Below are 60948 nucleotides of genomic sequence, written 5' to 3'. Positions count from 1 at the left end.
GTTCAGTATTGAAGTTCATATGCAGAGGGATCTTGTAACATGTCATAGCCTAACTGAAGTTGTTGGCATAAATTCTTGTAGACTATATCTATTTCCTCAGGTGTACTGCACTTATATCCCACCTTTCTCCCAAGATCAAGTTCAAGTGTCTAACAGCCAACTCACCTTTAAAACTTCCCACACACCCAACTTGCACTGTTGATCTGAAAGTTCAGATAAAAAAAGCTTCCAAAGCGACTTTTAAGGTCAGTAGCCTCTAATTTGATTTTTTCAGTTTTGTCTGATGGATTATGTTTCAATATTTTACAAACAGATAATCTGATGATACAACCTGAAACTGAAGAGCTAAACATTTTAATGCACTTTTATTATTTTCTGTGAAGGCTGGGCACTGCTTTGTTTCCACTGTTACCAAGCCTCTATAAAAAAGGTTATTGCGCCAAATTGCTATGTGTGTGTGTAAAGAAATCCTTGCAAAGTTGCTTGCAAAAGATCTCTGCAAAAAGGGAGCTGCTTTTGCAGAGGCAAGCCACGCCTCAAACAACGTATCGGTTTGCTGGCAGATGGCTGGGTTCGTCAGTTGGGAATCTGAGCTTGCAGGGAGAGCACAGAAAAGACAGGCTCTCTAGCTACGGTCAAGTAGCAGTTTAAATATGCTATGCTGGATATATTGAATGCTGATTGATTAGTTATTGATCCTATGCAACTACAAGGACATTGTACGATTGCTGAACTGTTTACTTAACTTCAACTCAACAAGTAAAGTTCCTTTGTTCTTTCAATTCCTCTGCCTGGTCTGAGTCTTTTGCACATGGTGTTAACTGGACGCTGCTGGTTCCGCTATACACACTCGCTAACAAAGGTCTCTACTTAGAATGCCTGACAGTTGATCAAAGCCCCTTTCAGCTTTGGTTTCAAAATAAATTAGCAATCAGTCAGCTACTATTCATATAAAGAATGAAGAGCAGAGGTCTCCAATGGGACTATGGTATTGGAAACCCCTTTCCGAGAAGGTTGGGAACCCAGGCATGCCTTAGGGGTTAGAAGCGAAGCCTACATTAACAGATTTCTGATGCAATTCTAAACCCATTTACCCCTTTCAAGGGGAAGTGTTTGCAGGTGGCACCAAAATATCTACAAGTGGGAATTTAATAGAATTATCTTTAAAATGTGTCTTTGATGGTAACAGGCATGTATTTTGATTGCAACTTTTCAATCTGCATGTGGATGGTCCTGATGAAGCAATCTGTGAATTACTGCACAGGGTGACACCAACCCTACTAATGTTCCTGTACAGAAACTAATCTGGAGGAAGCCTATATCAACAAATTAGATTAAAGCCCGGTCTCCAGAGTCATAGTCTAATGCTTAAACCATGACTGTTACCAAGGGTAACAACTATTTATCCACTAATATAATTGCCTTCTTCTTAGATCAATTACAATTAAAGAACTGTCTCATGCCTTTTCAGTTAATTCACTGAATTTTCAGTTAATTCACTGGGAGCTGTGGTGGAGCAATGAACCTTTGTGCTGGCTGAACTGGTGACCTGAAGGTTGGGTTGCTGACCTGAAGGTTGCCAGTTCGAATCCACAAGATGGGGTGAGCTCCTGTCTGTCAGCTCTAGCTTGTGAGAACATTAGCAAAGCTTCCCAGCAGGATGGTAACACATCCGGGCATCCCCTGGGCAATGTCTCTGTAGACAGCCAATTCGCTCACACCAGAAGCGACTTCCAGTATGTTCTCAAATTGCTTCTGACATGATAAAAAATGTTAATTCACTAACGGGAGAGTTTTTTCACATCAGGGAGACCATGTCTTTTGAGCAGATGGTTGTCACAGCATGATAAGAAATTGGAAAGAATTATAACACTGTGGCATGTTCACACTTTGAGCCTGTGAAAATGCAGGCAGGATCACATGGTAATATTGCTATCTCTTGAAATAAAAACAACTACTAGTGCTTGGGCAAAACCTGGAATAGATTGAGCAGTTTCTCTTGACTCTAGGGATGGCAGGTAGGCAGGAACAAGTTTTGGCGGGTCGGGAGTGCCCATATTTTATCTCATATGTGAAGAAAAGGAACCCAGGAAGATTCTGAAGAATTACATAGTCAATATGAAAATTCATGTTGGTTCTCTACTCAAAATCATTGCTTTGGGGGAAAAGACCTTGGATATGTTACTTTTAGAGTATGACCCCTAGAATTACCAGCAAGCATATTGGGACAATCAGGGATTCTGAAAGTTGCAGTCCAAAGCAGTCTTGTTTGAAATGGGGGAGGGTAGCTATCTGAAATCAAACTCACATGGCTCCATGTTTAGCTTGGACCTTTCTGGTTCACTTATTTGTTCATGTACTCACAAGGCCTAAATCTATTTAGTAGTTCCACCATGAGGAGATCCACAAAATCAACTGCTGATCAACATGTATGCAAATCCCATTGGTTCAACTGGTCTACTTTAGTGAGGTTTAAACATTGTTTTCGGACCTTAAATCTTACAACACACATTGATTGGATGCTTGGCAAGTAAAGCCACCTGAGTATCATTCCCTCAATCTTTCCTTTCCAACTAGAAAATTGGTAGATTTTCAGATATTTCTCTTCTGAGTAAACCCAAATGCTTTCCAATCCCCTTTGGGGAGAGAAAGGACTATCAAGTAATGTTCTACCTTGGATGATACAGAAGACACCTTAACAGCCATGCACTAAGAGCAAGCAATAGGTTATTGTTGCTATTATTATGATTATATTATCACAAAGGTTGGAAAATATGCTTATAAATATATACATGTGAGCTTCTCAATGTGCTGTGTGCAGTCCAGCTTTCAATTCAGTAAATTGCTTTACTGCTGGGGTGGAGTGGAGGGAATTCAGCAACGTCTTCAATAGCATCGCAAAAGCAACTGCTTTCCTTTATGGGAAGCCAAAAAAGCAGTCCCATGGGAACTGATCCCTTATTCAGCTGCACAGGTCTTTAGTTTCTAGCGGAGTTCAATACTGGGAGGTCCAGAGAAAATTTGAGAAAAACAGGAGTCTCTTCTGGAATGATTATTCCATTCCTTATATTTCCACATGTCATGCACATCCCAAACATGACAAACTATGTCATGCACATCCCAAGTCATGTTTTCATTGAGGCAATAAATAACAGATTGGAAGAAAAATGTCAGGAAGCTGTTTTTGTCATTTCCTTACCCTGGATTTGTAATTCCAGTAGCTTTCATGCAAAGCATGATATGAGATTCCTCACTGGAATCTCAATAACGTTCCTCTGTTTCTTTTACATTAGTTACAAATCTAATTCTCGCTTTCTTCAAAGGCTTCTTCTATAGTCTCCCCAGTTGTGACTTCTCCTTCACTGCTGTCGGAGATGCTCATTCTGGGATTGTGTCTCAACGGGGGGTTGAGCTCCATGTTGCAACTGCTGCCTGTTCTCTGATTTGTCAGTTGGATGCACTGAGTAGAAGGCACCATGATAGGGAAGCCATTTTTGTTCAAATGGGATTTCTTTGGATACCTTTTTAGCTGCTTGATGTTTTTTCCAAGAAAGGGGTAAGCCAGCAAGAGACGGGACCACTGCTTGCGTAATTCAGTTTTTACCTGGGAAAAGGTTAAAAACAGCCAGTGTAACAAATATGGTATGGACTACGAGTCATAAAATTTCCATTTGTGCATTGTAATGTTCACAGACAATCCAGGGAGACATTTTGTATACCTGGTCTATCCATCTGAATACAAACAGTGATGCCATCTACCTACACTGCATGCCATTGGGGTGATTTGTATTTGAATGTGCATATGAATTTGACACTTTCATTTAAATTCTACCCCAAATATGCACAAGAGCATACCAGGGTGAAGGTCAGCCCAGTTGATACAGCAATAGAAACCATGTCTGCATGTGTAACATTCACTCCTTATAAACACTATTTGGCAAGTGGGCATGAAAAATCGATGGAAAGGGTGGGACGTGTTTCACAGCAAATGAAATGTTCATGAAATATCCTCCCTAGCCTTACTCTTCTCTACTCCAATCTGCTGCATGATTTGTCAGACTAGTGGTAACTAATGGCTTCCATGCTAATGGAAGTGCATTTCAGTTTTTAACTGAAGCTTTAGGGTACTGCTCATGGCACTAAATCCTATTGCCATAATAGGTTCAGAATCTTGAACAGCTCACTTATAAAAAAGAGAATGGATTTGCCGTTCCAGTAACATGGGAGGTACCAGCTCTTGTTGCTTCATGCTAAGACACTTTGGCATAAGGGATGGACAGAAATAAGTGATCTCCCGGCATCAGAGGCTAGAGGTACAACCTTAGAAGGTTTTGCTGCACAATTTGTCAAATTACCAGATGGAACATTATAAAAAATAGTAGTTCTTTCAAAGCTTGAAAAAATTACATTCTGGACTACAATTGCCAGCATAGCCTTTGAGGCTGGATAATTCTAATAGCTAAAGTCTGAAAAAAATAACTTTTCTAAGTTAGCTTCCCCATAACAAATACTCAGTAACCACCAAGGACACCACTCAGTTAGGAAGATAAAACATCATCTGAATGAATCATTATATCATGGGCATATCCATAGGAGATTGTTTGTTTCACTCTGATGACTAGCCCTGAGGGCATTTGTGGGACGTCCTGTTTTTAAGAGCAGTGGAGGCAGGGAAGAGGCTTCTTCTTAAGAACAGAAAAAAAATAATAGAACCTGGCTTTGGGGCTGTACAGCTTCCCACAGCAGCAGTCCGTCATTCCATTACACTCGCTAGATTTGGAGCAAAGGTAGGAATTTGTGGGTGAAAATGGGCCAACGGATGGTTACTTCATGCTGTAATAATTGCAGGTGAAGACCTTAAAGTCTGGCCAATGGACTTATCCTCTTGTTGTTAGAAGTGATTGCACTGGGTGGATTCACTGCAGACCAGGGAAAGCTTAAGAGTGGGGTTGGTTGATGTCTACAGGATGAATGGAAGGTCACCTGACAATACAGTGTGAAATGGCACCTTCCCTTGTCCACTGAGGCACCTTTCTTTGTTGCGTGGCATCTCAGTGCTGCCCAGTTCTGGTACCACATGGTAGCTATGACCTTTTCCACCTATCAGTTTAGTGTGCTGGCTAGAAGCACTAAATGGCAGAAGTATCTCTTGCTCTTCAGACCCCAGGAGTCATTTCCCTTGACAGGATAAGAACAAGAGGCACTTCCTAGATCATTCCCAAACAGGTGCTGACATGGAGTCATTTTCATTAGCCATTAGCCTTCACCTTCCATCTTTGGTACAAGTTAGATGGAGCAGTGTCCTATCCAAACCTGTTTCCTTCTTTTGGCTTCATTCATAATTTTGAGAAGACAAGGAGGGAAAACAAACATTTAGAAATAAAGTTATGACTGCATAGCCTACCTCTTCATTGCAAAAACAGTATAAAAGTGCAACCAGAAATCCCTGCAAAAGAAAGAGCAAGAAAAATGGGAAATTAGATTTGAGAGGAAGTTACCAAAGTACAATTGAATGAAGAGTTCATACAATCACTGATTGTTGTTCCTAAAAACACCTGAAACCCAAACCATCGTGCTGCTAAGTGGCACATTAGCACAACTAACTTCCTTTTGCTCTAGAAGCATCTTTATCTCTGAGAAATCACATGACTGAGACATCAGATTTGCATCCGTTGCCTAATATGTGTTCCATTTTGCTCTGAACAATTTTGCTCAAGAAAGCAGCTGCTTTGCAATTTGAAACCACTAAAATTGGTCCAATGAAATATATTATTTTGATCTAATCTGAGCTTTTTACATTAGAGTGTACAGGAAATATGGTAGTCTGACCTTGGGGATACACTTTACTTTCATGCTGTGAAATTAACCTTTCTAAGAATGTAAAACCTCAAACGGTCTGCTACTTAAAAGATCAGAAGCTCACCACCTCCTCAGTCTATTTCTGCCCTTTACAGGTTTAAAACATCAAGGCAGAGCCATCTGTACTGCGCTGAAGAAAATACGACTTTCTTGCACATGGTTTCTGACTGTTGGCAAGATCATGAAGATATCTAAGACATAAAAGAATTTGCTTCCAGGCAGATTTAAAAACAGCATTGATTGCATCACTTTACTTACTTTGAGTATTTCATTTTTGAGACTAACAAATCCCCAATCACATTTGAAATTATATTTTAGCAGCAGTAAAGCATGTGTAACTCTTATATTAATAAATGAGAACAGAAGATAAACAAATGTCTTGGGAACAATGAGGGTTCATAATCTAAATACTTCTTAAAGTTCTTCCCTGAGTTGCTATTCACTTAGCTAATTCTACAAACAGAGTACATTGTCTGCATTTCCCAGCATTCAAGTGCCAACGTGTATGTTTTTTCCATATAAAAAAAAACCTTCCACAGCAATTCTTGAGACCTATATAGCAAATGGTTTCAAAATGAAAATACGGCAGTTAGTTCTGAGTGATGCTCTGCAAGGCCATCTACCAGATACAGTGCCAGAAATCTAAATTTGTGTGGCATTGGGTGTCATTTATTATATTAAAAGAGAGAATATTTAACCCTATGTCCTCTTTCTTTCCTTATTTTTTTACATTTCTTTCCCTACCCCCCTTCTTTACTTCTTTAAAAAGGATTTTTCCCACCTACTTTATCTACTATTCTGGTTTGATGGTGATTCCCCCCAACTAATATGTATTTTATCCTATTGAGAGTGACATTTATTATTTCACCCTCATTACCATTAATAACTTACATGGAAGGAGCCAATTGTCAGTTGAACAAAATTTCTTATGTGTCTGTAAAAGCCTTCAATTTGTTCATCAGTGATGAAGCTAAACACAATCTCATGAATTCCAAGTAATGATATTAACACAAACGTTGATCTTGCCAATCTGAAAACAAAAATAAAAATGAATTATATTCCTGAGGCAAGACTCAATAAGAAATACAGTGGGCATTCAATATCTGCTGGTTTGCTTCTAGGACCCATCATTGGTACTATTATATGTCCCATTATACAAAATAGCATAGTAAAACAGCATCCCAAAAATCTAATGGCAAAATCAAATCCATGGATATGAAGGGATGACTATACAGAAGAAATCCTGATAGTATTGGGATACATCCTTGAATTCGTTTATTCGAAGCTGGCATTAGAATTATCAGTCCTCATGTATTTGGTTTGGTTCTAAATTGTAGTGATTTCCTACCTCACAAGACTGTCATTCATTTTAATGAACACTAGTCATCATTACCAAGCAATATCAGACAATTTCTTGTCTGCATTTGTTTAATTTGTAAAAGTTCTTTTAAAAGTACTTGTTCCTCCTCGTAACTGTAACTACAAATAGCTATAAAACACTGGGTGTTTTGTTTAAGAGAGCATAAGAAGCTAGTGGCAGGCTTATATCTTACCTGAATTTGTAATCACGACAATTCATTTGCTGGGCTTTAAGTTTGGAATGTAACAGCTTTAGAAGATTTAGGAAGATAATGAAATTCACCTTCAAAAAATACACATTTCAGTTAGTTTTAGTAAATGCAACAATGGCTGTAAATATATGAAGTCAGTGGCTGGTATCAACTTGGTTAGCCCCAAATGGACTAGATCAATTTCATTAATTGCTGAATAGTGAGTTATCATGTAGATAAATCAAATAGATTCAGTGGATCTACAAAAGTCAAGAATAAAATCTGCATCAATTCTACAGTGTAGTAGATGCAGATTTTTTTTTATTACCACTGCTCTCATTGTGTACTGTCCTTTTAAAAAGTCAGTAAAGTTTGAAAGGAGAAAATCAATTTTGTTAAGAATTTGTTGAGGATTGCTTGTTATGGGGAGGGGAGGAAGGAAAAAGGAAGGCAAGAAAGTGGGCAGTGGTGGACTGGCTGGGATGCCAGTATGCCTTATGGCAAGTGGGCCTCCTTAAACATTAGACAACATGTTAAACATGTTAATGGACCTTTAAGTAGCTTGAAGGAGCCCCCAGATGGCGTAGTGGACGAAGTGACTTGAAGGTTGGGTTGCTGACCTGAAAGCTGCCAGGTTCGAATCCCACCTGGGGAGAGTGTGGATGAGCTCCCTCTATCAGCTCCAGCTCTATGCGGGGAAATGAGAGAAGCCTCCCACAAGGATGGTAAAAACATCAAAAAACATCCGGGCACCCCTGGGCAACGTCCTTGCAGACGGCCAATTCTCTCACTCCAGAAGCAACTCCGGTTGCTCCTGACACGAAAAAAAAAGTAGCTTGAAAATATAATAGAAGTTTCAATATTATTACTGTATAAAGACTGAGAATATATTTTAAAAGATAATAACTTTGAAAACTTAATTCTGATTCAGGTTATGTGAGGCCAACACATTATATAGGTTTGGATCTTTACTATTTTTTTTTTATTAAAAAATAGTTATGAGTCAGGATCCTTTGTCTCCTGGCAACCAATATTTTTTAGATCCAGTCCACCACTGAATAGGAGACTGGATGTTGAAGGTTAGTAACAGTCCCATGGCACATGCAAAGTGAATTCACAAGGAAAAAGCACAAGCATAACATTTATGTATATATTTACTTGAAATGCCATTTCAGTGATTTGAAAGGGGATCAACATGTATAATTCTCTCTTAAGAACAACAGTACCCAAATATAGATACGAAACCAATTTTGTTTCATTATTGTAAGACTTGTTCATTCATTTTATTGACTTATTGCTTCCTCCTTACTTCTATCATGGGAATTCAAGGAGCTTTTTAAAAAACCTTTAAAGTTGATCATATGTCTCTATTCACGTTAATTAAACAGAAAGAGAAGCAAATAATATGGGGTGGAAGTGGACTTAATGCTGTTCTATTGTGAACCCAAAAGCATTTCCCTTTCTAAACAATAAATCCCTGTCAAAACATATAATACAATAATTAAATAAAACAGTTATCCTTACAAGAATGGAAAATAATATGGGCCCCCGAATGATCCACCAGAATGCCATGTTTTGATGCGTTGCCCAACATCTAGAGAAAAAAAAATCAAATGTTGTTCTGTTAGCTCATGCAAACACAAAATGGAAAGCTACTTTAAAAAAAACAACTTTTAAATATTACTTGTATATTTGGTTCCTATTACAAACAACTAAGTTTACAAATGCACACCCGAATAACTTTATATTGATCTATGAGGGATATCCAGAAAGTAAGGTTACAAGATTTTTTAAAAATACAAAGAATGAATATATTTTAATAAAACTTACATGGATTATAGCATAGGTATTACATTATTTTCCACACAATCACCATTCAGTTCAATACATTTTGTCATCCGTGGGATGAGTTTTTGATGCCTTTGTCTAGAAGTCTCCCACCGCCTTTTTAGCCAGTTCGTCACTTTGAGGAACCGGCAGATCCTGTCTGCAGCAGCTGGTGGAGGTGGAAGAGGACAAGGAGGAGGAGGAAGTAGCAACAGAGCTGGAGTTGGGAGCGGGCTGCAGAGGCAGAAGTGAGGCTGTGGTTGCCCCTTGGCTGGAGGGGCTCCCCAGACTTGCTCTGGTGGCAGCATGTTGGGTGCTTGGCCATGGTGCAGCTCATTGGGGGCTCAGCAGTCCGGGGAGCCCCTTTAGCCAAGAGGCAACCTCGACCTCACCTCTGGCTCCGCCGCCTGCTCCCAGCTCCAGCTCTGTTGCTGGCGGGAGACTTCTAGACAACTGAATGGTGATTATGTGGGGGGAAAATGTAATATCTATGCTATAATCCATGTAAGTTTTATTAGAATATATTCATTCTTTGTATTTTAAAAAAGATCTCGTATCCTTACTTTCTGAATATCTCTCGGAATTGAGTTAATGTGGTTTGATGTTGGCTGTTGATAGCTGTCTTTTAAAAAAAAAAACAAGGTAGCATATAAACATAATATGATAAAAGAAATCCTGTGAGCTTAAGTGTTGTAGTGGTTTGAACATTAGATTGGGACCTTGGGGGATAGAGTTAAATTCCTCGCTCGGCCTTGGAAAACCACTGGGCAAGCCATGTTCTCTCAGCCTCAGAGGAAAACGACGGCAAATCTCATCTGAATCAGTATTTGCCAAGGAATTTGTCCCACTGTTTGCTATTGTCCACTATTTCATGTATCTATGTGAAGTCTGGGACATGTATTCCCTACAGATATTAAGGTTGTACTGTACTTTTTAAGACTACAACTCCCAGAGTTTCTCAGCCACTGGCCATGCTGGATGTATACCTTTTCAAAGCTATGTTCCAAGTTCTGAGAAAAGGAAGCAACAAACTGAATTAGAGGGACTTACCCTTCATGCTCCAGTTGGTATTTTATTATTCCCCAGGAAGTGACAAAAAGCACTGGAATACCTGAAAGAAAGAAGTAGAAATCATACTATGACCAGTCGCCTCATGCAAAGGTCCTGGTGTGTCTAGAATTGTGGATTGCCACAAGAATAGTTAACACTGGGAAAGCTAACAGAGAAATATTGGGGGATGTTTTATTTACTGACATATTTCTGTCCTGTATGCAAATAAAACCAGTGTGAATAAGTCAAAAGAATGTAAAACAATAAAATAATTTTAATAGACTAAAGCAAATTAAATATGATCACCAAGTGAAAATAAGTTGATAAGATTAAAAAATTAAAACATGAATTTCTTTTGGGCCCCAAATCTTGTGGTCAGTAGATCCAAGAAAACCACAAATCATATATCCTTTGGGGGGGGGGGGGGGGGGACATTCATATTTACCCCATCCAATAAAGATGTATTTCACCAGCTGGTGTTTCTCAGAGACCACAGTGGTCAATAACCTATGAAGGTAAATTCCTTCCACCAAGAGCCAGAAATAATTTGCCCCAACAACATAATGCATGAAAAGTGGGGCCATCCTGCATAGGGCTAACATCTGCAGAAACAAAACATTGAGAAGAAGGAGCATTAATGACAACAGAGATTAATCTTTTTTAAAACTTCTGTTTTGATTGCATTAAGTGGCAATACAGTTTTGTGGTCCTGAAAACAGTGGTTTTGTTTTCACTTATTGTTTGCATGATGTTTTTGACTTAAGTACATACATGCGTTTTATGGTTCAGTGGGGACATGAACCTATGCCATGCCAGCACTCTAATAATTAAACAACATTGGCGTAATTTGATCTGAACTAATTTAGATTTCATCTCTAGTTTTAACCAAACTGCATTCAGAGTGATCCAGATCAAATTGAGCACAGAAGTGAATTTCTGAATCGGGCACCTGAGTTGGATGTTCTACTCAGAGTCCTAATAAAAATGTTTACTCAGCCCATTATTTTTTATTATTTTGGATTAGTGCTTTGACTTTATATTAGGAGGGAATGCTTTAAAAATGAAATGCCTCTGAATGAGCTCAATGAACAAGTTTTCCTGCAAAATTTATGTTTTCAGCCAGACTATATCAAAAATACATCTGCCACGTGATACTGTTTCATCTACTTATTATTACTACTATGCATTAGTACCTCTGAACCCAAGGTGGACGTCCATCCATTTAAATCATTTGGTTTTTCAGTGTCTAAAATAATGAAAAAATAAGTATGGTGTGTCACACTGTCTTTTATAAGAACCCCTATGGTGCGCAAGATGAATGAAGCAAATAAGTTCATATGGATGTAGTTCCTCGTGCAGTGAAGTTTCCTGTAGGAGGAAAGAAGCACATTCTGTTACAGATTCAGGGAAGCTGGTTTTATTCTGAGAGGCATGATGACACATTCCTGGTAATCATGCCTCTCAGAATAAAACTTTGCTATTAACAGTGCCAAGCAGTTGCATGCTTCCTTGGCGGCAACAACACCTGAGCCACAAGGGATACTGAGAAAATTTGCTCAGCAGGACCTCTTTCTTGTAACAGTTCAAATGACACAAAACATCTTTCTGTGCTGTGGTGGCTTGATAGTGTTCTAAGGTGATCAACTGGATATCTAGGTGTAATTACAACAGAAGATGTTTGGAAAATCTTACAAAGCAGGACATGTCTGCCAGGATAGTCAGAAGCAACAGGGGGGTACATGTCAGTGCTGCAATAAGTCCACTTGCTATTCAAGGATGCAGATATTCACCACCTCGGATAGGTCTGTCTGGATCAATAAACCACAGGCTTGGGGTACTTTCACACTACAGTGTTCCCTCACTTATAGCTGGGGTTAGGTTCCAGGACCACCCACAATAAGTGAAAATCCGTGAAGTAGGGACACTATATTTATTTTAATATTTGTACATTATTTTAGTAGTTATAAACTATTTTAAGTCTTTATCAACCAATCGTGTGTTGATAAATCACCTCCTTCTCCTCCTGTTGCCGCTTGGGCTCTTTTCTCTCCCTTTGGCTTCTCCTTCCTCCCTTCCTTAGGCTGTATTTGTAATAGTCTTTTAGAGTTTATTGAAAAACCGTGAAACAGTGAATCCACGAAAAGTGAACCGCGAAGTAGTGAGGGAACACTGTATATTAATTATAGTGCTAACTGCCAGAGCAACATTGTATGGAATCTTGGGATCTGTAGTTTAGTATGTTGAGAATGTAAATTTGCGAATGGGAAGATTTAGAAGGTTCCTTCCTAAATCGAAAATCCAAGGATTCCATAGGATGTTGCCATGGCAATTAAAGTGCTCTAATATTCTAATGTGAAAGAACCTAAAGTTCATCACACACTGACATGAAAGCCTCCAGTGGTCCCTGATGCCTGTTTTTAAATGAATACTGTCACTCTCTTTATCTCTTGTCTGTGCCAGGTTAGAAATACAGTAAAGACTTGCTTATCCAACATAAACGGGCTGGTCGATAAGTGAAAATGTTGAATCATAAGGAGGGATTAAGGAAAAGCCTATTAAACATCAAATTACTTTATGATTTTACAACTTAAGCACCAAAACGTGATGTTTTACAACAAATCAACAGAAAAAGCAATTCAATACATAGTAATGTTATGTAGTAATTACTGTATTTATTAATTTAGCACCAAAACACTGCACTGTATTGAAAACATTGACTACAAAACATCTATATATAAAAAAATGTTCGTTTTACTATGGAGTAAACAACAAAGTCACTGAACACAGGGTTGTTGTATGTTTTCCGGGCTGTATGGCCATGTTCCAGAAGTATACTTCTGGAACATGGCCATACAGCCTGGAAAACATATAACAACCCCGTGATCCTGGCCATGAAAGCCTTCGACAACCTACTGAACCCAATCACACCAAATTTGGCCACAAAAAACATAGCCATCCAAAATATGTCTTTCAATCAAAAAACCCTAGAAAATTAGTCCAAATTTCAGAGGATGGGGGAGAGCTTTTCTCCCCTTAACTGCCAGTTAGAAAAGTAGGCTTTACCCCCCCCCCACACACACACACTGCCTTTAGGCCCCGCCCACTTCGTATCCTAGCAACTCCCTCAGCCAAGATGGCGCCCACGGCACAGGCAGTTAGGCCTCTTCGACACAGCCTATAAAATACAGATTATCTGATTTGAACTGGATTATATGGTAGTGTAGACTCAAGGCCCTTCCACACAGCTATATTACCCAGAATGCCAAGGCAGGATAATCCACAGTATCTGCTTAGAACGGGATTATCTAGAGTTCACACTGCCATATAATCCAGTTCAGTGTAGATTTTATACAGCTGTGTAGGAGGGGGCTCATATAATCCAGTTCTAAGCAGATAATATAAGATTATAAATATACAGTAGAGTCTCACTTATCCAACGTAAACGGGCCGGCAGAATGTTGGATAAGCGAATATGTTGGATAATAAGGAGAGATTAAGGAAAAGCCTATTAAACATCAAATTAGGTTATGATTTTACAAACTAAGCACCAAAACATCATGTTTTACAACAAATTTGACAGAAAAAGTAGTTCAATACACAGTAATGCTATGTAGTAATTACTGTATTTACGAATTTAGCACCAAAATATCACAATATATTGAAAACATTGACTACAAAAATGCGTTGGATAATCCAGAATGTTGGATAAGCGAGTGTTGGATAAGTGAGACTCTATTGTAATATGTAATAATTACTGTGGTATAATAATATAGAACAATATAATCTCTAAAACCATGAAAGTAAATAAAGAGCAACACTCCCAACAAAGGATTCCCCCAGGCAGGAAGCAGGCAGGCTTTGAAGCTGCAAGGCCATTAAATGCTAATCAAGGTGATTAATTGCAGCATTCATACTTGCTGCACTGAGACTATTCATTGCTATTCAACCTGGCCAACCAAGAATTCCACAAGGTAGAAAGCGGCCAGGCTTGCAAGCAGCAAGGCTATTCAGTGTTGTTCAACCTGGCCAACCAAGATTTCCCCCAGATGGAAACCCTCAGGTCTTGAAGCCACAAGCCTACTCCTCTAGACTGGTTCACTATCTGATGTCCCGTCCCTCGAGGTTTTATTCTGATCCCTTTCTCACCCAGAGTTTTAATTTTTAATCTAGTTTTTAAATGTAGTATTCATGCGGCCCGCTCGTGTTATATTGCTGTTTTGATCTTATGTTGTACTGTTTATTTTATGTAATGTATTATTTAATTGTATTATGTTATGGTTTATTGTATTGTCTTGGGCATGGCCCCATGTAAGCCGCCCCGAGTCCCCGTTGGGGAGATGGTGGCGGGGTATAAATAAAGTTTTATTATTATTATTATTATTACTCCGTCCCATTCAACCTGCCCATGGAAGGATGCCCCTATATAGAAAGCGGCCAGGCTTTAAAGCAGCAAGGTTATTCAGTGCAATTCAAATTGGCCAAAAAACCATTTCCCCAGAACACAAGTACCCAGCCTTCCAAGCAGAAAGCCTATTCCATTGTATTCCAGCTCACCAAACAAGGATTCGCATAAGAAGAAAACGGCCAGGCTTTGAGGCTGCAAGGCTATTCACTGCTATTCCACTTGGCCAACAAAGCATTCCCATAAGCCACAGCAACGCGTGGCGAGGCACAGCTAGTTGATTACTAAAAGGCAGACTGTGCTGTATAATATAGAACATTGAATAAGTGAAGGTTGGATAAGCGAGACTCTACTGTATAACAAATATTCACAAATGATTGAGCCATCCCTTCTATTTTTTTAAACCTTATCTGGTCAACAAGTCATTAGCCAAACCTTATTAGATGCTATAATATATAAGAGCAATGCAAATTTAAAAATCTTGTATAAGGAACCTTATTTAAACACATGCCAACAGTATTGCTTGAGCACATCAGTCTTCAGAAAAGAGAAGCTTCAGTTAATTTGACATGACGGTGGTAATCATGATTGAACTTCAGATTCCTTTGTAAACCCAGATGCAAATTCTAGCCCGTGGGAATAGGAAAATACATCACCAAATAATTCCAGACCCTCATGTTCTGGATGGGTACACTAACCTCAGCAGTAGCATTATGATCAATGCTAAGACAAGGGAAGCAAAAGAAAAAGAATATCCCACAGTATAAAGATTCTTCAAGGTGACAGACAAAGTGTATTCGTCCCCCTAGGAACAACAAAGAAACAAAAATGGAATTAAATTCCTGAAAAAGTCTGGGGAAGAGATGTGACTGTAGCAAATCTGTCTTGCATTTAACTCCAGTTACTTCTAGCTGTATTGGTGACCCAGTGTACATGTCAGGCATCGTGATACCTAAGGACATATATGTTCAGAGAGGTGAGTCCCATGATGCTGGGAATAGATATTCCCTCCCTGATGCCCTTGTTTGTTTGTAAGTTTACAGAGATACCTGACCTTGCAGTATTGGGAAAAGAATGTTTGGGATTGATAGCCACTCTTTCTCCAGTATCAGTAGCAACCATTGAAGTACATGGGGCTGTCAGTGAAAGGCAATACCCGTCATGCCACCTTTTTGTACATGAGCGGAAATGCACTGTGCTTATGTAACATTAATGGTATGTGTGAGAGAGTGGGGACCTTTCCAGACAGGCCCTATATCCCAGGATCTGATCCCAGGTTTCCTGTTTATCCCAGGTTATCTGGCAGTGCAGATGCATATAATCCAATTTAAAGCAGAAAACCTGGGATCAGATCCTGAGATATAGGGCCTGTCTGGAGGGGCCCTGGGAGAGAAAGGGAGATAGAGACTTTTAAAATATAAATAATAGGAGAAGCACCCCAGGAGTGTGGACTTCTGTACTCATCTTTTCTAGGACATTTTGGAAAATATCCCATATATTCTATATGGTGCTGTGTGTCCTCTCCATGTTTTGAAAACTGTTACTTACAACACGCAACCAGTGGCCATAAGGTGAGATATCTTTAAATAAAATTTTGCACTGTTGTTGGGAGTGTTTCCACTAGCTCAGAATAATTTTGTGTGGCTAGAAGAAGATTCTCACATGCAGTTACATTAAGCACATGGGAGGACTTGAATAGTATTATTTACTAGTTTGATCTGGTTTAATTCTCTCTTCTAAAACAAAACACTCTCTTTTCTTCTATACTAAAATTAGCAACTTCTATGCAATACCATACAAACAACATCTTGTCTGAATTACAGTCTCCCTAGTAGGTAAGGTACTTGGTAGAAACTATTTGATTGAGAGAGGATTTCAAGGGAGGATTAAGAGGATTAGCGGATTAAACCATAAAAAGGCAGCCCTGCTCACATTTCTGAAGGAGAGCTGCTGGTCCCCAAAGCATTCTGAACGGTTCATCCAAACCTGGCTGGAGTTTTCAACCGTTTGCCAAATCCCTTGGTCTGTGCAGACTCTGTATATATTTCCTGCACTTCCTAAAAGTAAACAGACACAGGCTAAAAGGTCAAGTCACACATTTCATTTTTCAGACACAGTCTAACGCTGTCACCCTTTTATCCTTTGCCCGAAATCCCCAGAAAAAAAGAGAGACTTGGCTTGGTGTGGGTAGTTTTCTGTGATATCTGTTTATTTGGGAAGTAACTGTAGAAAGCTTAATATTTATCAATGGATTAACAATGTCAAACTCCCTGATTTTAAAAGCTCCCTTTCACAGCTTAATTCCTAAGGGATATGATTGTATTTCATTTAATTCCTTTGCCATGACTGAAATTAATTGGCTTGGGATTGAGAAACATTAATAGACATTGTATAATTAATTGGTTCCCAGTTTGTGGTCCATGAAGACACCCCAGTTGGTCCTTGGGGAAACTGCATTGGCCTTTGAGATCTGTTCGAATATGGAGAACCCAGCCATGTCCTTTGCATGCAGATGGGTGGGTATGATTTTGTGTCCTCCTAATCTTTGTTTTCTATGTTTCAAATGTCTTGCTTGCATAGTGCTCCACAAAGACTTAAAACTAAAGGGCAGCAGTCTGCATAAAGGAAAATCTCAGAACTGTTGGTGTAGTTAAACAATTCAGAGCTGAAGATTAAATGGAGAATTCTGATTAAGTGGATCTGGCCATCTGCAATCTCCAACGCTTGTGATTTCATCAGCTCCTTTGTGGCATGGGTTCTTAAACCCACAAGACTTTATCCTCCCAATGAGTGTACAATCTACAGGACAGATGGTGCTCCTCCTTTTCACTCCGTAGCATTGAGAAATATATTGGAGGAAACTGTAACAAAGTTCAGTAATTGCCCTTTATTCCACATCCCTGCACACTAGTGTTCTGATATATGTTATAACAGAAAGGAAATGGGCCAGTTTCTGTACCAAAAAAGTTCCTTAAAAAAAAACAGACTTATTGTGCTATATGGAAATACAGTACTGATAAAAATGGCTGGCACCTTGTAAGGTATTTATATCATCTTATATGAAATTAAGTAAAGGTGAAGCACAATGCACCGTTTCAAAAAAGGAGAAGAAATGTAGCTGTGGTTTTGGGACTACTGCACACAGCTAATCCTGGGGTTGTTGAGTGATGGGTTTCACTGAGCAATGCTCCTCTGAGTGCCATAAACAGTGCTGGATTTACCATTGCACTTTGATGTGCTTAAGCACAGGTGCTCATGAACTATCTTCCAACAAAAAGAAACATTTACAATGGATTTTGTTTCTGTGGTGCAATTTTAAATTAGAAGGTGTCGTGTTTCGAAGTGATTCCAGATATAATGATAGAGTTGATAGTCTATGGGAGTGTACCACAAAGCAGGCAGTGTAGTCCTACAGGGGCCAAGTTAGGGGCCTCATACCTTAACTAGCACAGGGTCTTATTTGTCCTAAACCGGGCACTGGCTATAGGGCCCATGATGCAATAGGCAGTAGATGGTGATAGGGCTTGTTGCTCAATGGGAACTCCTGTGGAACAACAGGACATCATTCACTGGAAGAGTTGTGTGTCTTGTCAGGGATACAGCTGGAGGACTATAAAGTTATAAACCATAGCTTCTCATTCAGGATCTTGGCCATCATTTTAAAAACCTTCCTGGTTTTAGCCAATATCTTGATATTTTTTTCTGCAAAAAGTGTTCCATTCACACTGTTTTGGAATAACAGCACCACAGGAAAAGGTATTTTGAACGCCTGCTGAGCTTCCAGTTGTTCAATATACCACTACCCATCCCAAAATCACACCTCTTTCTGATGGTGGATAGGAATGCGGATGTGGACAGAATATAAAAAAATGTACAAAATAGTCTTATATACTTCTTAAGATAAAAAACACAGTATTCCACAGTATTATGGGAAACAAGTTGTAATTTTGCTTATAGCCTTCACAAACGGGATTTATTCATGGCAGCAGCCATTTGTATGAAATTTCTTCAGGTATACAGTGTTACAAAGATAAAACCATCTGTTAGGCCAGGTTTTGAATTGCCATAGCTGTGCCAGTTCAACTGGAGAATGTCAAATTCTCAACATTTTGTGTACCTTTGATATTTGGTTATAAGAGGCACTTTCAGACTGTCCTTTTATTGTGCACTAAACTGCACTTTTATTGTGCTATTGAAATGTCCCATTCATGAACTCTGTGAAACATCCAGACGTTATTTTCACTTCTCAGACTTTCCGTATTTCCCTTTTGATTCTTTGGCCCAATTTCCTTATATATATCTAACATTGAACTCTTGAGTTGGAAGAAAAAAAATATTAAAGTACATTACAGTTTTGGATTTAACATCTGTTTCCAGACTTTGTATTACCATTGCTTAGTCCTGGTAAATAAGATGGACAAGGAACGGAGACCTTTCCTGGAGGCGAATGAGGCCAGCATGCAACCTGATCAAAGGTCCCATTGCAATATACTCCTGAGAAAAAAAGCAGAAAGAGAGAGGGCGGGGAGAGGGAGAATATGTTTTTTAAACATTAACTAAAGGTTTGTGCAATCGATCACCTAGGGAATGCAGACTGTCTAGACCAAGTCAAACTAATTATAGCTGAGATATAAAACTTGGGATTGTTTATATTAAATTAATACCTGTATAAAAGTAAACATCTGGTAATAAAAGCATGCTTGAAGTGTGATGAGATGCCATCTATTGCTTTTTCAAAAGACACAAGAGAATTTGGTCAGACTCCAACAGAAACCACCCACATTTCTTCTGCTCCCATTTTAAGCATTGGTCATAAGAGACTAACTTACGTCCTACTGAAGTACCATGGGTCTTTCAGCATCTACCCCTGTGCCATATTGCAAGAACTTACTCTGATCAGAATTTCAGATAGACATGGCTAAGAATGTTTTATTCATGAATGTGGGATGTGAAGTTGAAAAGAAAGTTCATGCATCTGGACCAGATAGCTGTGATCATCTCTTGTAGTTACATCACATTCACAATACAGAGATATGATACTAGATTCACTTCAATTGCCGTGGCGACATCCCATAGTATCCTGGGATTTTCAATTAAGGAGTGGCCTATGGAATTCTCAGCCACAGAATTCTAATGCTTCACTAAACTACAAATCCCAGGATTCTATATGATGCCACCATGGCCCATGGGCCCATGGCTGTGTTCTTAAAATGTAAGAAACCAAATCTGGAAGTTATGTTTACAGCCTGTTGCTGTACCAAAGTTCTTATGAACATCTAAACAAACAAACCACCGGAAATCCAGCAGAACCAAAAGAAGTACAAGACTAACATGCACAACTAAAAAAAGTACAGAACTGTCTTTTTATTATGTTGATTCCATTACGTGTTGTCCTGCTTCAAACTAACAGGAAATGAATTGTGGTGAACTGAAGAAAGCAAGTTCAAAATGATCTTAAGAAGTCAAAGGGTTCGTTAAAAGGTTCAGAAATGAGTAACCATTAAGATAATGACAAAATGTTGCCTTTACATAAAATACCTTTGTTTTTGTTTTTGTTGGTGCTATTTTGAATAAGATATGAGTATACTTGCGGATCACCATGCTCAAATCATATGGCCTTGCTGTGAGTCAGCAGGAAATGAATGAAGGTGAGTGAGAGAAAATCAATTCAGAAGTTCTCACGCAGGTTAAAAAAAAAACCAATAACATTCACAGTAAGCCACCATGTATCAGCATGTAAGTTAGTCTTTTCCCCCTCATATTTGAGATCAAGGGAAAAAGAAGTGTCTTGGCTAAAACCACCCACCCTTATTTGAGATTATTTCTCAATCAGAGACCTTTCAGGTCACATTTTTGACCTACCCTATGCCACACTGCCCTTGGGTGGTAGATCCAGGGCCCTTTCACACTATGTAATTATACCACTATGCTTGTACTTCAACTGCCATGGCTGAATAAACTGTGGACTTCTCCTGGGCTTTGTAGTTTGGTCAGAGGAAAAACTACAAAACTGAGGAGCTCCTCAGCTGATGATCCTAAGTGACACTCAATAAACTGGGAATTCAACGATTCCATAGGGCATTACCAATCCACTTTAAGTGGAATCATAGAGCTATAATTGTGTAGTATGAAGGAGATCCAGATTGGAGACTCTCTCCACTCCATGGAAGCTCCTACTCTCCCCTTAAATATGAGAGAATCAGGTGACATTCTGAATGAGTGGGGGGGGGAATACTCTGGTATAGTTGTGCTTTCAAATTGTGTAGTGGGAACTTTGTGTGGAATCATAATCAATGTTGCTCTGTTGAGACATGGGAATACTAATTATGTAGTAAGTTCAGAAGGTAGCAAAAGTAAGATACAGGCAGGGAAGGAGAGGCAAGGGGAAAGTAGGGCTGCAGGACAGAAATGTGGAGGAATAGTAGATCAAGGAAGGCTAGGAAATGCAAAATGAAAAAAAAAACAGGCCATGTCCAATCCATAGACATAAAATAAAAATTTGATCCAAAAATGGGATACCTTTGTTAGGAACAGCTATGGCTTAAAATACTGTGAAGAGCTCTGGAGAATGTAAAAGCACAAACATTTAACCCTGTTGGTTCTCCAGTTCAGAGTAAACTCAGTGAAGATCCATAAATAGACCTTTTTGATGAATCCCCCCCTTCTGTATCTGTCTCTCTCTTTTAAATTGTTATTTCAATTAACTGTTTGCCCATGATAAGCCACCCTGAGTGATCCAAATGTACTGGAAGGGCAGGATCTAAACTTCTCAGTCAACAAATACACCAAATAGGATTTATGGGCAAAAAGGGTGACATGCATTACAAGTAAGTAAGAGGTAAATGAGTTCAGCTTTGGGGTCTGAGAAACTGTAGCATGCATAGTTTGGTAGTCAATTGTTTCTGTTTCTAAGCACAATTCCAAATGCTAGTCATGAGGAATTGTAGGACTATATTCCCCTGTATGAGCTTGCCCAGTTTCTGAGCTCATCAAGGAGGCAAATCCTTTCTTTTCAGCACCATACTTGATAGGAACATGAGAGAGTGAGCCTTATCCATCCTCTGCTTAGGGAAACTACTCTGGTTCTTACGCTGTTGTCCATTGGCAGACCCAGGGCAATTAAATGGGGTTGCTGTCCAGGGGTTTTGACCATTTGGGTGCTGAGTATATTTGTAGTGTTTTACATTTTGGTTGAATTTATTTCTTTCATTTTTTAAATTGTACAATGAATTTCTAACCAGAACAATAAATGCTCTATAATGCAGACTAGACAAAAATTTGAATGCATGCTTCTGTATTTTATTCTTATTCTACTGTGTTATAATATTGGCTTATCTGTTGATTCCTTCCAGCCTTGGGGAATAAAAGATTAAACCTATGCAGAGCATTTACTTTGCCACTGAAGTCTCCCTACAAAACCATTACAAGTGAACTCAGCCTACCCAACATGCTCCCCTCCAGATGTAATGGACTACAACTCTGTGTTGTTGTTGATGATGATTATGCTGTTGTTGCTGTTGTTGTTGTTGTTGTTCTTATTATTATTATTATTATTATTATTATTATTATTATTATTATTCCTCTTTGACTGAAATGCAAAGCTGCTGTTTCCAGTCAGAAAAGGACATGCTTATTTGAACCTAGACAGCAGTGAATTAGCATACAATTTACTTTCTTACCGATATTGACTGTAGTCTCCTGTAACATTTTCAGACATGTTTCTTTATAAGAGAGGAAGCTAGTTATTGTTTTTTCAAAATTTCCTTTCACCTGCAGATGAAGAAATTATTGCATATTAACAATTTTAGCATGGATATTGTATTCCAAATAAGCGCTATATAGTAAGAAAGCAAGATCATATCAGAATTTGCAATAATAAGTACATGCTATTGCTACAAGAGTTATTCTAGAAAAATATTCACAATGAGGAAAAGAGAACAGGTTTAATTGCCTGATCTGGAATTTTTACAGGTCATCTCGGCATGCCCCATTCAGCCTGAGGCATATGGATGAAATAGCTGACTTTAAACATCAGGCACAGAGCAAAAAGTTACAATATTGACAGACTGAAACAGCTAAAGTAGAGACTCAGTTTAAACAAGAAGTCATCTGATTGCAGCATTTGCATTTGTTAATATAAATCAATATTTTCCAATTCAAATATTGCATGAGATAATAAAGTGTCAGTCCAGGTACAACACCTTTTATGCAGAATCCCAAAATCCAAAATATTCCCAAATCCCAAAATGTTCACATAGGTAGCTGAAATGGTGCTACCTCGGCTTTCTGGTGGCTCATGTAATGTCCACAAAATTTTCTTCATGCACACAATTGTTTTAAAAACATTGTTTAAAACTATACTATACATCTATGCTATATGTATAAGGTGCATATGAAACATATATGAATGTTGTGTTTAGACTGGGTTCCCATCTCCAAGATATCTCATTATGCAAATACAGGTATTTCAGAATACAGAACACTTCTGGCCTCAGACATTTTGGAAAAGATATACTCAACCTGTACGATGACTGGGCAGCTGATGAAACATAAGCTCTTTTTGGGTGGTAGCTGCATCTGGTTCCCTTATTCCTATCTATCTCTCAGCAATGCCACTTTCCTTCAGAAAGGGTAATTACATTACATTGGAATAGTGTGTATAATGACACACTGAAATAATCAACAACTAGTTTGTGATATTATTATTATTATTTACTTTATTAGGGGCCTCCTGTGGCACAATGGATTAAACCCTTGTTCGAATCAGGGGAGAGTGGGTGAGCTCCCTCTGTCAGCTACAGCTCCCCATGCAGGGACATGAGAGAAGCCTCCCACAAGGATGGTAAAACATCAGACATCCGGGCGTCCCCTGGACAATATCCTTGCAGACAACCAATTCTCTCACACCAGAAGCGACTTGCAGTTTCTCAAGTCACTCCTGAGACAAAAAAAAAATTATTTATGCCCCAGCTTTCTCCCTGAGGGGACTCAAGACAACTAACAATTACACACTTTAATCAATTTAAAACAAAGCAGATACAAACATTAAAAAACAAATAATACTGTATGATGATGTTCTGGGACCAAATAATGAAGTTACCACAATTCAGTTGTAGATGCCTTCACCATGGTATTACATTAATTCTATTTAAAAGAAATGTGCAAAGTTCTACTTTCAACTGAACATGATTTGTGTGTGGTGTGAACATAACAAGATCCCTATAAAACCAGACTATGGCATATCAAGTTGTGCATCCTCTCCCTATAGTAACTACAAGCAGAACAAAAGTCAACTATCTTCATCTAAAGTTGTTCTGCAGCACCTAGAAATGATGAGACATATTGTTTCTGGATTCAAATGGCTATCGAACTATTTACACGCTACTCTCCATAAATTTCTCCCTTTTCTTTCAGTCCATCTGAAGTGGATAGCTAATTATTGACTCTTGAAACAGTATGAAAGGGTGCATAAGAAAAACGTGAAAACAACGCTGAACATAATCGATATATAAAACACCTGTAAATAGATTTACCACATCTTTTTCAACTGCTTTATTTGGATGGCCACAAAACTATCAATATTTAATGTTATGCTTATCAGGTGTAAATGGAATCTAAATTTTGTCTACTATGGATGCAACACACAACCGTTTAACCAAAGTAATGTTTTTTTCCAATTTAAAAATTCCAAAATGTAGCCTGCACAAACATCCCTATCTTCCATATACTCTCAATATTTGACATTTGGAATCCTATTTTTCTTTACCTATCTTTATCCTATCTTTTAGTATGACGTCAATCTAACCATTGACATCTTCTTGAGACAAAACCTTTTCCTTTATACACTTAACAACTTCTGTTTGCAATCAGAAAAATCCTGGTGTGCTTCTGACATGTTTTAGCTTCTGGCTGAGGCACACTGTCTAGGGAAGTGGCCAATATATAATAGAAACTGTTTTCTTTTAGTGCTCCAGTGTCCTTGCCAGCCAGAATTTTCTCAAACTTTGGACTGACTCATTCCTGTTTTTCATCACCTGTTTTCCCGATTATGCTTCTGTGTACTATAACTATATCTACAAACACTCACAATAATTTGAAATGTAAGGAACTCCATCACAATAAAAACAGTTAATTAGTTAGGTTGTTGTATGTTTTCCGGGCAGTATGGCCATGTTCTAGAAGTATTCTCTCCTGACGTTTCGCCCACATCTATGGCAGGCATCCTCAGAGGTTGTGAGGTATGGAGAAACTAAGCAAGGAAGGTTTATATATATCTGTGGGAAGTCCAGGGTGAGGGAAGAACTCTTGTCAGTTGGAGGCCAGCGTAAATGTTCCAGTTAATCACCCTAATTTGCATTGAATGGCTACATCTACTAGCTACTTTCTGCCTGGGGGCATTCTTTGTTAACTGCCCCTAGTTCCCATGTCTCAAAGTGTTGCTTCTTATTTACTGTTCTGATTTTTGAGTTTTTTAATACTGGTAGCCAGATTTTGTTCATTTTCATGGTTTCCTCCTTTCTGTCGAAGTTGTCCACATGTTTGTGAATTTCAATGGCTTCTCTGTGTAGTCTGACATGATAGTTGTTGGAGTGGTCAAGCATTTCTGTGTTCTCAAATAATATACTGTATCCAGGTTGGTTCATCAGGTGCTCTGCTATGGCTGATTTCTCTGGTTGAGTTAGTCTGCAGTGCCTTTCATGTTCTTTGACTCGTGTTTGGGCACTGCGTTTGGTGGTCCCCATGTAGACTTGTCCACAGCTGCATGGTATATGATAGATTCCTGCAGAGATGAGAGGATCCCTCTTGTCCTTCGCTGACCTTAGCATTTGTTGGATTTTCTTTGTGGGTCTGTAGATGGTTTGTAGGTTGTGCTTCTTCATCAGTTTGCCTATGCGGTCAGTGGTTCCCTTGATGTATGGTAAGAACACCTTTCCTCTGGGTGGATCTTTGTCTTGACTCTCATGGCTTAACTAGGGGCAGTTAACAAAGAATGCCCCCAGGCAGAAAGTAGCTAGTAGATGTAGCCATTCAATGCAAATTAGGGTGATTAACTGGAACATTTACGCTGGCCTCCAACTGACAAGAGTTCTTCCCTCACCCTGGACTTCCCACAGATATATATAAACCTTCCTTGTTTAGTTTCTCCATACCTCACAACCTCTGAGGATGCCTGCCATAGATGTGGGCGAAACGTCAGGAGAGAATACTTCTAGAACATGGCCATACAGCCCAGAAAACATACAACAACCCTGTGATCCCGGCCATGAAAGCCTTCAACAATACAGTTAATTAGTTTCTATATTTTGGCTTAGTCACTAATCAAAATGAAAATGGATGGATGGGTCTATTGGATTTATACTCTGTCTGAGTAGTATATATTGAAAGCTGAGCAGTGAAGGAAGTTGACAAAAATCTGAGCATGCTTGAGATTTGGTGATTGAAGAGAGATGTACAGATACTATGGATTGCCAAAAAGACAAGTAAAAGGATCTAAGAGCAAATCTAGTCTGAATTTTCATTGAAAGCAAGAATGGCTAAACTGAGTGTATCAGAATTTGGATGTACCATGTTATATCACTGGAAAAGACGATGATGTTCAGTAAAGAGGAAGGCTGTCACAAAAGAGGTTAGCCACATTGCCGATAGATTCATACTATCATAGCAGCCAATTTCCCTGAGTTGGTATGACCTGGGTAGGGCTGTCAATAAACCTGTTCTTGGGACCTCTTCACATGGTCCATAAAGGCCAAGCCATTTTGCTGGCAGTCACCGGAGAAAGGGAAGGCATGCGGGGTGCCTCATGGTGCCCTACATGCCCTCCCTCCTTCCCCCATCACATGGGGAGGGCCGGACAGGATGCCCTGTCCCTGTCCTCATCAGATGGGAGAAAGGGCAGTAACGCTGGGTGATGCTCTTTCCCCTATCATATGGGGAAAAGGGGAGGAAATTGCAGGTAGCTCCATCTGAGCTACCCAAAAGACACTTTTCTCCCTGTGGTGGAGGAGGAAGCACCTTCTGACACTTCCCCTCAACTTCAAGAGGAATGTGTGTGTGGGGGGGGAGGGGGGAGCTGCCGAGCATTGTCTGATGGCATTTGGCAAGCCCTGTCCAAGCCCCAGTCAAAAGAGCTAAAACAGGGCTATTTAGTCCCATGTGACGAGGTCCTTAGAGATTCATTCATAGGGCCACCATAAGTTAAAGCCAACTTGATGGCATAGAACAGCAGTAATATCACAGTAAACCCAAAATGCTATCCTCTTCATTAGGACCACAAACCAAAACACACTTTCTGGGGAAGTCCTACCTAGAGACTCCGGGTAATTCTCATATATTTCAAGGAACACACCAAGACCTTCTAACTCTAAGGACCTCATCACATGGAGATCTTTAATGCAGGCAACAGTGGGGGGAACCACCAGGCAGCATAGGTAATCTGTGGGGCAGTGGGGGAAATCCATGCCCCACATCATCCACATTGCCACTTTCAGCATCACATGGGGAAAGCATCGCCACCCACTTCCATCTGGTGCTGTACCTGTTCTATGCAATGAGAACACAGGAGGCCTTCAATGTTCTCAGGGCTCCATCCTAGGATGCTTCCAGGATGGAGCCCCACTGGAAGTCGCCATTTGTCATGTGATGGGTTCTGTTGGGCTCCATCCTGCTCCATCCAAGGATACAGCTGGAGTCCAATATGATGAGGTCCTAAGCCTTATACTCTGATCCTGGTTTCACTTTCTCAGTACTTATTATGGGAATTAATGCTTTATGTCAGGGATCCTCAAACTTTTTAAGCAGATGGCAAGTTCACCATTCCTCAGACTGTTGGGGGACTAGACTATAGTCTGAAAAACACATGAACAAATTCTTATGCATACTGTGGTGAAAAAAACATACATACCATATTTCCTCGAATCTCATGTGCCACCAAATCTAATGTACACCTCAATTTTCACAAACCTGAAATCAAAAAGAATTGCTGCCAAATGTGATGCACACGGGTAAAAAGTGCTCTCTTTGTAATTTGGCCCCCGAAGGTATGTGTTACAATTGCTGCCTGCTTAGGATTCCTCCTTTAAAAGCGAAAGTATTAATGCACCAAAGCTTCTAGCAATGGAAAAGAAAACCATGCTGTAGAATGAATGCACTTTAATAGCCTTGGTTCAATGCTATGGAGTCATGGGGACTGCAGTTTTACAAGGCCTTGAGCTTTCTCTGCTGAAGAGTGCTGGTGCCTCACCAAACAACATTCCCAGGATCACATAGAATTGAGCCATTAAATTAGAGGTGAGATTCCTCAAAGAAGAGCTCCTGGTGCAGCTCCTGAAGCAGCTTCCCCTTTGGCTTTGGCTCAGTACTAAGATTCTCAAATATTACGTGAATCTAATGTGCACCCTAATTTTAACCAGATCATTTAGCCCAAAAAGGTGGGCATTAGATTTGAGTAAATAAGAGTATTTAAAAAGAAGAACAGTTATAACCACATAAACTTCCTTGTATTTCAGTGGGAAGGGTGGGCCTACTTCTCTCTGATGAGATAGTCAAGTTAATTGGTACTGTTGTTGTTGTTTACACTCAAGTCATTTCAGATTTAGGGCAACCCTAAATTTGAAATTTTGGACAGAAACCGGGTAAATGACTTTGGAGGGCCACATCTGGCCCACAGCTTTAGTTTAAGGAACCCTGCTTTATGGGAAGGGCTTTATGTAGAATCATAGAATCATAGAGTTGGAAGAGACCACATGGGCCATCTAGTCCAACCCTCTGCAATGCAGGAAAGTACAATCAAAGTATCCCTGACAGATGACCATCCAGCCTGTTAAAAGTTTCCAAGGAAGGAGCTTCCACCCCACTCTGAGGCAGAGAGTTCCACTGCTGAACAGCTCATACAGTCAGGAAGTTCTTCCTAATGTTCAGGTGGAATCTCCTTTGCTGCCATTTGAACCCATTGCTCCGAGTCCTAGTTTCAAGGGCATCAAAAAATAAGTTTGCTCCCTCTTCCTTATGACACCCTTGGCTATCATGTCTCCTCTCAACCTTCTCTTCTGCAGGCTAAACATACCCAGCTCTTTAAGACACTCCTCATAGGGCATGGTCTCCAGACCTTTGATCATTTCAGTCTCCCTCCTCTGGACACCTTCCAGCTTGTCAATATCTCTTTTGAACCGTGATGCCCAGAATTGTGCACAGTATTCCAGGTGAGGTCTAACTAAAGTAGAATACAAAGGCACCATGACTTCCCTCGATCTAGACAACACTATACTCCTTTTGATGCACACCAAAATGTGTGTGTGTGTGTGTCTTCATATTATATGTCACCTTCTGATAACTGAAGGGATTTAGAGTTTGTTTTGGCAAGAAATTCTCAGATTTCACTATAGAATAGAATATAATTATTTTTTTTGCTAATGTTGATAGTTCCTTCTTTTCTTATTGGGTTGTCTTTTGCTTGCTTGCTTGGTTCTCATAAAGAGATGCCGTACACTTAGATGTTCCTTACTATTAAGGTCTTTGTAGCTCAAATTTTTTGAGCATCATGTCCTTTTAATATATTAAACATGAATTTTCATACTAATCCAAGTTATGCACAACACATTTTATATTCCTAAAATAACAAAATGCCTTTCAGTATGAAGGATGTCCATGATTTTGTACACCCCCCCCCCCCAATCTCCTCTCTGTCCAAGTATTGTACCCTGCTTCAATGTCTTTACCTGCAGGGTACAGGTTGACTTGCTTCTCTCCTGAAGTTGCCTGTGTGGGTTTTTCTTTATTTTGAACAACAAATTGAACTTCCTCACACAAACCCAGATATACACCTCCGTTTCAGTATACTCCATCACTTTCGATGGTTAATCATTTCAGAGAAAATATGTATCGTGTCAACAACAAAAGCAATCACATTTGCACAGTGCAATGAACTGTTTCACCTGTTTTTAAAAGAAAGAAAAGTCTACCCTCTGCTACTTTATAGGTTAGCAAGAATATCTCTCTCCAACCAGGGCTGTAGCCAAGGGGGGGGGGGGTTAGAAGTTCACCCCCCCTTCTGAAATTTTTCAGATTTTTTTAAAATGTGGTTTACTCATGAATTTTAAATGATTAACCAAATCCCCATGAGTGTCCACTGAAGTTTATTTGTCTTGAGTGTCCACTGAAGTTTATCAATGGAGCCTGATTTCTAAATTATTTTGCCTTATGAAACCGCTCTTCATGATTCACTAAAAAGTTTCAACCCCTCCCTGATTTTTTTCTGGCTATGGCCCTGCCTCCAATCTAGAACAAATAATGAACAAAATACATAATATCAGTATTTTCCATGAAACCAATAGCCCTGTGGGGTCAAGCAACAACATTAATGACAGGTAACAAGCATAGAATCATAAAGCTGGAGGGTAACTCAAGGCATCTACTCCAACCCCTTGTCATTCAAGAATAAGAAACTAAAGCAACTCCAAAAAATAATTCATTCAATTCATTATATATCCCAGTACAAGACACAAGGCCTCTGACTAAGGAGAGATGGCCACTTCCTGAGGTAGTTTGCTTCATTCTCGGGAAGCTCTTACAGCCAGAAAGTTATTCTTAACATTTAGGTAGAATCTTTTCTTGTAATTGAAATTTATTGGTTTGTATCTTAATTTCTGCAGCAGGAGAAAACAAGTCAACTCCATCTTCTACACAGCATTCCTTCAAACATGTAAGATTACTATATGTCATCTCTCAGTTTCCCCTTCTTCAAATTAAAAATAACCTAGGGTCCTAAAACATTCCACATAGGTCTTAATTTCCAGACCATTGAGCATCTTGGTCACAATCCTCTAAAGCAGGGGTCCCCAAACTAAGGCCCGGGGGCCGGATGCGGCCCTCCAAGGTCATTTACCTGGCCCCCGCCCTCAGTTTTATAATATAATATTTTATATCAGTTTTAATAATATAATATATTGTATATACATATAATATAGATAACAATCTTATGTTATACAATATAATACTAATAGTAATACCATATAATAATATTAATTATATGTTATATATTACATCTATATATATAAAAGGGTAATGAAATTTCGGCCTAGGACAAAACAACAAAACTACACATCCCAGAAACACTAAACTTGGCAGCACAACCTCTCATCCATGCCTCTTCGTTCATACAACAAAAAGCTCCAGCTCCTCCAGAAAACAGCCAGGCTTTGAGACTGCAAGGCTATTCACTGCTATTGCACCTGGCCAACAAAGGATTCCCATAAGCCACAGCAACGTGTGGCTGGGCAAAGCTAGTATTATATAATAGTATAGTGGTATAGTTCAATATAGTAACATATAATGCTAATATTGTGTTATAATATATTGTATGTACATACAGCTGCTCTGAGTCCGCTTCAGGGTGAGAAGGGTGGGATATAAATGTAGTAAATAAATGCAGTAAATAAATAATTAATTTTAGACTTAGGCTCGGCCAAAGTCTGAAATGACTTGAAGGCACACAACAACAACAATCCGAATTATCTTGACTATCTCATTGGCCAGTAGCAGGCCCACACTTTCCATTGAAATCCTAATAGGTTTATGTTGGTTAAGATTGTTTTCATTTTTAAATATTGTATTGTTCTTTCATTGTTGTTGTTGTTGTTGCACTACAAATAAGACATGTGCAGTGTGCATAGGGATTTGTTTGTATTTTTTTTTTCAAATGATAATTCGGCCCCTCCACAGTCGGAAGGATTGTGGACCGGCCCGCTGCTTAAAATGTTTGGGGACCCCTGCTCTAAAGCACTGCTTCTTACATTATACATCCTGAACCCAAATAGGGTCCCCTTAGCTCAATGTTGAGATCACGAGAAAATTGGCAACATGAAAAGGTTTCTGAACATCAACCATTTTCACAAATTCGTTAGAAACAATGTGCAGTGTTTACAATGGACTTTGCCAAAAACAATTTCACAAAAAGGGAAATCACCCAATTTACCAAGCCTTGCAAATGCTGATTTATTATTATAAGTAATAGTTTGATTTGTATACCTATTTTATATACTTATATAGTTGGGGTCATGTAAAAATTTATTGGGTGGAAAGGAGTTGCAAGTGGAAAAAGTTTAAGAAGTCCTGATCTAGAGATCTTTTAACCTTTTCTTCTCCAGGCTAAACATCTTCCTAAGCTGTTCCTAGAAGGGTGTGATTTCCAAGCCTTTTTCCATTGGAGTCATCTTCATTAGTACACACTCCAGCTTGTCTATGCCCTTCTTGCATTATGGTGTCCAGAACTTGACATAGTATTCTGCATGAGGTTAGATGAAAGCAGAATAGGGTGCTACTATTGGTTTCCTCAGTCTGGAAATATACTTCTGTTCATGTAGCCTAGACATATATTGGCATTTTTTGGTCACTACTTGACATTATTGACTCATGTTTGTTTTGTGATCTATTAAGACACGTATATCTTTCCACAGGTACTGTAATCATGTCAGGTGTCTCTTATCCCTTATTTATCCAATCATCTGTACTTTATATTTGTGCCTGTTGAATTTACATGTCTCTGTATTGAAATTAATCTTCTTAGTTTTGGCCCAACTCCCTAAATTGTTCAGATCATTTTGCATTCTGATCTTGTCTTCTGGGATATTTGCTACCTATCCTAATTTGGTGTCATCAGAAAATTGGATGTGCATGCCGTCTATTCCATACACAGGTTATTTACAAAGATGTTGACTGGATGCATAGCAGAACATTATAGACATCCCACTAATCAATTCTCTGCAACCTCACTATAACAAGTTATTATTTCCAAGCTTCAGTAACTCCAAAATTACAGATTCAGACATACCACTGCACTATTAGCTACCCTATTATTGTGAATTTATCACAGTACTACAGTAGTTATATCATAAACTCAGCATCTGGAAGTAAGATCATTGCTGTCTCACACTCAGGATAGCTTTATTAAATAATATATACCTGTTTACAAGAACTTCTCAATTACTCATTTTAGATAGAAAGTATGAAAAAACGGACCTACTCGGTTGCTCCACAACATCACTCAAATCTCCAGCCAAACCTATTAATTAACTCTACATTCTGGGTGACCTCTGTTAGAAAATGGGATAATTACAGAACTCCGCCATAAGAATGTATTAACTTGTAGGTGCATCCTTTCTGTCATGACCCACTTGCTAGTAGTATTTAGACATTTAAAGACCACCAAAGGTACACATTTACCAGCTTTCAATGATGCAGGATAGAATAAAATTAGTAAACAGGAAATAATGGAAATATGTACATAAACTTGTGTCCCATCAACATAAATGGGTTTGACTATCATATGTTAAAGAATTTTCTCACAAAATTGCAATTCACATATTTCCCTGTTGAACTCCTCTATTGCTAAACACAATTAAGGAGTGACCTGACTTTGAAAAGTAAGCACCTTCTTCCATATTTGCAGGTTAAGCATTATTAGCAGATTTAATTATGCACTGATTACTGGATTTAATACTGTGTACTACCCAAAAATATACCTTCTTGCAGAAGTTTAGCTGCTTTGGAGGGAAAAAGCGGGGTATAAATAAACAGCAGCAGCAGCAGCAGCAGCAGCAGCAGCAGAAGAAGAAGAAGAAGAAGAAGAAGAAGAAGAAGAAGAAGAAGAAGAAGAAGAAGAAGAAGAAGAAGAAGAAGAAGAAGAAGAAGAAGACCATAGAATTGTGCCAGAGGACCGACAAATGCCTAAAAAATGTTAATCTCAATATACAAATAATAATAAAAGTATTTGCTATTTTTATTTATATTTTTCTTTCCCACTGTTGTAGGAACCCTGTGGTGCCTCACTCCTACAAATGTAGAAACACTACTGTAAATTTTTGGAAAATATTTAAATTTGCGTTCTAATTCACCCCCGCTGGTTTAAATAACAATATTTTTTCTTACCAGTTGACATATCTTGTGGTTGGTATAGAACAGGCTTGTTCAATCTGTAGCCCATGGGCTGTATACGGCACAGGACACCTGTGAATGTGTCCAACACAACTGTAATTTTCCTTAAGCCATAAGTATTTTTTTGTACCTCAGTACAGTTCTTGAGCATGAAATTTGTAGACAACAATGGAAAGGAATTGAATAATCAGAATATGTCATGGCAACAAATATTGGATTATTATCCATAATTTGCATGAAAATTGCAATCAGTTCAGTCAGAAGACCTGCTCGATGATTTTAAAAGACCTTCCGAATGAGGCAGCACATAATTAGAATTAATTATGCAAGGACTTTTTTTTTTTTTTTGCTTATCTGTGGTGCCGGAGATCACAAAAATTATGCACTGAACCTTTTTATTATCATCATCTATCATTAGTAGTGTGGCCTAAGACAATTCTTCTTCTTCTTCCAATGTGGCCCAGGGAAGGCCAATGTTTGGCCACCCTTGGTATAGACGATGAGTAAGTCAGGTTGTGTTGCCAATATTAGTGTCCCCAATTGAGAAAGAGAACAAAAATTAATCATTTATATAATATATAATTTGTGTTTTGTGGGATTAACAGTTTTGCAGTATGGCTGAGTGATGTTTATGGTTAAAATTGTCCATTAGTGTTGTTGGTTGCATTCAGCCTGGTTTTAAACAATGAATAATGAATTGTTCTGTCATTAAATGGCTTACAGACTACTGTCTGAGCCACAATCCAGTTAAGGAAAATGTACCTTAGCCTAAGATGATTGAAGAAACGTCTACACCCTAACATAATTTAGATTCACATATTATTTACCTGTTATAGCTTTCCTTAACAAATATTCTGCAAATTATAATTGAGGAAATGTGAGACTTCTTTCTTAAACATCCATATGTTGCTTGAGGAACTAAAATTTCTTGTTATATAACGATGGCCTCTTCATAAGTTTATATAAGTCTATGTGACCCCCCCCCCCCCCGGTTCACATAAACTTATTTAAAAAGTCAAATATGAACTAGATGTGTAAAAGAAGCTCTTTGGGTTTGGAAAACCAGAAGGGGGTGAAGAATATCTCATTTGAGAAATTTGCACATTTCTAAGATGCAGATCTATAAAACCATGCATACATTTGAAACACAAACATACTGTTATTCATATAAGTTAGGAAATATGTGGTGCCGTTCAATTTGCGAAAGATATAAAACTTTTGGAGCCCCAGGTAGTGCAGTGGATTAAACTACTGAGCTGCTGAACTTGCTGATCAAAAGGTTGGCGATTCAAATCCGGGGAGTGGGGTGAGCTCTTGCTGTTAGCTCCAGCTTCTGCCAACCTAGCAGTCTGTAAACATGCAAATGTGAGTGGATCAATAGGTAAGGCTCTGGTGGGAAGGTACCAGCGCTCCATGCAGTCATGCCAGTCACAGGACCTTGGAGGTGTCTACGGAAAAAGCCGGCTCTTTGGCTTAGAAATGGAGATGAGCACCAACCCACAGAGTCAGACATGACTAGACTTAATGTCAGGGGAAAACCTTTACCTCTACCTATACAACTTTTACATTTTATTCTTTTATCTTGAGGTTTGAACTGTAAATACTGATAATCGTTTAATTCTATTCTAAAGTTCATTTCTCTATGTTCATAATTTTATTGCTCTTTAACCTGTAAGCTACTCTGAGTCTCATATTTTTGGAGGAAATGCAAGATACAAATAAATCTAACACAACAGACAATAATGTAACAAAATCAAGAAGTACAGGTGTGCACATCCCTAGTAGGAAGCACAGCTCTATAGAAGGAGGAGAGAGCAATATGGTTCTTACAATTTTATTTGCACTGGTCCTTATATTATGCAAGCTTGCCTAGCTGACAAGAGACTCTTTCTGTTGAACTAAATGAGGCCTTATGTTAATCTTGGATTCTAAGATTTAAAAATCCAATTGTCACTTAGCTGGCTTCCTTTCACATGAGTAATATCTCACAGTTATTAGCAATCTGGCAAAAATTCCACATGTTGGCAGGAAACATGACATACATGCCTGCTTTAGCTTTGGCAAGACACAACTCTGCGCTGATTAAATTCTTCATGAGAAGTGCAGGATATGAATAGAGTTCCCTTTTCCTGTTTCATAGCCAGCTATGCTTTGACTTTCATACTGTGAAGTCCCAACATACCTGGCCAGTTTTTACAACTCAATCATTCCCTTTTCTTTTATTTGGCAGAAATTCAGTGCCTCTAGAATAGAGAGCAGTGATATATTGCATATTTTATTTAGCAATCAAGGCAAGGAAGGGGAAGGGTGGGTTGCCACTCCTAGTAGCAGTGGTGTTCCATAGTTTGTTTAAACATGTTCAGTTGCACATATACTATATATATGCAGCCAGAAATGCAGCAAGCAAACAAGAAGGATTTGCCTTATGGGTTATGAAAGAAAATGCCTTTAAACCAGAGGAAAACATGCTTTGAGGCCACAACAGTGGACTCTACACTTTATTGCACAAAGCCACCATCCTGTGACATATATGGAAACACAGATTCCTGGGAATATAGAGGAAGCAAATAAGGACCATTGCACAAGGTAAGTTGCCATTACATGGTGCAATCAGGTTTTTGCCCATCAAGAGAATTGGAAATATTTGTTTTGGGGTGTTGTCAGATTGGCAATGGGTTGCACATGGTTTTGTGCAATGAGTGACAGTTCTGTTTTATGCCAGTCTGCCATTTGGTGGGATAGTCCTAATTGGTTCCTCAGGGGGTATGGAAGGCTGCTGCCGTGGCTGCCAGTTTGAGTAACTGAAAGTGAAGAGTCATCACTCCTTTTGAGCTGGGTTTTGGTTAAATTGACTAGGACCTGTTATCGAACCCAAGCTTATTGCACAACAAGCAGGTTTCAGACCAGGGAAAAACTGTACAGGTCAAATTCTTCATCTGACTGAACATATCGAGGAAGGCTAGGAGAAAGGCTGCATCACGGGAACAGTTTTTGTGGACCTTACGGCAGCCTATGACACGGTGCAACATAGAAAAATGCTGCATAAAGTCTACCATATCACCCGGGACTTTGACTTTACAAAAACTGTCCAGACCCTCTTAGAAAACCGCAGCTTCTATGTGGAGTTTCAGGGCCAGAAAAGCAGAGGGAGGAGGCAAAAGAATGGTTTACCCCAAGGCAGCGTTCTTGCACCAACCTTATTTAACATCTTCACGAACGATCAGCCACTACCACCACTCACAAAGAGCTTTATATATGCTGATGACCTTGGCCTTACAACACAAGCAAAAGATTTTGAAACAGTTGAAAAGCAACTCACCAATGCCTTGAAAAATCTCTCCAGCTACTACAAAGAGAACCACCTGAAGCCTAACCCTGCCAAGACACAAGTGTGTGCTTTCCACCTACGCAACCGCGAAGCCAACAGGAAACTGAAAGTTACTTGGGAAGGCCAAGAGCTCGAACACTGTTTCCATCCTAAATACCTTGGTGTCACCTTAGACCGAACACTAACATATAGGAAACACTGCATGAACACCAAGCACAAAGTAGCTGCACGCAATAACATCCTGCAGAAACTGACTGGCAGCGCATGGGGAGCAGACCCACAAGTAATAAGAACATCAGCCCTGGCCTTGTCTTTCTCAACTGCTGAGTATGCCTGTCCTGTTTGGCACAAGTCTGCCCGTGCAAAGCAGGTGGACATAGCACTGAATGAAACATGCAGAATCATCACGGGATGCCTTAAACCTACACCTGTTGATAAACTCTACAAGTTAGCTGGCATTGCCCCTCCTGACGTGCGACGGGAAGTTGCTGCTAACGGTGAGAGAGAAAAGGTCGAACATTGTGAAAGCCACCCACTGCATGGCTATCACCCTCCTCCCACCAGACTCAAATCAAGGAAGGGCTTCATGAGAACCACCACTCCTCTTGATGTTCCTCCAGCAACTGCAAGGGTGTCCCTCTGGACAGCTAAACCTGGCAATTCTAACTGGATGGCCCCCCAAGAGGGTCTTCCTCCAGGGGCAAACCAAGAATGGGCAACTTGGAAGTCCCTGAACAGACTCAGAAGTGGAGTGGGCAGATCAAAAGACAACTTGGCAAGGTGGCACTACCTGGAGAAATCCTCCACCTTGTGTGACTGTGGAGCTGAACAAACAACTCAGCATATGTATGCTTGCCCACAATGCCCTGCCTCATGTACGGAGGAGGAGTTGTTTAAAGCTACAGACAATGCGGTTGCCGTTGCCCGCTTTTGGTCCAAAACTATTTAGTTGCTTGTGATTTCTTTTCTTTTTTATTTTATTTCCATTATTTGAAATGTATTTGTTGTACCAATGCTTTTGACACGAAATAAATAAAGCTGGGTTTTGGTTTTAGTTTTTGCGTTTTGTTTGTTTTTTGAAAGAGGTAATACTGTTTTGGGTTAGACACTTCTAACTCAAATTGCACTTCAATGTGTTTTGGATTTTAGTTGTCTGGAAAACTAGGCTCTTTGTTCATTATTTTTTTTTGAAAGCTGCCCGGGGGGGGGGGGGGGGTCCAATGGGTGAGCTCCAAAATTCACAAGAGACCCCTGGGATATCCAGTTCCCACCCTTGTCATTAACTAATCATGTCTGCCTCTACACAATTTGTTATGCGTACCTCCATGCCAGAAATCGCACCACTGAGGCAAACTGATTTCCATGCCAAAAATTGCACCACTGAGGCAAACTGTTAGATAGCAGCTGGTACCCAGAACTATCCATATATTTCTTTATTTAGTTATTTAGCTTTCATTCTTTTATTCTCCCAATAGGGGACCCAAGGAGAGTCCCAATAGGGGACCCAAGGAGATTTGGATTAAAACAAACTGCACAAACTGTACAAAGGTTAAAAACAATTAAACAAAAGCACATTTTAACATTTAAGGCACCTAAAATGATATTGATGAGAATGTTAATATCAGTACAAAACACAACAACTAAGCCTTTCTGCAACAGACTGCCAAGACTCAAAGATCTTTGTCAACACAAAGGTAGAAAAAGAGGGGACCAATCATGGAACAGAAGTCCATGGCATGAGAGCAGCCACCAAGGAGGCTGCCTTGGTGAAATCAAGGGCCCTTCCAGACAGGGCCAATATCGCACCTCAGAATAGTTCACCTTGCTATAGACACTCAGTCCGACACAGAAGAAAGTATTTTGAAGTTTTATTGAGCAAAAGCAAATATATATCAAGCAAGCAATTGAAAGGTTTTTCAAAGTTGCAATAAAAGAGTCAATAGGAATCCAATTAGTTCATAAGCCATAAAAATCCATTAGTCCATAAGCCATAGCAATCCAATAATCCATAGGTCAAAACAGTAGACAATAGATCCCAAAGAACAAAGGCCCAAAGGTTACAAAGATCCAGAAAACTTCTCTTAGGCATGAAGCATGAACATCCACACAGGGGAAGCGAGAATTTGCTTTGACGAAGATCTATCTGCAAACACACACTTTTAAAAGCACCCCAGAAAAGCATTTCTCTTCTCTGAAGAGGCCTCTCTCTTTCCCGCCAGCCTCACACTCCTACGGAGCTGAACTCCTTTCCATAACAACCGGTCCACCCTAGATAATTCAAGGTCTTCATTATCTTGCACCTGAACCAGGACTTGAGACATTTCTTGCTCATTAATTCCCATGGGAATGTCATCCTGGCTGTTATCTATGGCTTCTGGGGTCAACAGTTCATTCCTTTCAAACTGCAATTCTCGAGCCTCTGAATCAGCCTGTATTCCCATGCCATCTTCCTGCAGCCCATCTTCTGACTCAACTGGCTCTTGTATCTGAAACCCAGAATCCCCTTCTTCATCCTCACTTTGGCTATACTGTGGCTGAGTGACAACAGCCAAATCCCAGGAGGAACTGGGATATTCAAACCCAGTTCCTCCATGGATTCAGGCTCTACATCAGTTCCAAACTCTCTGCTTTTGCTGAGGTGGTGGCTACATGCCCTCCAGAGTCTACCAGAGGTTGACCTGAGAGGGCATTCAGCTAGCCCCCAGCCCCTCCCCCAATTTCCTACCAAAACTTATCTGAGGGGCCTGGCTGCATGCTCTGGCCCTTGGTGAAAGCTCCTGATGTGTCTGTATATATATATATATATATATATATATATATATATATATATATACCCCTCCCCTCTCCAAACCTCTTGACATGTCATTTTGACATGTTAGAAGATTTCTATGAGGGCCTTAAGCATGCAGCAAAGACCCTACAATAAGTTTTGGGGAAAAACTGGGAGCTAGGAGGAGAGGGTGGGGTACCATCCTGCTCCTTTGGGCTCTTAGAGTCCATAATACTGGGATGGCAATGGGGATTGATCCCCAGGATTGCGGAACACATTCCTGAGAGTTAAACCCCACAGGCCCACGCCTTTCAGTAAGGTTTGGGTCTTTCCAGGTGTTTTATTAATCTGAACTAAACTGGGGGCCCTTCCACACAGTCATATAACCCAGCATATCAAGGCAGAATTTCCCACAATATTTGCTTTGAACTGGGTTATATGAGTCAACACTGCCATATATTCCAGTTCAGAGCAGATAATATAGGATTTTCTTCAGCTGTGTGGAAAGGGCCTGGGAAATCCCAGTTTACTCCAGATTAATCCGGGTTAATCTGAGGCATTATTTGGACACCTCAGGTTAACCTGTGGACCTGTGTGGAAGGGCCCCTAGTTTAATCTGGAGTAATCCGCGTTTACCTAAAACGCGGGATTTGGGCCTGTATGGAAGGGCCCCAAGAGAAAACCTGCCTCTGAGGATCCTAAAACTCAGATTGGCTCATACAGGATGAGAACAGTCTTTCAATTATCTTGCCCCCAAGTAAAAAATCATATTCAGTGAAGAAACAATTTCTCAGAATGAGCTATAATATCTGGAAGAGAGGAAGGATGGGGTCTTCTATTATTGGCAGGATAGAGTCATAGAACTGTAGAGCAGATGAGACTACAAAGGTGATCCAGTCCAACCCCATTCTGCTATGCAGAACACACACAATCAAAACTGTTCTGAAAAATGACTATCCGGTCTCTGTTTATCTAAGTTACATGTGTCAAATATAAAGTCCATGGACCAAATCCGGATCACCACATCATTTTATGTGGCCTGCAAGGCTTTCAATTCCAGGGTAACGTAGTTATATTTATACTGTCTTACAATTACAAATGGCTCTTTGAAGGCAACCACAAGGCTAATGTGGCCTTTAGTGAAAATGAGTTTGACACCCTTGATCTAAGAGAAAGGAAGGAAATGACTGTGTGGAAAAAAAGAAATCCATTTCAAGAAGGCCATTCTATGGGTAAGGAAGTCAAAGAACAGACACATCAAAGATGAGCAGATTTCAGAGGTCACCCTTCAAGATGGCATGTTGAGCAAAGGAACAGATCTGTGTCAGGAGGTTGGACGGTTTTGTTGTATAAACTCCACTGCTATGAAAGAGATGCCTGTTCATTTTATATTAGCAAAAACAGACTACTCAACAGATTGTCCCCATCTTAGTGTTCATGGGACAAGGAGTGTGTACACAAAGGCAATTTAGATTAGCTAAATAAGATGACGTATACTGGAGCTAGTCTAAGCAGTAGGAATGTGCAAAATTTTCAGAAGTGTTGTAAGTAGTAAGACAATTTGTTAGATTTGTACATCTGAAGCTTTATCTGACAGGTGGGCATGGTCCATACCAAAAACTATAGAATCAAAACTTATACAATACATTCAGCTGTAAATAAGAGAAGGCTCCCTCCCAAAGTCAGCTTCATTTTCATGGCAAGAAAGCAAAGCAAAGCCAAAAAGCCAAGCCATCTGTAAATTAATGGCCTCTTGCCTTTAGGAGAGGGAAAAGAGAGAGAAAGCAGAGTTCCCTGGGAAGAAGCACAGAATTCTGGGAAATGTAGTTTGGGAAGGCGAAGAGCCCTATGCCAGATCATTCAAAAGGCTCTGCCCTAAACTACATTTCCCAGAATGCATCAGCATTAGAAAGCCTTAATCAGGATAGGTAAGAGTTTTGTCCCGCCGTAGCCAGCCAGAGTTCCAATACATTCTACACTATGATTTTTGTTCCTGGGTTATAAATTTCATTTTCTAATTGGTTCTATAATAAAAACATGGAGAAAGTTTATTAAACTGCAAAAACGTTTTCTTTGCAGGAGGGACATTGTGCTATAGCGCAATAGTTTTTCAATGACTATCTCATCATCGGGTCTCAACCAATTTAACATAGTTTATGCCACACAAAGTTTCTGGAGTAGAACAACTATTTTCAAAGTAAGGACTACATCATTAAACAGGAAATAATACTTTCAAACTAGGAACATATTTTCTTTATTATTAAAAAAATTTGTTTATAAAAAAATTGAAAATTCCCCAAATATCCATGGATAAGTGAAATGTTCTGAAATTTGGTGGGCTAACAGTGGTAAATGTGTTCTACCATTGCAGCAGGTTTCACCCCAATAGCTGTAACAATGAGGATGAAAGGAGCCCCAGAAGTCCCCTCTGGGTGCACAATTATATAACGAAAGAGTAGCAGAATTTCGCTACTCTTGTTATAGTAATTAATTTTTCACTAATGATACTTTGGAAACAATTTAGAAACGAAGTGCCACCCCCCCCCCCCCAATTTTGTAATGAAATATTTTACTTATCTATCGCACATGCCTACTAAGCAGGTCTCTTCAGCCAGAGCTCTTTCCAAGCCAAATGCAATGTGCATTTTCCAGCTCTTCTCTTCCCTATCCCCCAAATCCAAGTTGTCCTTCTCAGATGTGGGTGAGCCATATGCAACCACTAAGGCAGCTTTCCACAGTCTGGGGCTTTCCTAATCTGTTTTGACTTGAATACCAATTGCTCACATTAGCTGAGGCTGATGGGGGTACCACTCCAAAATATCTGAAGGGCAACAGGATGGAATAGGCTAATTCATTTGATTCCCTCTCCATCTGTTGTAGGGCAGAAGATGGAGGCAGATGCTATTGTAGATTCAAATAGCCCATCTTGCAACATTATTTTTAATTTTTCTCTGAGCAGTGAGGCTGGAGCACACAAGAATCCACGAAGGACTAATTAATGTTCTAAAGAGCCACTTGTTTTTCTAAACCATTTACAAAAGCCATGAGAAAGGAATGGTCCTCTAGAAACGGGAAGCAAATGGATTTTTCGCCTACTCTCTGCTCCACAAATGTAAGCGATGAGAGGACAGTTGTTGGTCAATGAACCTTGTCTTGAGAGGCAAGGAGCTGAGATGACGCAATTGTTGTTTTCTATAAACCCACACAAATTACTGAATTTAGCAAAAACTACTTAACTTCAAAACAAACAGGGAGCAAACCGCCTGTAATAAGGGACCTTTAAAGGGAAGCTCAAGGAGAGGCAGCAGATGTGATTTGCCTCTTCAAACAGCCCAGAGTTGTTTGTGCAATGCATGCCTCCTGCTACAATATATTATGTGGTTGTTGTTTTATTCATTTATATCCTGCCTTTTCTCCAGTAATGGAACATGAAGCAGCTTACAAATTAATAACCACAGGACAGATGAAAACAATCTAAAATCATCACTATATTATTTATCTATGTCATTTAAGAACTAATTAAATAATCTGTGGGCTCATGGACAGTGTAGAATCAATGCAGGTGGAAGGGTTTACAATTGTTGCTTATGGGCAGAATCTCAGCTGTAAATAAGAATGTATTACCTAAGATGCTGTTTTTGTTACAAACTTTACCAGTTTCAACAAATGACATTTCATTTAAACAATTTACTTTGAGTAATGATTTGACAGAAAACATTAATAAGATGGTTTATATGTGGTACTTGATTCCTGGGAGGCTTTCCCAAATGTATAAAGGTAATTCTAGCAAATCTTGTAAATGTGAGGAAAATGTTGAGATATTTTGTCATATGTGGTGATCTGGCAAAAGGACCCAGAAATACTGGACAAACACATATGATGCTAGAAGAAATAGTAAATGCTAGAATCACAATGAGTTTTACTTGTTGGGGATGCTGGATTATCACCTGGGAAGGAAACATGGAAGATTACTTGGTTGCTGTGAGTTTTCCGGGCTGTATGGCCATGTTCCAAAAGCATTCTCTCCTGACATTTCACCCACACTTATGGCAGGCATCCTTGGAGGTTGAGGAGTCTGTTGGAAACTAGGCAAGTGAGGTTTATATATCTGTGGGAGGTCCTGATTCTGGCCATGAAAGCCTTCAAAACATGGACAATTACTGCTATACATGATCACTGCAGTAACAATAATCTATGGCTAGAGATGGAAAGAGCCAGCTATCTCAACACAAGAAGAATGGCTAACGAAAATTTGTGAATTAGCTGAAAGGGACAAACTGATGCTTGACGCCGATCAAGAAGAAATCCTTGACTAAGAAAGAGTGGGACTAATTCAACAATTTCACAGCAAAATTGGGACAAACTTCAATGATCAGTTTTCTGATTTAGAATAGTTATTAAAAGTAGGGATCCTCCGGTGGCTCAGTGTGTTAAAGCGCTGAGCTGCTGAACTTGCAGACCGAAAGGTCCCAGGTTCAAATCCAGGGAGCAGAGTGAGCGCTTGCTGTTAGCTCCAGCTTCTGCCAACCTAGCAGTTCGAAAACATGCAAATGTGAGTAGATCAATGGAGATGAGCACCAACCCCCAGTCGGACAGACTGGACTTAACATCAGGGGAAACCTTTACCTTTACTTTATTAAAAGTAGAAGGGTGGATGTATATGAATATCCAAAGAGAGCAGAAGATAAGTAAAAATAAACAAGCAATGAGTATGAGGTTTGTAGATTAGTTCTAGTGGTTACATGTTTAGAATGTGTTTAATGGTGTGTGTTTATCTAGGTTAGGATTAATGTCCTAGATATAATTATGTTCATTATATTTTCTGTTTTCTTGATATTGTTTTTTATTTTCTTTATCTTATTCTTTTGCATTTCTTTTTGTACTTCTATATTTCTGTACTTCTGATTAAAAACAATGTTAAAAAAAGAGGCAAGGCTTCTAAATAGCTATCCCTTTGGTGATTTGTTTTTTCCCAACTGGTTTTTTTCTTGTGGGATAAAAATGAACTTTCCTTTTTGAAACAGAGCCACACTATGTATTTCATTTTTAAAAATTCAAGTAGATCTATATTTACAAAGTTGTGCTTTGGAGTGCCTCCACATCTTATAAATATGCTGATGAATCCCCATTCTTTCATCTGCTTCCCTCTCTTGGGCTTCTCAACAGGGCAAAGACAGGTGGCTGGACGACAAGTCTGGGGAGAAAAGCACCTTCATCTTCCAGTTTAACCTTTCAGTGGGAATTCTTCACTTGCAGTCTGCAGAACCGCATGCTTCTTTCAAGTTATGAGTGCTTTTAATGGTCAAGCAAATTAGTCCCATAAGAATGAGAAACAAAAGGTCAAGAGACGTGGGGACTTCAACTGCTTTTGAAAAGATGAATGAACTATCCAATTTGAAAACTAAACACAATAGTTTCTCAGCATTTTTTCTTCATATGCCAGTTCTTCAGATTCCATGCTTATTGAGTGTGGTTTGCACATAGCTTTCACTAATCCTGTAGTCCAAGTGTCTGCAAACACACAGCCTAAGGGTGTTTATGCAGCCTTCAAACTCCTCTGTGAAATACACCTGTATACCCTTGTATTAGGGCAGAGGGGGAGCAGTTCAGGATCTTCTCAGGCCCCGAGCTTTCTAGGTCAGTTTGTCAGAATGTTTTTCACCTGCATCTATGGCATTTATGGCATCTATGGCAGGCATCCTCAAAGGTTTGTTGTCATTGCTAGGTGCCTTATCATGACCCTATCGCACTTGTCTTTGCACAATTTCTTCAAAGGGATTTTGCCACTACCTTTCTTGGATGCTGAGAAAGTGTGACTTACCCAAGGTCATCCAATGGTTTCTATGACTAAGTGGCAACTGGATTCTTGGCCTCTGCAGCTCTAGTCCAATCTTCAAAATCTACACTGCTCTGGTACAACTGATACAAAATTTGGTAGAGATTTGAACCTATTTCACTGGACGTTTCATGCCTGTACAAGCTTCCAGTGCATATGGTCCAGTCCAAAGGTTCGATCTATAAGTGCTACATGGATTGAGACTTTGGTATTGATGAAATGCATCCTTTATTAGTCTACCTGTGCAATAGGATTATCACCAGAGGCTCTTTTTTGCATCCTCAAGCTCTGAATTTCAGGGGTTAAGTCACTAAGAAAGAATCTACTTCGGTAGTTCAGGGCCCCATTATGGAAAGTTCATCAGATGGCAACACTGCCCTATTTTCTACCACAGAATAGCCTTTTTTTCCTTTTCCTTTTTGCTTCATTCAGGTTGAAAATATATCTCTTTTAGTTGCTCTGACATTTTAGTGGTTTTAGTATCTCTATTAAAGAGATATAGGGAAATGTGCAACTTTTGTTATTTTCAACATTAGGTTTTTTTTTATAAAAAAGCTCAAGTTGGCAACAGTAATCCATGCAACAGTCACCACTAGGCTGGATTATTGTAATGCCTTATATGCCGGCCTTCCGAAGACAAAAACCCAGAAAATCCGAATGGTCCAAAATACGGTGGCCAGACTGCTAGCGGGATCATCTATAAGATCCCATATTACACCGATTCTGAAACAACTGCATTGGCTACCAATAGAACATCGGATCTCTTACAAGATATTGATCCTGACATTTAGAGCTCGAAATGGCCAAGGACCATTATATCTTAGGGACCGCCTTATTCCTTTCTTCCATCAGTGGTCACCTCGATCCTCCCAGGAAAATCTCCTATACGTACTGGGCCCTAGGGAGGTACACCTGGAAGCTACAAGGCGTAGAGCCTTTTCGATCTATGCTCCAATTCTGTGGAACTCATTGCCTCCATATGTTAGAGCAATGTCAGGGTTGCGACCTTTTGTAAAAGCGCTCAAGACTTGGCTGTTTGGTTGTGCATTTAAGTAAATCAGATCACTATCACTGACATAAATCAGAATAACTAATAAATTGGTTCTACTACCATGCAATAGCATATTCCATTTTGTGTTCATGATTTGTTTTGTCATGTGTTCATATACAAGTTGGTCTTTCCAATCAAGATGAGAATGAAAAAAATACTTCCGTCTTAAAGAAGCAATGTGGAGTCCTCAAAGCCTTCAAACAATCCCCCCCCCCCCCCCCATCCTTATTCTGTTGTTTTTGCCTTTGTTGTTGCTGTGTCTGTTAAAGTCCTTTCTGGCTTATCACAAACCTAGGACAAGTTTATCATAGGCGTTTGTTCAGTGGGGTTTGCCATTGCCTACCTCTGAGGCTGAAAGAGTGTGATATCTCTAACATCACCCAGTCAGTTTCCTTGATCAGAATCAAATGGCGTAACCTACATTTTGAAGGTTGGTATGCTTTCATGTGATTCACTTGCTTTCTGTCCTGGATTATGCACATTTCACTGCATCAGGGTGAATTTCTGCCTCTTCAAATTGAACTTATTGCTATTGCTTCTGCACTTTCCAGGTCTGATTTTTTAATATATATTATAGTAAGTCATTTGTTATATCATGCTTTCTAGGTTTTTGTTATTACAACGAGAATAGAGTGGTGCAACAGTGCCAATAATAATATGACACTGTTGGTATCTGGTGACAGAAGTATGAACCATCAACATCAACAACAGAAGTATCACTGTTAACAAAGACATATGTCATCTCCTGAGAAATATCATATTTAAACTTATAACACTAAGGTGACTCTGTGGGTCATACTGGATTGGCACAACAGCTATTATGCACCATTAAGTCCAGTGAACGCCTCTCATGAAACTGAGCCATATGTTTGCAAGCTGACTGATTTGTTTTTTGATTTATTGATATCTAAATAAACATACAGCCTCATCACATTAGAGCATGGATCCACTTTAAATCAGGTTTCTGCCTCCTGCAGTGAGGCCCAGGACCTGCCTGGCTGAGCAGTTTAAAGGCCCTCCTTAAACAACAAGCCCCAGAATCCTGCAGGAAGCAGAAACTGGATTTAAAGTGGATCCATGGTATGTGATGAGGTCCATACACAACACTACATCCCAGCCTGGAGATGCAGATTGACAAAATCAACACCATCCATAGTAAAACTCCCACTTAGCAACAGGTCTGATTTCTAGTTTATCCGTGACAAAGGATTAATTATTTGTTCTCAATGTTTAAAAACCCATAAAATTGCAAGGTCTGTAAATTGGGGTTATCATGTTATCTGAATAAGGCAACTACCAATAAAGTGGTGTCAGGTTTTTAGCTTAACCAGAATCTGAGAACAGATATCTAACAGATATACGTATATTCTTCAGCGTGATTAACCAGTGGTCTGGTTAAGCAACAAAATAAAATGGCAAATATGCGTTCTGCACACATTTCTGATGTTTTGAAAATACAATCACTTTTCTGGGTTTCTGTGAAGGTTTTTGTGGGGAATGTGACATTTTAAAATATCTAATATTTCTAATTTTCCCCCTTTGAAGCCTTGCATATAACTTAGGGTGGTCCCGACAACGGGAGCGGGGAAAAGTGAAATGTGAAATGGGGAAAGTGAAAAGTGAAATGGGGAAATCGTAGTAATTTCAAACTTACAAGTGGGTAACACTTAAAAGCAGACCAGTGTTAAAAATAATAAATCAAAATCGTATTGCCTTTACAACGGAGAAAAGCGGAGTTGTGAGAGAGATCACAAGGCAGAGAGTACCTGCCATCCAAAGAATTATAGCTCAAGTAGTTATATATTACTCAAATTGCTGCCAAACAATACTATTTGTGAGTGTGGTACACCACTCATGTGCACAGCACTTAAAGGAATGCTTATATTTTACAACAGATTTTTCTTAAAACAGCATGGTTTCTTACCTGCTTGATCAAAAGCAGCATTGTGATAGTAAGGACTTGTTGACGGCAAGCCCCAGATAACTTCTCCATGATGCAGAACAATGCTTCACATCCAGTGTAATCCAGAGTAGCAAACTTGTACACTCAGACCAGCCAATTCAGTTCACAGCTTTGCTCTTCTTCAAAAACCTTGGCTGCACCCACTCTGCTCTGCTCCGCTTTCAAATGTATGCTGTCTATTAACTAGAACATTTCCTGCATCTCAGGGAGAGCACAGCAGAGTAGATCAGCTGCAACCTGCAGAATTCTTAGAATCAGGTTTCTCTTTGCTGCTTCTGTGCCCAAAGCAAAAAGAAAAAAAGAAAAGGCCAGGGAGAATGTATTGTAAATTTTTACCAGCACATCTGCTTTGTGTTGCTGAACCTCTTAGCCAATGAGGAGCAAGGAAAGCATCGCGAAGGCTCTCAGGATTGGAGTTTTGTTCTGGCTGGCCACTGACATGGAAGGGACTGGTGTCACCAGGAAACTTTATCTGGAAGAGAATTGCTAAAAGGGTAACAGCAGAAGCCAAGAGAGCATGGAAAGAAAGCCTGTTTCTGGAGGAATCTGACAGATCGAGGCCGCTCCTTGGGCAGCTGCCAATGCTCAGGCAGCTAAGCAATATTCATTTGGTTCGCCCTTCCCCTAGGTGACTGGATAGTGACTTGAAATATGTCAGCAATAGAGAAAAAGAGGAAATTAAGCTCTCCCATTCCCGGCCTCCCCTTTGGGGATGAAGGAGATAAATATGGGAGTAAATCAGCTAGACTTGCTGACTTTCTTGCATGCAGCCATGCTAGTAATATAGGGACATATTTCTATGCTCAAGCAACTGGATTCTTTACAACTGGCTCCTGTCCAAGTCATTCCAGTGGAGATCAAACATCCTGGTTCAAAGAACTGATTGCAGTAGGAAAACATTATGATGTGCATTAGGCAGAAAGTAGGTGAGGTTTGTAGCTGTACAGTTATCTACACACAATACATCCTGGAGAGAAGTAACAAAAGAAAGGATCTGAGTTCATGATGGATATACCTGTGTGGAAAATGTGGCCTGCTTGTCATGTTGCATGTGGGATTCTTTAGCCTTCTGCATGTAAAATTCATAAATTCACAAAGATAGGGTTCTGGCGTGGGCTGGTCCATGAGGCCACAAAGAGTCAGAAGCGACTGAATGAATAAAAAACAACAGGGTTCCTTGGTATGAACAAAAAGCTGCAGTTCAACCTTACAATTATTATTTATTTCTCAGAAGCACAATAATTCTCTGTAATGGGTGCTCCTCTGTGGCTCCAGCAAGACTTAGCTGCTTACAGATGCAGGATTCAGTTGTGCTGGAACCACCATTGGCAACAATATTCTGCTAGTGCAATAGAGAAGCCACCCACTTGCAAGTATTCATTGTTAACAGGAGTTCGTGCTGTGCTGTGCTGTGTGCAGTCATTCACTGACTGCTTTTCCCTGGAACTGGCCATGCAAGGAAGGGATTCTGAGAATGTTAATCACCAAAAGAAATATTTTCAAGCTTTGGGCATCCTCATGTTAACAGGTCTCCAGCACAAGAGGATTATATCCCTTCTTTATTCATGAACCTTATTTCTGATCAAAAGTATTTGTTTGGTATAACATTAACATTGTATGACATGAATAAAGAAATAGGACATGCACTCCCATGATAAGTTTTAGGCTATTTTTATGCTGTTCCATTTTGTGAGTTTACCAGTGAGAGGGATAACACATTTGGCTTAGTTGGGCAGGACTGCGTTGAGAATCCATCAAAGAAGTAACATTTTCAAGCTGTGGGAAAAGACTACAAGCAGTAGACTAGCTCTGGATCAGCCATCTGAATTGCAACCAGCATTAGGGAGATAATTTTTTCAGTGCTAAGCACAAAATCCCATTCTTATATTTGATCTATAATCAGGAACAAAAACAATGAAAAGCCATTTAAGCTTTAAATTTTACATTGCTTGTTATCTTTGAATTTTATGTTAAAGGTATTTAAAGATCAGAATATTTAAACCAAGACTATTTAGAAACTGGAGACTACTGGCTTTCCCAGCCCAGTATAATATGTGTTTACTTTCTGGCAAATATGCATAGAATCAAATTCTACTTAGCATGCTTGACAGATCTTGTGTTCACAGCTGTCACATCTGAGAAAACATGCATAAAACCGAGCTGTGCTTTGTAATCTTGGTAGAAAAATGTCCAGTTTGAGAAGAATAACATTTGTGCATGTGAGTGCTTGTGTGCAGATCCCATTTGTTATCTATGATATAGAATCTATCTAAGTGAGTCCCACAGAACAATATAATGACCATTTTTCAAAGAGGGGGACTATGTGAGATCTATTGTTAAAATTTGGCAGCATGATCAAATTAGATGTTACATACAAATGTGTTGCTGTTTAAAATGCTTTGTTTATTGAAAGACGTAAGGAGGGCATGATTCAAATTCAAGATTCTGTAGGTCCACTTGCCATGTGTTGTTCTAAGATTCTCCTATACAAAATCCCAGAATACTTGTAAAGTATCTATACAAACATACGATAGTCTATGTACAAAGAAAATGTGTCCAAATAACATATATTATTAAAGTTCCCCGTACAAAGCTCAATTTGGCCGTACCCGACAAAATGAAAAGGAGCAACAGCTCTAACACAAAAGTTATTCAAGTCTGGTATTGGTTCCAATGTATATAGGCTTCAGAGATACATAGTCAATGGAAATATCTTCCAAACAATTTAAACAGATGGTTGGTCGTGTTGCTGTATACTGGAATGAAGAAAATAATGATGGAGCACCGCTCTCAAAAAAGTCTTCAAAAGTAAAGTCCAAATAAAGTCCCAAGTCTACAGGGGTCCCGGGTATTTTTGTACCCTGTTTCAGGGAGAAAATCCCCTTCTTCTTCCCCTGAAGAAGGGGATTTTCTCCCTGAAACAGGGTACAAAAATACCCGGGACCCCTGTAGACTTGGGACTTTATACTCCAGATAACCAGTTCTCCCCAGACACTCACCCACTATGGTCAATGATACAGGATGATTGGAGATGAAATCCAAAACATCTTAAAGGTGAAAAGTTACTCATCCTTGTGATAGCTTCAGTGAGCTCAGAAAGAAAAAGCAGTAGCTAGAGGCAGCTATTTGAAGAAATAGTAAGAAAATGCCACGGACACCACTGAAGGGGGACGTGGAAGATGGAGAAAAGTGGGGAAGTTAAAGGTTATAGCTACTTTTCATCATTAGGAAGTCTTGTTTCCAACTACTTTTTTCACAAAATCCTGATTCTTCAATGTGACCTTTGTTAGAGGTTTGCCTCTCCTCCTTTGCAAACAGCACACTTTTTCTTCTGATCCTGATCAACCTTTCCCTTCATTTTTCACATGGTGTTTGTACTTTAGTCAGGAACAATGAATTTCGAGTGCATTCTCCCCATATGTACAGCCTAGCCTTTTCCCTTTCCCTTAAAGTTCTACAAGAAACCTGATCATACCATAAAAAGAGCATTAACAAGGATTAGGTATATATATTATGTAATTATATGAACTCTGCTAGCATCTGTGTGGAGTCTGATATCAGTAATCAATTTCTTTACAGAGAAATTCTATACTCATTTTAATGCAGTTTTAAGTGAATCTATGCAAAAGCACCCTAATTTCTATAGTACATCTGACAGCAGATTTAGATTTGGCAAAAACAACGAAAGTGGAGAAAGTTCAGCGGGGAACTTCGACCTGCTTATTAGCTTTCTATACATCTGTGGGAAGGCTAATACAGCACAGTATGTACTGCGAATACTTGATATGTGTCACCATCCTAACTCCTTGTTCCTTAAGGTGGGGGAAGTAATTAGGTAGTAGCTATTTTAGTACTGAGTCTTGACTAATAGGGCTGAATTGGTTGAAAATGGTGGCTGATTGGCAAATTGAGAGAAAACATTCATTACTCAAGCTTTAAGAAGAAAAGAACGGAGTGGGAGCAATCTAACGAGGAAAGTGGACTTGAGCAAAGTTTTGAAAGAACTGAATTTTAGGTTAGTGTCTGAGTGTGATCTAGCAATTTATGTATAGGGGGAGATCTCTCTCTCTCTCTTTCTCCCCTCCCACTACAGTACTGATAAGTAGTAAGAAAAGATGGCTGACTAGAGTTGCCACCCCTCCTCATGTTAGAATGAAATTCCACCATCCCAAAGTACTGGCTATGATGGATGGAGTGATGGAGATTATAATTCTTTGTTTTGTCCTAAGCAAAGATACATCTGCTGGCATACTGGACTTTATCATACAAGGCAGGCAAACCAGCATGGACACTGGATCATTGCTTTTGGTGATGATCCTTATCACATCCTGCTGCCAGTCTATCTCCCGCCATCATTTTCTAATCCCAAGCTATTGGCAGGTTAAAAATCTGTCAGTAGTTCCCAGTCTTGTAGTGTTCTCATCACTTTCCTTGTAGTGACGGATCTCTTCCACTTCTATGACAGCAGTAAAATAATGCCTGGGCCAGGACCTCCCCATTTCTCTATTACCAAGCTGGCTATTTCCCTTCTATTTGATGTTATATTCATATTTTCCCTTATAATTTAAATGCTGGTATTTTCTAAAAATAAAAAATAAGGAAAAGCTGTAGTGCAGGAAGACGGAGTCACATTGGTGTATGGATTTATTTATTTATTTGCAGTATTTATATTCCGCCCTTCTCACCCCAAAGGGGAATCAGGGCAGATCACAATGTACATATACAAAGCAAACATTCAATGCCGTATGACATACAGATAGAGACAGAGACAGAAACACAGAAGCAATTTAACATTTTCCAGCTTCCAGCTTCATGAGGGTATGCTTGATTCCAGCCACAGGGGGAGCTGCTGCTTCATTATCCACTGTGACACCAAATCCTTGATGGAGTACTTCCTCATTATTCCGCATGCTGCTGGATGATTTTTATGGTGTGATAAATTAGCCTCCCCGCATAAGTGGTACCTAAATTTCCTACTTGATAGATGCAACTATCTTTCAGGTTGCTTAAGTCAACAATGAGCTAGGCTATTTTTAATGGTCAGGCACTCATTCCGATGTTGGCTGGCTTCAAACTCATGACTTCTCAGTCAGTAGTGATTTATTATTGCAGCCACTACTAACCAGCTGTGTCACAGCTGGATGTATAATCATGGGACCATAAAATGGCAAATCAGAACAATTATTTTATTTATTTATTTATTTATTTATTTATTTATTTATTTGCTATACTTTACCCTGCCCTTCTCACCCCAGAGCGGCTTAACAGCATGGCAATAATTCTATGTCATTTAAAACCATTACAAAGAATTACAAAAAGGTCATTTAAAATATACATTAAATTACAATAAAAACATAGTTAAAACCATCAACATCACGTGATCCAAGAGCAAGGTTCGGGCCGTTCCATTAGTCTATTGTCTAATGTCTATTGCTGCACCGGGTTTTCAAAAGCTTGTCGAAGAGCCATGTCTTCACTTTCTTGTGGAAGATCAAGAGGGAGTGGACTGATCTGATCTCCCTGGGGAGGGAGTTCCAAAGTCACGGGACCACCACCGAGAAGGCCCTATCTCTCATCCCCGCCAATCACGCCTGCAAAGAGGGCCGGACCGAGAGCAGGGCCTCCCCAGACAATCTTAAACTCTGAGATAGTTATTAGGAGGAGATATGTTCAGATAGGTAAACTGGGCCAGAACCATTTAGGGCTTTATAGGCTAAAGCCAGCACTTTGAATTGTGGCAGCCAGTGGAGCTGGTTCAACAGGGGGGTTGTGTGCTCGCTGTACGCAGCTCCGGCGAGCAATCTGGCTGTGGTCCATTGGACCAGTTGCAGCTTCTGAACAGTCTTCAAAGGCAACCCCGTGTAGAGCGCATTGCAGTAATCTATTCGGGATGTAACCAGAGTGTGGACAACTGTGGCCAAGTCATACTTCCCAAGGTACGGGTGCAGCTGGCACACAAGATTTAATTGTGCAAAAGTTTCCCTGGCCACCGCCAAGACCTGGGGTTCCAGACTCAGCGATGAATCCAGGAGAACCCCCAAGCTGCGTCTTCAGGGGGAGTGTGACCCCGTCCAACACACTGCAAAACAGTACCTCCAAGGCCCATTCCTGCAAGGTGTCCATTCATTACATTAATGAACAGTGCTGATATATCGGGGGGTGCCCAATGCAATATTTATTCTCTGCCAACAATGATGTGACTGTAGTAAAATAGCAGGTTTGTTTGATAAAGTCCTCTGGACAGAAGTCTAGTGCTTGCATTTCATTATCATTGCCTTCACACCTTGGCTCTAGAATCCATTTGATACCAGAAACAGCAGCTGGAAAAACAGCCAGGATTAATACAAAGGCTCTGAAATTTGTTGCAAAGCCGAAGTATTTGCTTAAGTGTTTTATTCTACTGTCTCATGAAAAGGAGTTGTTCCCTTTAGCTATGGAAACATGTAAATGTATACCAGAATTCCAACCCACTGTGCAACTAACAAATCCATGAGGTTGTCTTCAAATTGCTCAGTCCAGAGGCTTGGCACGTAGTAGTGCTGGAAGCATTCTAGTTTCCATAATAGGTCAAAAGGGTTAAACCACACAGCAACCATCATGACACTTTTCATTATGTGCCAAAACTTACAATTTAGAATTGTCAGAGGAAGCTCTATTTCAAGTGACTTAGCTACATATTTGTTGTAGCACTTCAGTTATGATTCAGATAATCAAAAGTAGTTGTTTCTATCTATACATTTAGATAGCCAATCCGAAGTGCCCATCTTGTTACAAGGAGACAAAGAAGGAGACTAAGGCCCCTTCCACACTGCCTCTATATCCCAGGATCTGATCCCAGATTATCTGATTTAAACTGGATGATATGAGTGAGCCCCCACTGCCAGAAAACCTAGGATAAGCAGATAATCTAGGATCAGATTCTGGGATATAGAGGCAGTGTGAAACGGCCCTAAGAAGACTGAGGACTTTATTGCATATGTCTTTGCAGCCACATTCTCATTGCTAGCAGATACATGCCGAGTCGAGGATCTTTCATATCACTTTTCTCTTCAATCATGCAATTGCACCAATTCATGGTCCTGCAATTATACTTCTACGTAACCTCATAACTTCCTTTCCAGCACTACCACTTCTCCATGTATTTTAAATGTTTGTTGTAGAGTAATTTAACAATTCCAGCTTTGAAATATAAAAAAGGCAAATATAACTATAAAATATAAAATAAATTGAAAAAAATCCAGCTTTGGAATAGCAAGGAGGAGGAAGAAAAGAGAGAACACCTCCAGTTCTCTTATATCACTTTACTGCTAGCATGTTGGTACAGAAGTGGAATGAACCCATCACATCAAGGTAGGTGATGGGAGTTTTGTGGGATTGGGAGCTATTAGTAGTGAGAGATGAAATAATCATGGGGAAGAGGCAGACCAGCAATGAGATGTGCAAAGTGGTCCATCTGCAAATGCTGATTTGTTTGTTTTGTGCAATTAAGCTAAGAAGTGCAGAGAGAAGGACTTAGAGAAGTGCAGGAGAAAAGCAGCTGATGGCTTATAGGTGAAGCTAGACACATTCTACTAGACACATCAGTAGTTGACTGCTAACATGGCAACAAATGTCATTAAGTAGAAAACGAAAGCTCACAACATGTGACCACATTTGCAAGAGCCCAGAAATACAATCATCTAATTAGGATGAACATAAAAACAGTATCCAACTGTTCCACACATTCTAAAAGGTGTATTCAAGGCTCAGGACAAATCTTCTTTTGTCTTACAAAGGAGCTGGCTAAGCTAATGGTTTGAAAAACAAATGAAAAAGCATTCAATAAATGCTTTGTCTTAATGAGTCTATGTTAAAAGACGTCAAAGTGAACCAGCTTTACGCACTGGAAAGAATGGATGGGGAATATAAAGATTAATGTGGCACCACTAGGACCTTTATAACAATAAGAGATTGCAGGGGAAAAAGCAAAGAAACACAAACATAAAATGAATTGCAATTAGTGATTGCTCATTCCATTTGCTAGAAGTTTTTTTAAGGATACTAGAGGAAGATGAAGAACAACATGCAGGAAAATTTTATTGGATACTTCTTTATTTAGTTCCTCAATTGTTTTGAGATACATGTTTGGTTAATCAGGTGCAGAGAAAGGAATAGCTTTTTATATCAGCCTGCACCTAGCACAGTCTTTATACTGAAGTCATACAATGGATGCAGAGGTTCAGCAGGACTGGGGAGTTGGAAAGGATTTGTTTGCACCATATTGTCTTCACAAACCTGAGAAGTTTTCAGAAAAGAAAAAGGATGGTAGTCAATAAGCATAAATACAGTATCAATCCCTGGAACATTGGAAGAAAAAAAATACCCTAGCCCCCCCCCCCTCATTTTATAACTTGAGAAATAATGGTTTAGATAATGTGCAGGGCCTCATGTTTAGTGTTGTTATATATGTTTTTCAAAGAATGGTACACATTATATAATTAGTAGTAGTATATATGTATTTTTGCCAGTTCAATATTCAAGATGGCTTGTTGTGTTCTTGTGTGCTTTTTGTAAACATTTGCTCAAATGAGGGTTGCTTATGCCGTGATTGTAATTTGGCCATGGTCACTCAGTGGATTTCCATGGCCAAGTGGGGTTTGAGCATTGAAGTCACAGCCCAATGCTCAAATTGCTATGCCACACTGGCTCTCAAGATATCCATGCTGAAATATCTAATGCACAAATATTAAAGGTGCATGTCACACCCATAATGTTGAATGAGGGTGTGTCAGTAGTGGTGGGAAATCTGTACCCACGGTTGTAGCTTTTTGGATCTTCTGTCTGCATTTCACACTTTAGCTCCCTCCATTATCTATTATTAGTATAACTGTTGACAGCCAGACAAAATACAGGGGGTGCACACACAAATAGGATATCTCATTCATGCAACTGTCCTTTCCTGCATCTAAGCAAAGCTGGTTAACTTCCTAGTCCTTATGATACTAGTTGGTAGATGGAAAACATGTTGGAGCCCTGTGCTGTGCAGCTCATTCATTCTTCCCATGGCTCTTGTTCCCTTTAACTCCTATTTCCTCTCTTTTTTGTTGCTTTTTACCAAATAGTTGGAAAAATCACTGCTGGCACTAACTGCTAAAAATTTGGGGTTTGAGCTTTTTATTTTAATTGAAAAAAAAACATAGGGCACTTCCAGACAGCACCCAAATCCGTGCCAGAGCAGGTTTAAAAAAAACCCTGCTTTGGCGCAGATTTGGGTCCATCCTGCCCCCAAAATGGGCTTTCCCATTGGGGTGTCTAGATGACATCCTGGTGACCACCAGGATGGCACCTAGTCACCCCAACCCCCCTCCCCCCAAAAAAGTCCATAAAAGAAGAAATAACTTACTCGGCCGCCATTAAGGTACTCCTGGAATCCTCCTGGCACATAGAAATGATGCCATTTCTATGGGAAGATGAGGAGGAAAGTTGCTCCTTGGAGGACTTCCATCTCCTGGCATGTCATTTTTATGTGCCAGGTTGACTCCAGAAGTACCTTAACAGCAGCCAGGTAAGTTATTTCTTCTTGTAAAGGCTTTTTTGTGGGGAGGGGGGTTGAGGATGGAATAGATGCGCTCTCGGTTTTCTGAGTCTTACCAAAGATCCAGGTCTTACCAGATATTTAATTAATTTGGGACAAAGTAGGGTTTGCATGCTTTGTCCTGAATTAATTTGGTTTTTCCGGAGGTGTTGTTTGGAGACCTCCAGTAAAAGCGTGACAGGTCCCACATTTTGGAGCCTGTCTGGAAGGGCCCATAGTAGCCTTGCTAACCACTGTTTAGCTACTGATGTGGAATGTGTTTGCAAGATATATATATATATATATATATACACACACACACACACACACAGATGGAAATGTGAAAGAGGAGAGATCGAATGACTGTTGTGCTTATTTCAGTGCATTCTGCAAGTCATGGAAATGCGGGTGTTTGCTGATCTTGTACTTGCAATCCAGGGGCTGACTGGCAGGGACAAGACAACAATGCAAGAGCTAATTCAAGTGTGGTACAAAGTAGGTGGTGGCTGTCCATTCACTAGACAGCAGCATAAAAAAACCATTTGAAAATTCCAAGAAGGTTTAAATGAAATAATCACGTTGTTGTTGTTGTTGTTGTTGTTGCTAATACGCTGCTTTATTTCTCCCAAAGGAGACTCAAAGTGGTTTGACATTAAAACATTAGCATACAATTTAAATATACAAATATGCAAACATTAAAACAGAATTAAATATAAACCGTATTAAGTAAATAAACAGTATATAAACACATTGCTAATAATGTTTGTCAGAGAGGGAAGAGCACCATGGACCTATCCGATTCCTCCATAAGGATGTTTTTGGCATGATATGGAATTGCACGTCAGGGGTTTGCCAGACAAAAATGACCCTCAAGACAATTGTATATTTAAACCATTTGTATATCAGCCTTCATTAAGCACTTCTTTCTGGGCAGCAATGGCAGCTGGAGAGACTTCCATATCACTGGGGCACTGAATCTGCTCTGAGATTTAATGGGAACTTTAAAGGAGCTGTCCAAAGTCCTGAACCCTCTCCTGGAGGAACTCAGGTAAAGGAACTATCCTGTGTGCTGAATCTATGGGAAGGGGAGAGCCTCTCCCCCTTCGCATAGATTCAGTACACAGGATAGTTCCTTTACCTGAGGCTAAGCCTCAGAGCAAATTAACTGCCCCACTAGCATCATTTCCCACTCAGTGTGGCCTTCTCCTTAGTTGTTTTCCACATTTCTGAAGGATGAGGCATTTGACACTAGCAAGTTACCTTAAAGCACTGTTATTAGGCAAGCCCCCACCTTGTTAGCCTTTAAGAAAGATCTAAAAACATGGCTTTTCCGATGTGCCTTTGGGGAGTAAATGTAATATATTGCTCTGGCCATTCCCCTTGGTTTTTATCCTTTAGACTGCTACACCATTTTATTTCCCTGTTTCCCCCTATTCCTATGTCTCTCTCTCCCGAGTTTTTAATTAAGTGATCATGTGGCCCGCCCTGTTTTTTACTGTTTTCTCTGATTTGTGCTGTAATGTATATGATTATTTTTGCACTGTTATATTGTGTTATGATATGTTGTTTTATTTTGTTATATTGTATGGTGTCTGGGCATGGCCCCATGTAAGCCGCCCCGAGTCCCCGTTGGGGAGATGGTGGCGGGGTATAAATAAAGTTTTATTATTTTATTATTATTATTATTATTGCTGGTTTGCTTCTTTCATCTGACTAATCAGCAAGGCTAAGTATGAGAAATGCTTGAAGTCTTAACAACATCTGGAGTGCCAGTTTGCTCAGCTCTGAGCTGCCCATTAAGTGAACTGTGGCAGTGAAACCTGAAGAAGGACTTTTAGTGGGGAGCTCAGATTTTTTAATGATAAATTCCACAGGTTACTGTTAAGAGCCTGGAGGGCATGTTAGCAGAAAAAAACAAAAACATTTCTACCCCTACTGCTATTTTGGTACGGAAGGGTAGTGTTTCTTGAGTTGTGGAGAAGAAGGCATTTCATTAGCAACTAAATGAGCCTACATGTTCCTCTATAGTAGTGGTTCTCAACCTTCCTAATGACGCGACCCTTAATACAGTTCCTCATGTTGTGGTGACCCCCAACAATTAAATTATTATTTGTTGCTACTTCATAGCTGTAATTTTGCTACTGTTATGAATTTTAATGTAAATATCTGATATGCAGGATGTATTTTCATTCACTGGACTAAATTTGGCACAAATACCGGATATGCCCAAATTTGAATACTGGTAGGGTTGGGGGGGGGGAGTGATTTTGTCATCTGGGAGTTGTAGATGCTGGAATTTATAGTTCACCTACAACCAAAGAGCATTCTGAACTCCAACAATGATGGAATTGAACCAAACTTGGCACACAGAACTCCCATGACCAACAGAAAATACTGGAAGGGTTTGGTGGCCTTGAGTTTGGGAGTTGTAGTTCACCTACATCCAGAGAGCACTATGGACTCAAACAATGATGGATCTGGACCAAACTTGGTATGAATACTCAATATTCCTAAATATGAACACTTGTGGGGTTTGGGGAATATAGATTTTGACATTTGGGAGTTGTAGTTGCTGGGATTTACAGTTCACCTACAATCAAAGAGCCATTTGAACCCTACCAATGATAGAATTGGGCCAAAGGACAATCAGAGAGATCTTCAGCCTTCTCTGCCAAAAAAGTCACTTAAGCCCATCAGAAATATGTGTTTTCTGATGGTCTTCAGCAACCCCTCTGAACCCCCCTTGCGCTCCTCCCCCAGGGGTCCCAACCCCCAGGTTGAGAAACACTGCTCTATAGCTTGTGCCCCCAGTAGTAGACTAGGTAGTAGTAC

General features: G+C 39.7%; 1 protein-coding gene across 1 annotated transcript; it reads right to left on the bottom strand.

The window, feature by feature from the left end:
* Positions 1-238: 238 nt before the first annotated feature.
* On the bottom strand, positions 239-49090 carry glp2r (glucagon like peptide 2 receptor). Its single transcript, XM_003217177.4, has 13 exons — positions 48525-49090; positions 22368-22458; positions 19078-19182; positions 16621-16745; positions 15387-15493; positions 11480-11654; positions 10732-10888; positions 10287-10347; positions 8934-9003; positions 7413-7501; positions 6751-6889; positions 5405-5446; positions 239-3604 (listed from the first exon to the last, which is right to left on the bottom strand). Exons 1-13 carry the CDS (start codon positions 48591-48593, stop codon positions 3302-3304), a joined length of 1533 nt encoding a protein of 510 aa, XP_003217225.2. The 5' UTR covers positions 48594-49090; the 3' UTR covers positions 239-3301.
* Between the last annotated feature and the right edge of the window lie 11858 nt (positions 49091-60948).

This window comes from Anolis carolinensis, chromosome 2 (genome assembly GCF_035594765.1).
Source record: "Anolis carolinensis isolate JA03-04 chromosome 2, rAnoCar3.1.pri, whole genome shotgun sequence".
Taxonomy (NCBI): Eukaryota; Metazoa; Chordata; class Lepidosauria; order Squamata; family Dactyloidae; genus Anolis; species Anolis carolinensis.
This window is presented reverse-complemented; position numbering and strand designations above follow the sequence as displayed.

Excerpts from the sequence above, each read along its gene's own strand:
- glp2r (XM_003217177.4), bottom strand. The coding sequence starts at position 48,593 with ATGGAGAAGTTATCTGGGGCTTGCCGTCAACAAGTCCTTACTATCACA. Across the intron at positions 11,655-15,386 it reads ATCATAATGCTACTGCTGAG|GAAACTTCACTGCACGAGGA; the intron begins GTTAGTGTACCC and ends TTCCTCCTACAG. Across the intron at positions 6,890-7,412 it reads TGTCGTGATTACAAATTCAG|ATTGGCAAGATCAACGTTTG; the intron begins GTAAGATATAAG and ends TTTTGTTTTCAG.